This window comes from Augochlora pura, chromosome 3 (assembly GCF_028453695.1).
Source record: "Augochlora pura isolate Apur16 chromosome 3, APUR_v2.2.1, whole genome shotgun sequence".
NCBI classification, from domain to species: Eukaryota; Metazoa; Arthropoda; class Insecta; order Hymenoptera; family Halictidae; genus Augochlora; species Augochlora pura.
Genome location: NC_135774.1, coordinates 6,480,853 through 6,552,941, shown reverse-complemented (window position 1 = coordinate 6,552,941; position 72,089 = coordinate 6,480,853). Strand labels below are relative to the sequence as shown.

The following is a 72,089-nucleotide window of genomic DNA, read 5'->3' as shown; positions in this document are numbered from 1 at the left end:
TTAAAATGTTCTCTCCATGTTTCTATTTTTATTTTATTGCTGTTACTTTCCTTCTTTTTTCATTCTTTATTTATATAATCTCAAATTTGCCTCTCGTTCTCCACCTCCTTAATTTCTTCTTCCTCTATATGTTTCCTGTACTTCTCCTTGCTCTCACACAGTCCTCTGATCTCCACTTTTTTCTTTAAGTAATCTTCTTTCATTACTCTTCCCTGTTTCCAGTTTTTATAGCTTCTTACCACTTTTCTCTTTTCTCTGGTGCATTCTCTATCCCACCAATATTTCTTTCCAAGCTTCCACTTCCGTATTATTATTTTCTTTGTCTCCATGGCTTCCTCTACTGCTATTTTCAGATTTTCCCAGTCCTTGCCTATCTCTTCCTCTTCCTCAAATCCCTTCTCTTTCGTCGTTTTCTTATACTTCTCTATACTTTCTGGGTTCCAGCATCTTACCTCCTTTTCTTGGTCCTCCTCCGCCTCTAAACTGTTTCCTCTACTTGTCTTTACTATCATGCACAATGGTTGGTGATCTGATTCTATCCTGCCACCTACATAAAACTTGTCTATCTTGTCCAGGCCTCTATTGTTGCTCATAACATAGTCTATAACAGTGGCGCCACGTTTCCCTACATAGGTAAATTCTCCAGTTTCATCGCCTCATATATTCCCATTAAGAATGTGCCAGCCCCTTTCTTCTGTCAACTTCAACATTTTCTTCCCTTCCTCGTTATCGTGGATCCTCCGATCTTATCTGCGATAATGACTATTTCTTTAGTCGAATAGGTGTTGTTCGTGGCTGCTGTTGCATAGGATGGGGCTGATTTAGGTGTTGTGAAGTTGGTTATATTTTCTTCGGTGTTTGGAATAAGACTCCTGTACTCAGAGGTTTCATGTTTTTTTACGTTGTTCGATTGATCACTATGAAATGTGAGGTTATTCAATTGTTTTCGAAGATAAAGTGTTGTGCTAATCATTATTTAATATTGTTTTTCTATGTTTATAATTAGATGTATTTACATTGTATGAATTGCAGGTGCGCGATTTGCAGTTTATCAATCAAAACTTGGACTGATAAAAATACTTCGCAATCATAGAGTTGACGTTTGCGAAAAAACTATGATACCATACGTTATTGATCCAGCTGCATTCTTATTGGCACCAAAAGGAGGAATATACTTAAAGATTACAAAATTGGATGATTAGTATAAATTTTTAAAAACTTTTCAAAGGTAACTGAATAGGTAATAGAATAAAGTTACAATAATTGCTATATATAAATGTTCTTAAATAAAATATCTTTACTATGTTACATTACGATTGTTTCTAATCGCGCGATATCGTAGCTGAAATGCGTATTGTCATCCTGTAACATACGTCGAAGCGATAGTTCAGCCAGGACCTGAAGCGGCGCTGTAGTTGTGTTAACGGTCACTAGAAGAAACTAATTAGTAATATTTTCGGTTCCTATGTGGCGAGTACAGGTATCACATACGACGTATTGGTAAAAGAGAATTGGACAGTAGTGAAAGAGAAAAACGAAAATTGAGGGAGAGAGAGAGGGAGAAGCTTAGCGACTAGACGTGATTGCCACATTTCATTCCTCGCTTCACTGTTGCTATATCTTCAAAACCGTTTTGTAAACTAAATTTCATATGAATGAACTTGAACTGAAACTGATTTCTATAAAAATTCCCATAAAAACACATCACACACTGTTACGGACACGTGTTAGAGGTAAACTGATCTAACGCGTTCTGGTAAGGCATCGAGGTCGCTACTGTATTGTGTTACATAGTATGCTATCAATACAGTAATGTCTCCCCGAATGTCGCAACTTTATTCTACGACGAATGTCGTAGTCTATTCTACGCTATGGAGTCGGCGAACACGTGGTGCTACGTTGATTCGAATTGACGGAAGACAACTCGTACTACAATAACGTGACTTTCTTAATTTTAACATTTTAAAACTCAATCTTTTTTAACATATTGCTAATAGTTTCTCGATTAAAATAAGACTAAACATGAAGTAATTTGGACAAATATTTTTGATTAATGTAAAATCAAACACAATATAATTTCGATAATATTTAGTTATTTAATACTCAAAGTGTAATTGATTTTATTCCAATATCGCTACGACTATGTAAAAAAATACATTGTTACACATATGTAGAGTAACTGTACGTTAAAAACTGTGCAAAATTGTATTCTACATTAAATCATTCTTTTAACTCTTTGCACTCGAGGCCTTTTTCGGTGGCGCGAACCAGCAACTCGAGACGATTTCGGGCAAATTAGGCAACCATTTTACAAGTAATTTAAAAGTATGTATTAACAAACAAATGTATAAAAATGATATAATTTCACATGTTTATTTATTTATATGTCGAAAAGAACAAACTTTGGTAAATATTATACTCTATAATTAGATTTGGTGTGATATCTTGTAAAACAACATCCAAGATGCATCTTAGGTTTATCTGGACACGTATCGCAGTAATAAAAACTTTCCCGCCTACCTTCAGGCGTGTTACGGTCAGAACAAACCTTGCAGTCCCTTTTTGGCCCTTTTAGAATTATATGAAGCTTCCCGTTTAATCGGATTTCACTTCCACCTTCACTGTCGCTCTCTATAATTCTAATTTTTCGTCCTCTCACACCTCTTAGTGTATCACTATCTTCTCCACTGGATTCATTCGCTTCGCGGTGTAATCCGTCGGAAATCAGTGTGATTTCTTCATCCAACGCTGCAAAATCGAATTTGTCCGAACTTGAGCTGATTCGATTTTCCTCTATATTTTTAGGGCTCAAACACTTTTTTGCTACTATACTTACTGCCAAGACTGTTTCAAGCGAATGCAACACTGAGACTAACTAAACTGAGCTAAGATTTGGCTACAATGCCAGCCAACCCTAGTCCACGAAAGTATTTCCGAGAAAAATATCTTATCGCACATCGTAAATTAACGATAAAAGGACAAAAACACACAAAACCCAAGCCCTCTAACATTCTCATTCATGATCCAGTAAGAATGAATGGTTCAAGATACTATATTGGGGACGGTTCTTCACCTACTCATATTGTCCTAAAAAGGAAAAGCCCTCTTTCTCCGCACTTCTCGGATTGCTCTACTTCGGCTTCTATAATGCCGACTATAATCCTCCAAACATGCCCCTGAGCAGGTAATGATGGATATTGCTAATGTCCCGGTCGGTAACAGGTTCGATGTTCTGCAGTCTTTCTCAGGAGATGGCAGTATGTCCTTGATCTTTTGGCGGTTGGCCATAGAACATGGGCACTGTTCGTGCACGCGATTCACCCTGGTTCAACCCTTATTCGCCGAGTTGTCGAAGCGTACAGACGTGAGTTCCTTCCTAGGGTCGTTTTGCCCTAGTGTTTTTGTCGAATATAGCTTGACAAATCAACGTCCAGCAAATTCGTCAACGTTTAGCTAATTTTTCTATTGGCTAAGAAGGGGGAAGAAAATGCAGAACTCCACGGAAAACCTGATTTAATTCAGCAGTCAAAGAACGTACATCTTAGAGCTCTACAATAAAGTACCATTGCTTAAAGTTATCAGTATTTTGTACATCATTCTAAAACCTTCCACGAGCAGAGCGGTTAAAATTATTTGTTAAAGTAAAGCAAATAAATTCAATACTAGAGCGCGTTCATCAAACCAGCAACAAATCAACTTAGCTCTAAACCAATGATCCTTCGAACGGGATCACGCACGCTCTAAACGGACGCATTATTGTCTTTTTCACAAAATGCAGGCTTTTGCCGTTCTATTGTCAGGTTTATTGGTTCGCCATGATAATTAATTTTAAAAACATGGTCACTGACACGTTTTATGATTTCCAATAGACCTTCATAGGGTACTTCTAATAGTCTTTTTATAGTGTCGATACTGAGGAATACGTACATGTGTAAATATCTTTTAATAAGAAATGCTTAGGCGGGCCACACACTATCAGGTACACCTGACAGGCACGCCTGAACAGTTACGCCTGTCAGCTGTACCTGATACCTGACGAGCACACACACTCTTCATGTAGACCTGTCAAGTTTGTCAGTTCACCATGGATTCTCCAGCTTAGATTCTCCACCTTCTCAGGCTTAGATGGTCTATGATGTGCAGCTTGGCTGGGTTTTAACTGTCGAATATGTTTCTTAAATTTTTCTAAAACAGTTGAACAGGATAAAATTACACAAATATAAAAACTGTTAACAAATCTCCGCTTTATGATTCGAATAATTGTACAATGACAGAATAAATAGACGGAATAGATCGATCGAATTAATGGACGTAACAGTTTGTTGGAATAGGTAGATAAGTAGATATTCGACGGAAAAAAATTCGAAAGATGATTATTCAATTTGTATCGCATTATAAAGGTGCACAGACTTTAAAAATAAAGAAATTAATGAAATTGAGTAAATATAATAGAAAATATTAAATACATTAAAAGAGTAGCACTGATTGATACGTAACAAAATAAAAGAATTACCTATATTTGACGGAGCATAACTTCAGAACTCCCACAGACCCCGTGTTCAAATAAAAAAATATATTTTCCGTACAGCTTTCTTCAAATAACTGTGAAGAGATCATTTCCTTATAGAAATCAATTTGGAAATTATAATTGTTGAAAGATGACAGCGTCACGTATCGTATCAAAATAGTTTATACAATTACGTTTAAACTTTTTTTTCAAATTGAAATTTATTGTTTAACAAATACAAAGAATATTTAATTGCTAGTCACTAATGATTACTATTTTCTTAATTGTGTTTGATGAAAATTTAATTTCCCTATCTCTGACGGTTCAAAAATGATAACTTATTACTGAATCTCCAAATCGTCACAAACGCTTAAAAACTCAAGACACGGATTACGAAGTAACAGTGATACGGCCAAGAAGGAGTTGGTCGTGGGATTTCGTCTGGGCATGAGAGTATGGCGCGAGATTCAAACTTCAGAATTACATGCTACGAAATTTGATTTTATGCCTTTCTCGACCGAACTACAGAAGCAATAAGAACCTTCTGTGTTTCACAAGATCCTGTATACGTTGTTACGTTATCACGTTTCATGAGCGACGCGAACATAGTCACTAGTTTATATTACGACCGCGCTATTAGACTATACGCTTTCAATTAATGGCGACAAGAGGGAAGTTCGAATGTAAATACAAATTTATATCGTATATTTATATAGAGACACAGTATCGGCCGAGAGGAATAACTGAGAATATGTAATGAGATAATAAGAGAGTTCCCACGAAATTCTTCGTTGAACCTTTTTTTTATCCAGCGAGACTAATCGAGGAATGTAGAGAAAGTCACGTAGCCTCTCGTAAGACCCTCTCCGATTTCACGTGAACTAGACGAGTCACAATAGCAAATCCGGATCTCTCAAGTACAGGACGTCGTAAATCTTTAGACAAGGACTTCTCGGAACCCTCTCTGACCTCTCTCTCTTACTCAGTCCTCGAGCCGACATCTTCGCGCACGGCACACCCCCACAATGTTCGTTTCGGCGGGCTTTTCACCCCTGCGCGCTCGACTCCCGCGCACTCCCACCCGCATGCGCACCGTCGAACCACCAACCATCTTCGAGCTGCAACCGGAAGACGGACTGGCCGACAAATCAACTTCCAGCAAATTCACCAGCGCCCAGCTAATTTTCCTATTAGCTAAAGAAGGAGGGAAGGAAAAGAAGCTGGAAGAAAATGCAGAACTCCACAGAAAACCTCAGATTTAATTCGACAGTCAAAGAAAGTACACCTTAGAGCTCTATAAATAAAGTACCTTTTGCTAAAAGTATTCAAAGTTTGTACCTCTCTCAACAACTTTTCACGGGCAGAGCGGTTCAGCGCTCCACGGGCATCCGAACCATACCGAATTCCCTACATTGAACAATTAAGACCGTAGCACAAGCAAGAAAGTTTGTAGCTCAGTAAATTTTTTAGCTTCATTTTCCAAATTTTTAAAAATAACAATCGTATACAATTACAGAATTATCGCTATGTTTGAAAATACTTCTCATAAAGTAGAGTATTGATAATTAGACAATAACGCTGGACTGTATGGTTGAGAATTTTATTGGACAGAAAGTGCAAGTCAAATATCGCGCCGAATGGTTCAAATGAAGCAATAAGTAAACGGTTCGTGATCCTTTTAACACTGCATGGAGCATGCATAAAGCTTGTAGGTTTTGTTTTATCTTTCTCGATCATCCTCTTTTCTCTTTCGAAAACCACTGCTCGGAACGAGCTGGACATTAAAATAGCGGGGATAAGAGCACTCAGAATGATAAGGTAAAAATGACTCAATATGGTGAAGCATTATTGTATGTATAAAAAAGTTGAAGTCAAATTCATACCAAATCCATACCAAATTGTTTTTCTAGATGGATTATCTTACTCGGCTTAAACAATTCCATACATATAAATTTTTTAATATCAAAAATATTACGGAACTATTATGCATTTGCTAATCGGATAAAATGTACATTTTGAAATTTTCGAACATAAAGTAAAGAAAATTTATCGTAAAACTTGATACTCTGCAGTTGTTAATGTAAAAGTTAAACAACAAGACAACAATATTCTTGACACAGTTAGCTTTTTGACATTTTGTAATTGCAATTGTAAAAATTTAATTATTGGTTAAGATATTTATTAAAAATTGTTATAACACATTAAATTATTTATTTATTGAATATTAGAAATAAAAATATTTCAGGCCATGACAAATAATAAAGTAGTACAATTTTAACACTGGAACTATTAAAAAGCAAAAAGAATCACTTTATGATAATTCTAATGTTAATATAAAATATATTAAGAAAGAAGAAGAATCTGCTTCTTGTGTGCTTTAATCTTCATTAAAAATTAATTTAAAAATTGGAGGTATATTGGAGAAAAATTGGAGTAATATTTGTTAATCAAGTATTATCATGATGATTAATATGTACATATATACACTCAAAGGCCATCACTGTTGTGTTATCGCGATTATGAACGCTCTCTACTTTTACAGAAATTGTACAAATCCATCTTGAAATGTGATTAGGTGCTTGAAAATCTGTTCGATTCTTTCGTAAGCGAGTACCACGGGCTTCGCGTATATTTTTTTCTTATCTTACGTCGTATATTATTAGGTTTCAGTTCAAAAGAAATAAGGATTAAAAAGTGTCCTTTCGTAAACTAGACGGCGATATTTTGTAAAAGTCATGAACATATGAAAGTAATGGGCTTCAAGTCTAAAATTCATTAACAAGTCAGTATACACAGCATCATACATACATATACAAGTGTAAAATAACAGACACCTCTCTTAACAAGTCTTTAACTAATAAAACCATACATATTATGTATATCTTTTCAGGTTAACAATGTACTGTTATGCTGACACGTATATTTAAATGTCTTTATCACAAAGATTTATTATTTTCATAATTTTATAGAAAAACAAGTGTACGAAGTAACATATCCTAAATTTTCAACAAAATTTAATAATGAAAGTGTAAAAGAATGCTTATTTTAATATCATAAATCTTATATTTAAATAAAATACTATATATTTATATTAAATTAATTTAGTAAGTAAATATATTCTGTTCTTAGTTCATTATAATTTAATCCTTTTTCTTATCACCATCTGATGCAGATATTGTGGCATGTTCATCACATAAACGTTCATATTCTTTAGCAAGGGATTCAGCTTGTGACTTTATAGCCATTTTATCTTTTTGTTCCTTCTCAATCTGTCTTTCTAATTCTTGATTTTTGTCTTGCAATTCTTTAAGCTGACTTCTTAATTCAGATACAGCTTTGTCACATGCTTCATTTGAATCATTTTGTGCACTTTCTCCAATTGTCTTTTGCGATAATAAACTTTTTGCTGTTGTTGTTGCAGACTCTGCTTGTCGCATAGCTGCTGCACTGGATGCTAACAACGTTGCCTGAGTAGAAATTAATACGACAAGACGGCGTATAACTAGGACTAAGAACAGTGCAAAGCCTGATAAATGAAAATTTCTTTGTGCTCTGAACAATTTCATGTTACCTGTAGAAAACAATAGGAAGATTACAAATTAAGGAAATAAATATAGCTTCTTAATTAAAAAATAGTGATATAATATAGAATATGGAACAAGAATTAATGCATACCTTGCATTTCAGCATCTAAGTGAGCACGTTCTCCTAAATGTTCTGTAGCTGTGGTATATTTTCTCATTTCTCTTATAGAATCTAATAACACTAAGACTAATAGAATGAGAAGAACTACAAAATAGATTGTTGCCTTGCCAGTTATATTTTTTAAAAATCTTGATTTGAAAAGTCTATTCCATCTAGTAGGTGATGCTACTGGCAAAACTAATAATAACACAAAAATAATTTCAGCATAGAGAAAACCAGCAATCAGCGTCCACTGTAAACTCATTTTTCTTGCTTCTTCAATTTATGCAAATATCTGCAATAAAACATGTGGAAGGTAATTATGCTATTATCTTTCCATTAGTACTTATAATAATGGAAATGGAAAACTCCTATAAATTCGAACACAGGATGCAAAAATAAGTTTTAAGACCATAAGGATTTATAGTACTCACCAAGGAGAGCAAAAAATGTCCAATCAACATGAATCCAAAAGTTAATCTTTTCGACAGAAAATCAATTTTTAATATCCAAGAATATTCGATGACATGATAATGTTAAGCATCATTAAGGATTCTTTCATTAATGCAAATTTAATACAAACCTTCCTCGACACAGATAGATTTCCCATATGTTTTCCCTCTGTTGCAATGCAAAGTTCACACCTATGGATCATCAAGTGACGTACATCTGCAAGTATTTTTCCTAAATCGTGTATTGTTTGACATGAATTTTTATTATGATGAGTAGGCTATTGCTTTTAAGTGTCCTCAAAACAAACAATCTAATGAATTCAAATCGGGAGATTGAGGAAACCCTTCTACTGATCCTTTTTGTCCTATTCACCGACCTACTACCTTCTACAAAACTGAGTATGACAAAGGTATGTATTAAATTCACATTTATGAAAGAATCCTTGTTAATGCTATAATAATCTTGTGCTGACAACCTTAGACGTACTTCTGAATAAATTTCTCTATTTGCATTCATTGTATTGCAGTGAAACTCATTCATGTTATCAAATATCCTCAAAAGGATTGACTTCTGAATATACGTTGATTGATTATTTTTTACCCCTGTTGGTAAATACTATAAATTCTTACTGTCTTGAACAACAGATTTTTAACTACTTGTATAAGCTTACCTTCATGCAAAGTGATTGTCTCATGCTTAACATACTATTTTATTATTTCAGTAAAGTTTTGTTGTTATTTGTCATAAGAAAATTTATTTATTTTTATTCATAAATAATATATGCAACAATATTGTGAAGCATGGTACACTAAAGTATAAAAGTAACAAATAGAAGTAGCTACCTAAATATGTGTATTATAAAGTTCCTAATACAAAATGCACAAAATGCTCTTCTTCAGCTCTACTAATGAAATGTTAAAAGTCAATTAATCCTTTCCATAAACTTATTTGTAGAACTTATTAAATAAAATGCATTGAAACAATAGCTTCAAAAACAAACGCAGGTTTTTCAAACAAAATAAAAGTAATTGAGACATTCAAAGCCAAGTCATGAACATTTAGGTGATATGTTTATTTATTTAACATAAATGTTGATTTTTATGGTAATAAGAATCATATTGATGAATATAAAAAATTAGCTTGTTATCTACAAAATACAAGTAGATAATGTAAAGAATAATTAATATCATAAAGCTCATTCCTTAATTTCTATTTTAGTAAATAAACTTCTATGAATTCAGAAAATTTTTTAGGTAAAAAGTAGATAAAGAATAAAAAAGTTTTAATAAATTTAAGAACCTCATCAGTACATTTTTGACAATTACAAAATATAAAGAAAAATTTAGAAAGAGATTAATTTTAAGAAGTGATCTAATAAGAGATAGTAATTATAATAATTATAAAAGGAATATATGTATTGACTTTCCTGATAAAAGAGAATATTTAGTAAAATGATTGAAATGGTTCAGATATAAAAATATTATTATTAGTTAATTAGTACTGAAAGTACTAACTGTTAATTAGAGAATCTATAAATAAAATTTTTATTTGCTAAAAATCTGTTACTTGGCAACTCGATAAGGCAAAATCTCTAAAACTCAAAAGTTTAGATCTTCTCCTGAAATTTAAATTATTAGCATTCAACCATATTAATAAATAATTGTATATCAGTTAGAAGCATACATTATAATTTCAAAAATGCAAGATCAGAATCTATTACAATCTTGTTATTTTTTAGGAATTATTATCAGAACTACTGTACTAGAGAAAACTGAAGTTTTCTTAGCACTATTTCATTTCATAACTTACTATAATCTATTAAATTGTACAAATATGCAAATGTTGTTTTCAGATTGTCTAATTTGTTTTAAAATATTATATGGAGAATTGCTGCATGATGTAGTACTTTTGAATATGGTATATTATGAATTCTGAGTGTAATGAAAATGGAAACATTTCAATAAAATAATTCAGATGAAGAACAATGATATAAAACCTTCCTGCTTTTAAATAATTTTTGTATATACCTATTTGCTTACATAAAGATTGTTCTTACAATACCTGCGATAATACTTTAAAAATAGATGACTCAATACACTTACAATGTAAATGATGAACTAAATGCGTAAAACACTAATAATTTACAATAAGATAACTATTTTGTTAGGAAATTTTACCGCAAATATATTGAATTGTATTTGAAATACACTTATAATAAAAATCATTTGCTAAAAAAAATATGGAACATCAAAAATACGTTACCGGTAATTGGTACGATGCACAGATTATGGGCAAGTTCAAAGTACGAGAAATCTTGGAAATTTTATAAATAACACCTCATTCGTTGACGTCACAATCCGATGTAGGCACAGATAGATAAGTATGCACAGAAATGTAGTGATATGAGCAACTCCTGCGTCGTTTTCTTACTCCTTAAGCTGGCGCGCACATCCCCGTTATTTTACTGCGCTTCCAATCATTAGTGGATCTTGTCTCAACAGTGAATCGACAGCCAATCAGAGCAAAAACAATTTCTATATTGATCCTCGCTAACAGATCAAGTTGCGGCCTGGAAGTGCGCAGGAGTAAATCTCATTACTGTACCTCAAATTTTGCACAATTTTTCTCTACCCCTCTTAGCTTTCACAAGCATCCCTAACATTTTACTACATATCAAATCTGCAGTGAATCCTGTCTTAGCATTGAATCGTCAGCCAAACAAAGTAAAGCAATTTTACTCCTATTCTCATTAACAGAGCGTTCTGCGGTTAGAGAGTTTGCAGAAACTTAGGTATGTATCACTGTACATCTGCATATATGTAACTACATATGGAAACACGTCTTAAGTTTCATCTACAGATTTTTATAATAGAACCTTTTCATATCTGAAATTTCACCTACTCACTATTATAATAATTGCATAAATATTACAGTGTACATATAGAATACGAATAATAAACTATACACAGTAGCTGGAATTATGACTCTAAAGGTGGATGTTCCCATATGGAAGTAAAAACTGTCAAGAATTACTTATAGGCTCATATGAGCGAGTCCCGCAGGTCTCTTATTCCTCTTCGCGTCTTGCCAAGCTATGCTGCGAAATTTCAAGGCTAAAGCGATGTAGGTGTGCAAATTAATTACGCACGACATGCAAAAGACATCTACCGGGTGAACATTGTAATTCTGAACTACAATGGCTACACGACACACAGCTGCAGATAGTTTTACCATAATGCCTGCTGATTTGCCTTGTTGTACAGTCATTCACTATATTACCCCCAGAAATGGTGGGAATATGCAAGCCACCTTAGAAAGTAAGAATAGTGTACAGGTGTAGGACCCGTTATTGTGCTACCCTAAACGTATCATGTAGGATTACATCAAGAAATAAATTTTATAGTGTAGTTTCCGAAGAAATATGAAGAACCGAAAATTTAAAGCCTATGTAGATCTTGCTAAAACGAGTCTCGAAACGGTAATAAAATTGTCTGGAGAATAACATCAAATCCACGGACAGTTTCGATTTTTTCGGGAATTTCGAAAATTTCGGCCTGACACAATATTTTTAGGTTCTCGTTCATACGTAGTTAATACATTTCTATTCAGAGTTTCGAGGAGTAGAATTTTAAATCGCGCGTTAAAAAATGTATGATTCCATTCCAGAAAATAAAAATGAACTTTAAATGTCCTTCAAGCTTATACTTACAAATAAAATGACAGCACTTGATTAAGTCTCGAAACAGAAAAAGTTTCACATGAAACATTGTTTCAAATAACAAATAATTCTGAACATAATCGCAGTGATTAAAATAAGACACTCAGTGTATGTATATTCTACGGCCGCAATTTGCTCAGTTACGTGAATCAAATGATCGAAATACGAATTGCTTTTGCTTTGATTGGTTGATCTACTGTAGAATTGGATATGCAATAGAATGGTTGGGATAAAAAAACTTGTTTAGGGAGGGAGAAAAAAGCGCTGCATTAGGGTTGAGGCTGGGACCGAATATGTGCATATGTATGTCATGTAGTGTATTTCTACATCAGTGCTGTGAGATTTGAAGAAATTGTACCTCAGCGTCGTCAACAGTATAGAGATAAACCTCAGCTAGAACCGTCGGATCGCAGATTATGTCAATCGCTGTGCTGAGTTTAAGTAAATTATGTAGAGTGAACAACTTTTAATTTCTGAAAAATTTAAATAACTGCATATTTCTTTGTAAAATTCAGTAATTGTTTTGTATAAACATTATTCTTATTTTATTGTCCTTATTATTTATTACGTAGGACAGGATTACGAAATCGGACAATTTTTTGAATAACACTTTCAATATTACCTAAATTTGGATATGTATAGTTAGCCGTATGTAAAGGTAACTCCAATATATTGTGATAAAATCGGTAAACATATTTGTTAAAAAAAAAACGCAAGCGAAGATTACAAATTCTCTACTTTAAGGCAAGTATTGGAGGTAATTTTTTGCTTTCCTTCATATACTAAGGTTTAAGAGCAAGTTATACGGTTTATTACAATCTTTGTTGTTTATAAAATAAGTTGCACGCTTCTGGACATCCAGAAAATGTTGTTTCGAAAATGAGTTGATAAAATATTTTTTTTAATATATTTAAAATGTTTCTAATTACTATAACGATTGTATACATATAAACAGATGTATCATTTATTTATTTATTTGGAAGTACAAGTTCGCGTACGATGGATCATACCGTTTGTTGTCATAGCTAGAAATACTTTAAAAAGTGAAAGAAAAGGATTCATATTTATCTTCTTTCTCGATTAATTCGAAGCATAATTATATAGATCGATAGGATATATGCCTTCCATTGTACATTACTGATACAGTTTACGTACTTATGCCGCATTACTAAAAGTTCATCACTCCACCGTCGGCGGCGCTGAGATAAAATTTCCTCAAATCCTACAACCTTGCCTATAATGGCGTCGCCGGTTCTTCCGGCAAGCGAACGTATCACTATCGTCTTTTCCAATCTCTTCGTGGCTTGTGTCTTTCATACCTGCTCATACCACAAACCTACAGCATGACGGACGACGTGGTGATTCTAGACGATCCTGTCCAGAAGGAAGAAGAAGTTGCTCATTTTCAAGCACCTGCAATTCAGCATAACCCTAACGGATGGGGTCCTTGTGAATTACCTGATCAATTCAAGGAAATACCTTATCAACCATTTTCGAAAGGCGACAGATTGGGCAAGGTTTGTCACACACATTTTTTATTTAATTTGATAATTCGAAATACTTTTACATTTCTGTTTCATCATTTTTTGTCATAGATATCGGACTGGACAACTCCAGCTTTTCAAGATAAGAAGTTTCCTAGTAAGCATTGCTTTTCACTCCTACCTAACCTATATTTTTACTACCGTATGTATGGTATAACACTTCGTTATCATATTATAGAATGTTTCTAAATTTATTATTAATTGTCAGTTTGGTTAAATTTATTACTTGTAATTTAAATCGTTATAAGTACCGATAATTATTAGAACTTCTTAACGATTAATAAACGATAGTTGACATCTGCCATTCAATAATGATGTATGATATAATCACAAATGTACTGCAATAACAATAGAGCAATTATGGTAATATCATTATTCAATTTAATACTCACGTCAAAAATGTTGTTTTACTGAAAGAAAAGTTAAAAGTACATCACCTTCATTAGTTCTTAGTGTGCAGTGAATTGTCAAAATTTCACTATTAATTAAAAAAAGAAACATTATACAGAATGCTCATTAGAATGACATGCTTTATGAAAATTTTATGACTTCTTATAGCTATAAAGTTTCATAATTTGAATTAAATACAGTGGAATATAATTGAGAAAAAGTTTTATTTTAATAAGTTATTATAGTCAATCCTTCTGTAATATGATAAATTTGTTCTATGTTGTGTTAATAAAATGTTAAAAGAAACTTAGAAACATTATAAATCAAGGCACTGCATTCTGCATTATATTGAAATATGTTTACTTACCGTTCTATCTCATATTAAGAGAAATTTTAAAATCTTGCTCAACAGTGATAATACAAAAATTAAACAAATCAAGAATTCTTTTACTTCATAATTATATTGATGTAAATTTGATTTTACATCTAAATTTGTGAACAAGAAACTGTTTACTAAATTAGCTTTAAGTAAGGGTAAGCTATACATTACTTTATTTGCAAAATGAATGTCCTGCTTATATATTGTGACATGATAGAAATATTTCCACTTTCATGTAATGCAGTTCATCTGCCACAAGAAAACATTTTCACATTAACATTAAATATAGTAACGAACTTTACAATTATATTGCAGATGATTTATGGAATTGATTATTGAAATCATCTTCATAAATTAATATTAGGTTTTTAAGATATAATTGTAATTAATAGAGTCGGTGCTTGTTTCCATAATTCTTTTGCAATAAAGAATTTAAGAGTTTATTAGAGTTTATTTATTACAGTTTAATCTTGTATGTTCTATTATCATATGAATTTCTGTTTTATGTATGAAAAGTAATCTGATTGCTATTTTGAGCTCTATTTTTTAAAATACAACTTTTAGAAAATTTTGCTTGGGCAAAAATTAAAATGTGATGTATAAAGTAACTATACTTCAATATTTTTATATATACTATCTGCCACAAAAGTTTCCATACACCTATTCAAACAATAATATTAATAATAATTCAAATTAATTCAAACTATTTAAGTTTTTGTTAGATATTGGATATTTGCAACTAACAATAAGTAGGATTGAACAAAATTTTTAAAATACGTTTTTCAACTTGTTTTATTTAAGCCTAGAACGAAAATTTAAACAGTACGTTTTTTAGAATTTAGTAACCTTTATATATGCTGAAAATTTAGCAAACAAATAAAGATTATGCCAGTTTTTCATGAGCTTTGATAAATAACTAGAATCGATTTGGAAATTTTTGCATTTCCGAATACCTACAGTGTATTTCTATCAGTTAATTCTAATAAAGTGTTCAGAATGCATATAAGATACAGAGATCTACAAAATACATTATAGGCTGAAATAAAAAGTCAAAAATGTAATTTTTTGAACTTTTTTTTCAAGCTTATATTGTCCTTCTAAGCATTGGTAATTTCTACAAAAATTCAAGTTGTTCAAACCGATCGGAAAAAAGTTATCCTGTTTTAAAAGGTGTAAGGACACTCTTTTTATTAACTGTATATGTGTTAAAAGATTTATGCAGCTTATAAACTTTATTGGTTCTAAAATAATTTTTATTTATGTGAGATGCTTTGTCTATTATTACAAACATGCAATGGAAAAAGAATTACTTTATTTAACATTAACCATACCATCGTTGGCCAAATGACCAGTTCAATAAATTTTATTCCATGAATAAAATTGCAAAGATTTTAGTAAATTCAGTACTCAGAATGGTTAATATTCAAATCATTTTGCAGTTCTAAGACAGAATCAAAAACACTAATTGAAAATACTAACTATAATTAAATGTTATTCGATTCTTGTTTTGTATGAATAACGTAGTTAATTATAAAATACGCATTTGGATTAAGAAAAACATTTTTATTTTTGTAGACAAATATACATCACAATTTGGCTCAGGTAGCCAATATGCATACTATCATGATGAAGATGAAACAACATTCCATTTGGTTGATACAACTCGTGTACAGAAACCACCATATCAACGTGGTGGACGGTTCCGACACAATCAAAGGAATTTGCGTGGCCGTGGCGGACAACGAGGTGCCTTGAGCCAGATGCAACAACTTAGTAAACTGAAACTCCGTGAACGAGAACGTAAAGGCCAAACGAAACGATGGGGCAGACAGCAAGGATTGCGTAATCATAAGAATCAACCCCCAATTAAAATTCGTGATGCCTCTGTTACTGTAAGACCAGACTGGGTTACTATTGAAGAAATGGACTTCCCTCGTTTGGCAAAATTATCTTTACCTGGTGTAAAGGATGGCGAAGATATTCTGTGTTGTGGCTCCCTTGAATATTATGACAAAACTTATGATAGAGTAAATGTTAAAAGCGAAAAACCATTGCAAAGAATTGATAGAATTTTCCATACAGTTACAACTACTGATGATCCAGTTATTCGAAAACTCTCAAAGACAGAGGGAAACGTTTATGCTACAGATGCAATTTTAGCAACAATCATGTGCTGCACTCGAAGCAACTACTCTTGGGATATTGTGATTGAAAAGATTGGAGATAAACTGTTTTTTGATAAACGCGACAGTACTGAATTCGATTTACTGACTGTAAACGAAACCAGTGTCGAACCCCCCCAAGATGATGGAAATTCTTTAAATTCTCCTAGGAACCTAGCGTTAGAGGCCACATTTATCAACCATAATTTCTCACAGCAAGTATTAAAATCCAGTGAACCTCGATATAAATTCGATGAAGGAAATCCATTTATTTCGGAAGAGGAAGAGGGTGATGTTGCGAGTGTTGCATATCGATACAGGAAATGGGATTTAAATAATGAAATTGTTCTCATTTCAAGATGTGAACACGATGCAGTTATGCAAGGACCTAATAATGAAACTCAGTTCTTAACTATTAAAGCATTGAATGAATGGGATTCAAAATTAGCTAATGGCGTAGAATGGAGACAAAAGCTGGACACTCAGCGTGGTGCTGTTCTGGCAAATGAATTACGTAATAATGCATGTAAGTTAGCAAAATGGACTGTTCAAGCATTATTAGCTGGCTCTGATCAACTGAAGTTTGGATATGTATCAAGAGCAATGGTTAGAGATTCCAGTAAACATGTTATCCTTGGTACACAGCAATATAAACCAAATGAATTTGCAACACAAATCAATCTTAATATGGATAATGCTTGGGGTATTTTGAGATGTATTATTGACATTTGTATGAAGCAAAAGGATGGAAAATATCTTATTATGAAAGATCCTAATAAGCCTATGATAAGATTATATGATATACCAGATAATACATTTGAGAGTGAAGGAGAAGAAGACGAAGATGACGATGAACCTGTTAACGACGCTTTTCAAAGTTAACAGTCTTGTCAAATTTTCCACAACTCCTCCCAGTTATTGTCTTGAAACTTATTGATTTGTAATGAGCACATTCTGTAAGAGACAAAAATGTGGGCAAATAAACAACTTATAATAGAACCTGTTATAACTTTGTTCCTAAAACTATTAAAATATTTCAGCATTTACAAAATTATATTTTATAAAGATTTACATTAAACAACTTCATCTTAAATTCATTTTTTTCTGAATACTATAAATTATCGTGATTAGCATATATGTACTTTTAAAATGATTAACCTACAAGATAGTGTTTTGTTTTCCAAATTTAAAAAATGAAGTGTACATTGATATTTTTTAGTAGAAAAAATGTCTTAATTTAGCGAAAGGTGAAGCTTTTTATTTAATGAATCTTTTAGCAAAGCAACAAAATTTGAAATCCCAAATAGAAAACTGGAGTACCCTAATAAATATCTTCAAATTGTATGGTTAGGCTCCGTCTCGAGATCAAGTGCCAACATAATCGGTATGTTCTATTTTTGAGAAACGATTCTGAGAACATTGATGTTTTTGTCTTCGGATAATAAGTCCCATTGCGGATTGGGGGGATATGCACATCAGTTTAAGAAGTAAAAAAGCGTGTAGAAATGAAGTTTCAAATATAGTTACATATTGATAATCCAATACGTAGCCACAAAAATGAAGTAATTGTTCCTAGGTAAAATTAACAAACTCAACGCATGTTATAATCATACCAATCTACATATACAGTAGGTAAAACCCAGTTTCATATTGTGAATATTTTCTTCACGTAATATCAAGTTGATTCGATTTGATGACAGATTGATCGATTGATGTTGATTCGACACATGAAGATTCGATTTCATTACGGATTTCGGCAGGTCAGTGGAAAGTAAAGAAAATTATTGTAATTTAGTCTCAGCAAGCTCCGTACACATGAGTTATTAATGAAACACACATGTATCTATAAATCAACTATTTAATATAAATGTTTAAAGAAAGAAATATGCAGCACAATTAAAAAACACGTCCGCACCATATGGCCGAATATCCATTATAAATCAACAATATAAATCTATGGAAATTAAGTTCCAAACGTTGACTTCAATACGGCACGGGTTCCCGTTATTCAATCGCTCCATTTGGTATACATTATTTTTTCAACGTATAGCACAATTTAGGGAATTAAGCCAAAAGAACTCTAAACAATATAATAATCACATATCAAATTAAGGTGTAGGATGTGTGATTTATATATTTACTGAGTATGTGCTTCAGATGAAGAGTTTTCGGAAGTTGCCACATGAAAGGGCAGCAAAATTTCGCTAAAAATATTACGGTGCATCATACAATGCAGGTAAATTTTGACTGCTGCACAACTTTTATTACTGATGGTGATAGCAAAACTCGACAACATCTAACTAGTTCAGAAATATACGGTAAAACTATAAAAATACAGAATGAGAAGTGCGTAAATCATATTGGTAAGAGTTTTGATGATTTCGTGAAAGAGCAACGTAGAAAAAGTGTAACTTTTGGAGAAAAAAATCACGTTATACTAAAAGATGATACAATTAGATAAGTATTACAAAAAAAACTACATTTGATGTAAAAGTAATGTTGCAGCTATGAAATGTGCTACAATATACCATTCAATTTTACCGGATAAGATATCACAACATACCAAATGTTCCCCAAGTGAAAATTTCCGGTGTTTTTTAAAATCTACTATTGCAAACAGAAAATAACCTGGTATACATGATAAACATACGGAGACACCTACAAAATATGAAATGAAAAAAAAGATTGATTTCCTTGAAAACATCATGTTGAATCTTTAGTCGTAAAAGCTATCAATAACTATAATAATAGATGCATCAAAACAATATTAAACTCATTCCAAGAAAACGGAATAGAAATAGAAATACGCAGGCAATCATTGAATATTTTTCAAAATTGTGATAGACACTAGGCAAATATAAAAATTAAACTTTGGATCATTATATTTACAAACGTGTTAGGAAAATTTTTTCGAAGATGAGTAGTACATTTATCAAAAGATTAAGCTTTACAAGAAGAAATAAATCCAACGTACTTAACAGGTATATTTTAGATAATAATATCTAAATCTCAATCTATATTTATAGCTTTAGTATCAATAAACGTAGCAATACACAGCATTAACAAAAAATATTTAAACTGAAATTTGTGTGCAGTTTATATAATCCTTACTGAAAATTAAGAGTATGAATTTCACACAATAATCATTTTTTCCAAAAATAATTTTTTTGTTACGCAAAAAATTTGTTTACAAAATTCAGCGTAAAAAGTGATATAAAAGAAATATATTTTAAAAAATTTGCTGTAAAAATGACTGGTATTGCCACGCCCTTAATACAAGTACATAATAATGCTAGAATAAACACGATTTCCTACATTTTTAAATTTCGAATTTTTTACACATAAAAATTTGTTTAACATTGTGACCAGAAGCTTACAATAAAAATGAGACCAAACACTATATGCTTTAGACCATATTTATTCAATTACATCGTAATTGATTTTATTTTATATAATTAGAAATATCTATGAAAACTATAGCATGTTTGGTCTCATTTTAATCAGGGAACTGTCAGTAATATGTTAAGAAAAATTCAATAATATCATTGTATTATGATTTGTCATTACGGGAATTCTGTTTAGTTGGATCTTCGGATAGGTACATGAATAACACACATTTTGTATTAGGATTTGAACCCAACTCAACTACAGTAATACCTTAGTTTTGTAAAACTTTTCGGTCAAAGCGTGCGAGAATAAAAGAAGTTAGAACGAGAGTTTTTTTTGTTATTCCAAGCAATAGTAAAATTAAAAAATAAAGTAATTTGGTAATTGTCTAGTAAAATAGCTCCTCTATTATCTAAACAAAATTCAAGTCACTTAGTCCAGATTTAAAAAAATTATTACGTTTAAAAAGATTTAAGACATTTTTGTGGGTCACTGTACATGTTTAATCATATATCGAAATACACGAATACACGTGTGTACAGTAACCCACATGATCGGTCCAGAATCGATTCTCCTCGGCTACAATAATGGTCGATAGCTTTTGTCTTCGTCTCCTTTTCGCCTCGTTACAAGCTTTTTTTGTTAGATGATCGCCGGTGGGGTGAAGTGCTTCACGTTTGAAGATTTTCACTACTACGAACAGAATAATACTAAAGGAAATGAAATAAAAACATATGCACATCGGGACACCTCTTATTCTATTTTCTTAAATATGATTTATCGTTAGATGGCAGCCGTATGAATACTTTTTTCCCGTTGGATTTTGTTGTACCCGCTGAGAATTTTGTTTTATATCTTATAATAAAATGTTTAAACCGTAATTAAATACTATATCATTTGAAAGCTGTGTTAGTCTCCTACATTTTAGTGTATTTCATTGCTATATTAATGTTCTACAAATAATGTTATCGCCGTTCAAAGTAGAGCACCTAGTGGTGTATGAATACTTTTTCGGCTACTGTACATATGTAAAAGATATCCTCTATATTATAAACAAAGAATACCTGTACATTTATTATATTGTCTAAAGAAATAGCAGAAGGTTTACTCTTCAATCCACTTACAACATAATTCCAACACTCGTATAGTTCGCTAATTATACAAGCTTCGGCGCACCCCATCTGCTTCATTCAAATCCCCGTACGAAGGGGTGTGCGGGTATTGTTGCGGGTTATTTTCTCTTTCTCTCTCTCTCTCTCTCTCTCTCTCTCTTTCTTTCTCTTCACATAACAGTATCAATTACATTGTTATTACAATACTCCGATCGATATTTCAATAGATAATGTGTTCCGGATTGTGTGATAGCTTAGAGTTCAGGTTCAGAGTACCTACCACAAAAAAAGCCAGTGTTCATCAACTTGATTTTGGAATACTGATCATCTACATATGTATATATCTACAGATTCTAACAACTTTCCATTAGGTAGACATTAGATCTACTCTTTGATTATAAATGTTTAACTTACTATTCCCCTAAATAATTTACAGTACTTGAATACATGTATTCATATGTATGTATGGTATTAAAAAACTCAATATGAAATCGAAAAATTATTAAGAAAATAAGTGTAAATCAATCATACATACATGTAGATTATTGAGCAATATTTAAAAGAAAAAAATTGCGTTACAAAAACGGCTGTAATTATTAATAAGAATAGGAAAATAATAATTAATTTGTTAAAATAATGGATAAATTGATGCGGAACAGAAGATTACGCGGCATCTTCAAGCAACAATTACACTATAGATTTTATGGAATACGACGCATTTTTTCATATAATTCATGTAACACATATATTTACGTTGGCTAATGCTGTAATTTCTAGTATATGCTACCGAGATAATGAGAGAATGCAATTTCGATAGGAAATTAGGGTACTTTGACTTTTAAAAACAAACTACAATTATGACACAGAAATTAATTGAGAAAGACTATTAACACTAGATCTACGAGTTTAATTAGATTCTTTAATTTACATTTATTCTAATTCTAGATACATATTGTATAATGTTACATTATTATTTGTGCATTGAAATAAATTCTTCAATCGTATTCTTGTATCTACATTTTTACAGACAACAAGATTTTCCTAACACTGATCTACATAACTTAAAGCTATTTATTTGTGCATTTAATAATAACACTAACTTTTAAGTGTACACATTGTCCGCTAACCGACCATGCTTACCGACTCGTTAGTGGACTTTATTATTTTTACAATGATCTTTGATATTCATTAGAATGTATGAATGAAAAGATAATTTTTCAAATATATTATTCGAAGAATTAACCCAAGTCTGTTTAACTTATTGGACTATAACAATGTGATCTGCTAAAAATAAATATCGTGCACCTCCTATTTAAGTTCTAAAACAAAGAATGGTATGCGATAAATAGACATTTTCGTTCTCGTCTAAGATTTTGTTGATGACAAAGTAATGACAATCAACGTAGCTGAGAAAGAAATAGTGGTGCGGACCACTTAAAGCATAGTAAACTTATTGGTAAAACTTTCGGAAGGACAAGGTTGAAAGTCGCTGCCCGCTGCGACATAGACCAACAAGATAGTATCGAGTGTTCAACTATGCGGTTAATTTGAAACTGAGCCCCAAAGAACCGTAATTCGGCAAAACTTGGGGTCGTATGGTTAGGGTCGTACACTATGTATATAAACGAATTCATTGAACGACCGCAGTTCAATTTTCGACACGCAACGGACAAGAAACATGAGAGACTTCAGTATACGGAGCATATTAGCAAACACGATCGCAATTAGCGATGAATGCGAAAATTGTCAACCTCGAAGTAACGATGGCATGAACGAAACGACTGACTCGGAAATTAGTGCGACGAGACTGCATTCGACAAAACAAAATCATCATCTGCCCACAGCAAACCGGCCTGACGATTTCAAAAAGATGAGTTTAAAACAGAACAGTGACATTGCTACGCAACAATTTTTGAATGGGCAACTTTTTTCTGAATGTAGTAAACGAAATGACAAGTTGCCAAACAATTTTAATGATCTTTTTGATACTGATACCGGTGGAAAACGAATGAGCAATGACTTACACGAAATCTCAGAGCGCATACCTCGTGTCAATTTTCATTCCGATCACATAAATGATGAAATTATCAACGTAGAAGTTGAAGCGTCCGGCAAGGAAAGGTCGAAGGGATATTTCTTTATGGAGTTCAACGTGAGTGGCAAGTGTGTGAACAATAATTTGTCGAATGAACAACAAAGAAGGAACTTCGTACAAACATTAGGAACAAATAACAAAATAAAATGTGAAACAGATCGTGGAAAACGCGATCATTGGCAGATAAATCGGTCAAATACTCCGAAGAACAATCAGGGCGAACTCTTCAAAGGTGGTACAGATAGTTTGCAGATGCTTCAAAACAAATTCAAGTGGCTTCACTGCACGAGGTACAAACCACCGAGAGTTCCCAGAAAATCGAGATCTGACAAACATAAAAGGAGAAACGACCTGCAGCCTCGAATACCGATTTCAATGCATCAACTCGACGTTCTTGAACGAAAATATTGCAACAACGCTTATCTCTCAAGAAACGACCTATTCGAGCTTTCGGCTACTTTGAAACTTCCTCCTAAAAAGGTAACACATTTCAAATAAAAGGATTTTGTAACATTTATTTCGGTTCTCTTATCCTTTTCAAACGTCACTTGTTAAACTTGGCGAGGAAGACTGGGAAGTGTAACATTTGGGATAAAAAGATCAAGTTGCGGAAGCTAAATAATATTTCGGCTTTTGTTTTCTACATCTGAAGAGTCTGTATTACTTATAGTTATTCCCAATCGTATTCGCACATTAAGGAATTGCAGTATAAATGAAAAGAAATATAATTTTTCTGAGAATATTTTTTGTTTATGAATAACAGAAGAATTCATTATTATATAATACTATATTACTACAATGTATTACAAGTAACTATAAAACAGTTTAATCTATAATAACCGATTTCGATGTTATTTTTAATATGCATATAAGTTACCGATATCTTTTTTAAATTTTCGTCACACGCTCAGGTAAGAAAGTTGAAAAACATGAGATTTTTATTCTTTTTTCTCATTCCAAGTAATAGCAAAACTAAAGAAAAAGTATTACAATTATTGTCTAATAGACTAATGTCTTGATCATCTAAAAAAAATTCAAGTCAGTTAGTTCTATTTTAAAAAAGTTATACCGTTTTTACGTTGCTCTATCTATATGCTCGCTACCAGATGTTTTCTACAGATATTAGCATTTTTTTCTCATTTTTTTGTATTTTATAACATATCCATAATACATTTCCATAATGCACGAACACGACACGTTCTTGAAATCAAAACTGATTTTTTTATTGGAACCATAAAAAATCAATGTGATTTTGTGAAACATGTAAACTGTTTCAAAATATAAAATATGCGAATTCTGAATCAAATATTTAGAGTGTAAAAGGTATAAATGTAACTGTATATAAGAATATTACCAAATGTATTACTAATTTTTCCCAATTTTTTATATTAAATGTTTTTCAACTTTGATTTGTGTTTAAAAAAAAAATTAGTAAAAAGCAGCTCTAGGTTTTTTAATTATTTAACAGATCAATTGAACTTCAAATTAGTTTGAATTATAGCTGTTTTAAGTTTGCCTGATGCTGGAGAAAATAATGGAATTATTAATGAGACGTTAAGTCTCCAGGCCATTAGTATAATAGTCCGCGGCTACGACCGTAATAAGACTACTCGAATGTTTCGCGATAAAACGATTAATGGAAACGTTCGTCTACTGTCATTTCTTTATACGATATATGGGCAATTGTTCATTCTAGATGTTGTCAGTAAGTTAAAAAGATCCGTCGAATGCTAAATGCAGTCAAGAGACTTTAAAAAATTTTAATTTTAAATGAATCCAGTAAAATATTATCAGACAAGAATACAAACAGGTGATCTGAGTATGGGCTTGTATTCCATTAACTGAACATCATTAAAATATGTTTTTACTCTTCTCCTTGTTTATATTTTCATATTTTCATGTCTGTAACAATTCTTACATATTTTACATTTATTATATTTTTTATATTCATATATCTTCAATTTTTATATTGTTGTATGTTTTATTTTTTCCATAATTCTATTTTATATTTTGTATACAAACTAAATACAATATTTAGTTAATTTAAAAAAAAATACAGCAATAAATCTGAATAAATGTAAAATTACTTTTATCTCATATATACAGGGTTCCGTCCATAAATGTTCAAACTTTCTCGTAAAGGCTTGAAGTTATAAAAAAAGTTCAATAACAGAAATTTACACGGTTTCAATAACATCTTTTTGCATATGTAGCTAGTAGAGGTCGTTTGTAGTCAATTTGGTATCTTATTAAAAACTGCTATTATTCACTAGTCTAGTAGTCTACTTTTCATAGTGTAGCCTGCAAGACAAAATGTAACATCGAGGTATCGTTAACGAGTTCTTAACGAAAAACATTGGCCAATGAGAAGCAAGTATCACTGACACGAGGCGGCTGAGCCAATGAGCGAAACTAGGCTTTGCCTGCTCGGCCACTTAGAGCCATGGAAGCTCGCTTCTCATTGGTCAATGTTTTACATTAATAACTTTTTAACCATATCTCGGAAAAAATTTTTGTAGAAGTTGGTTGAAATATAAATCAGGTATCTCCCATTTCCGCATTGTTAGACATTCTTGGGACATCCTGTATACGAAATAAAAATAATATATTATACATATACCCATATACTATAAATAGATTTTTAAGCATTTTTACTAGAATAATACTAAAGTATTTCAAACAAAAGTTACTCGATAATAATTATGTAAACAATAAATCACAAGAGCAAAAACTAGCAACAAAATTTATATTCAATAAAAAATCGTAGACCTTTAATTTTTTTTATAAAACTGTATAGTTTCTTGCATCAAACAATGCATTTATATATTTTTCTTAAAGAAAAGGGAAAAGGGAAGTCACATATTTTATTTATGTACCTAACTTTTTTAGTTGTAAATACTGGAGGTAGATGGAACAGTGAATCGAACTCATCGTTGTCGCTGTTACTTGCCAAAAAGACATTTTTCTTCTCTTTTTCTACTCCTGATCTCAAATTAGAATACAAAATCATCTGAAAGTATTTTGAAATAATATGTTAGCATTTTATTTTCATAATATTATAACCACAGTTTTACCAGCTTTACATGTAACACAGTTACGATGGTACAATTGTTTACGACAGATGTTTTTATTACACATTCGTGTTAAAAGTGTTGAAATAACAGTATAACAGAAAAGTTAAATATTTAATGACACGTGATATTTTCGTTTTTAGGATGTAGATGATAATGATATAATTGCAACAATTTGTCTAATTGACCATATTTTTGTCGAGAAGTGCGAATACTCGTAATTACGCAATTAGTGGATCTTGGTAAAAGAAGCATTCGATTTCTCGGACGGTTCGACGGTTTTTACGTTCTGATATTTTGAGACGGTTAGATGATTCCCTTGATCTGGATTTATGTTTCTGCCTATCGATAATTTATATTTCTAATTTAATTTAATTTAGATAATTTATATTTTCTTCATTTTTCAAAATAAATGAAGTTCTCTAATTTATATCTTCAACATAAACTATTTTAATACATTTTCTCTGATACCGATCATATTCGAACTGTTTCCTAGGTAATGATTCATTAAAACTTGTAAACTATATTACTACGAGAACGACGGTCGAGACGGCTATATTTTACTGAAGACTGAACTCGAAAGATGCAAGGCACTGTTATTTATTCGTGTCATTTGCGACTCTGCGTAACCGCATAAACTCTAATTTTCAGTATTAGACTATTGCATTCGAATACTATGTAATAAGCAATAACGTTTTTAGAACTTGACTAAAAGACTTGAATTCTTTTTAAATGATAGAAGAAGTAATGTTCTAGACAATAACCAATATACTGATTTAAAGTTTTATCATTGCTACGAATAATACAAAAATTAAGAACTTATGTTTTTCGACTTTTTTATCTGAGCCCATAATGAGAATTTAAAAAATGCTTTTCGTAGATCTCGATAGCTTATATGCACACTAAAAGTAGTTTCGAAATCGATTAACGTAAAGTTAAGCTACAAGCTTTAAAAAATTAAAAGAAATACTGCAGGTTTCTGGCAGTTATTAGTCGAAAGTATGCAAAAGCAGGACAAAACTGCGATTTCTTAAGCTTTACAGAAAACAATTTTTATGGTATTGTTGCGGGCTTCGGGAACCTCGTCCGGTTCCCGTCGCCCCGTTTCACGTGTTCGCTGCATGATTGACTATTTATTTTCACAGTTTTACAATTATACAATTCAATATACAATATCGGTTAATTAATTTCAATGTCACGGATTCGCTGTCAAATCGCAACTGCCCAAATTCAGCTCGGTCGGAAGACCCTGAACCATGTTGCCGTCTTTTATTTCAAGGGAGAATTCCAAGGCGGCACCGGTCGTCCATCCGGTGCTCGTAACAGTATTTTAAGAACTTCCATCCTTGTCATCTTTAATTTTAAGAAATAAATAATTAATCGAATTTAAAAGAAAATTTGATACATCTTTTACGATGTAGCAGCACACAGCCGGCTTGCAGATGTCAAGAATTGGATGAAAAAAAAACCTATCCTGATGTTTGCAAGCATGGAAATGACTTTATTCATTCATTCCTGTATTACTTTCACGTGTATAGCAAATTTCACTGATGAAACGTCGCCGGTCGCGTACCGCAACTACGCGACTACTCGGCTGCGCGATCAGCGTGGACTCTTCAGTTTCCTGTAAGTCTTTAAGCAAATGCTCTCTGTACTAAATACAAAATAAAAGTTCCGTTGAGTTTTGGTCCAGAATACACTGAGCCTTTTCTTTATAACGATAAAGTTAATTATGCTTGAAAATATACAAAATGTACAGTTATTGGTTACCTCACAGTAGCTGGCTCCATTACCCTAATTAAACATACGCAAATAATTAATTTTAAAGAAAACTTACAAAGCCGTCAGTTAAATATGAATTAATAAGTCATGTCTTCAATAATTATTTGAAACATCGGACTGTCTGAATGAATCGAACCGTCTGAAACCATCGAACGATCCGAAACGATTGGACCGTTCGAGATCCAGAACGTTTCGGACACCAGCCCAAAACCCGTTCGATTTCTCGCTGCACGGTCTGAACACACGGGTACCCGATACATTGCACAGCTTGCACACCACTAATAGTTTTCACATTTTTCTCGAATCTCGATTTATGACAGCCGAGTAACAGAGTTTCACTGCACAATAGAGCATCTACCCCGAAAATGCAAAAATGTCATTTTATAAATATATCTTGGTAATGAAACATTTGTCCACTAATTGAACATATAGGTTGTGATTTTTTGTACTATTTGTTCACTTTTGACATGACTACACAATTTCAGAGTATCTCCTATTGTTTATTTCTCGATTGTTTTTCCGATTGTTCTATTTATTTTAATTGAGTTATGAGCGACAAAATTTCACGTATCAAGTATGTACTTATATTATGCTTGGTACATTTCTTGAATTTTATCGAATTAAATATTATATAATTGTGAATATCCTTAACATGTATATCCCAAAGTTGGACATAAATATGTGATAGTAGTCAAAAAATGTTTTAAATCATGTTTTGGCTAGACAATTTGCCAGAGTAGATATCCGGCTAATCATATAGCCATCACGCTGTATTGTGTTCGATATGGAAATTATTAAAATAAAAATTTTAAATTTTTGACAATAATGCCCTGAAATATTGGTAATAAAATACAATTCCTAATATTACCTACAATTTTTATTTACTTACATTTATGAAAGGATTTATTTTTTTTTGTAAAGTACTAAAGTAAAGTACTATAGTAAAGACTACTAAATATCCTCAGAATTAAAAAAACAAAACTATAGAGATACTTAACTGAAAATTTGGATCATGGTATCATCAATTTGTGTTCATTTTTATTCATTATTCTTACGATCTTGTAATAATATAAATATGACATTTCATTTTAGTGATTCCAATTTCTAAATTGAGTAGAAAACAGTAATTTCATTGGCTTCATTCTATAGAGTAAAGTCCTACTAACATATGAAAAATCAAGTAATTGCTATTAGTTGCAACTGAAATACTCAGAGTGATTTTTATAATTGTCGAAACCATTATCCGTTATAGGAGTTTCGTATGAAAATTTATAGTGCTGGAAATAAGATTTTTCATAATTCATTTATACTGTATTTCAATGGCCTTGAAATATGTTATAAAAGATGCTATTTTGAGGAACCTTTTCCTTTCCCATTTAGGACTGCTCGGCCTTAATTTTCAATATATCAAGGAAAGTCTGATACCACTTGCTTCAAATTGATTGTTGCAATACGAAACACGAAAACTTTTCAGATTTTTATAATGTAACAAACAACAAATTAGAAACTATTTTAATCTCAGATTTTTTTGTGCCGCTTTAGAGATACGATAATTTGAAGTTGGAAATAATTCAGTTCAAAATATGAATGATTTATATTCTCTTCCTTACTATACGATGTATAACATGTACCGTGTGTTTGCCGAAAGAAGTCACAGCTGTTTACATTCTCACTTCTGCTGCAGACCATTGCACTTTTATAATCGCAGATAGCAATCAGTTATTGACCGAATTCGATGTTGATATGTCCCCATTTACTGTGTTAACTGAACACATTGTCAATGTACTGCATTAAAAGTTTTTCTTAAGAACTACCAATTTCCCGAAGATAATATTTTATTTCAAGAAAATATTTTAACGTTAAAGAAAATATTTAACTAATCATACCATTTGTAACCAATTTTTTTCGAATATCTGTTTGTATTAAAGACGTTAAGGCCAATACTGGAAGATATTCAAATTTCATTTGCTATATATTTAGATATCTCAATCTCAATATTTCTCGAATGATCTCTTTCATTCCTTTAATATGATTGCCAACCAATGAAGAAAGTTATACAATACTTGTGCACCAAATATTTTTACAATTTTTATACCACAATAAAAGCTAAATCAGCGACGACGGATACAGTGGAAAAGAGAAACGGTATAATTCTTTTTTAAAACTGGATTAAATAACTTAAATTCTTGTTTAAATGAAAGAACAACTAGTTCATTAGTCAATGGTTGCAATGTGTTTTTGTTAATTTTGTTGTTATTTGGAATGACAACAAAAATAAGAAACTCATGATTTCCAACATTTATGCATATAGAAAGTTTAATCGAATTTGGTTAACGCAAAATCAAACTATAACCGTTAAAAAGTTTAAGATATTGCAGATTTCTGACAGTTATTATTCAAAAGTGTCAAAAATCATGACACAACTGCAATCATCGCAATCTTTAATTATTCGTACCATCCGATTATGATTAAATTTTAATCCTGTACATAAGTTACCGAGACTTACAAAAAGCATTTTTTAAATTTTCGTTATAGTCTCACATAAATATATTCAAAACGAGAGTTTTTTTTATTGTTTTATTGTATTTTAGCCATTTTATAGTAAAGCAATCACATATTAATCACTATAAATTATAATTTTAGTAAACTAAAATTGTATATAATCATGTTTGCCAAAATAATTATTGTATATCCGTTTTTTCTGTTTAGGTAAAAATTTGGTTTCAAAATCGACGTGCTAAAGAGAGGCGCGACTTCCGTAGTAATACGTAACAACTTATTCTTAGTAACGTATACATATATGTATATACCTTAAAATTTATACTACTAACTTATTTTAAAATTATTGTAATATCTCTTTTTTTAATAAAGTACTGCAATCATCCGCTGCAAATAAAAGTTCTATTTATAGAATTATAAAACGAGCATACATTGTTTATTGCTGTTAAGCAATACATAGCACATTTATAAACAAGTTGTATGAGCATTGAGCAATTAATGCCATGAAAAAAACAATAAACACAAAACAAAGCTCAGGACAAATTTTTAAAAAGAGGCGTTACTTCATCACTAAAATAAATATAAATCGGCGGAGCTCGGAAAAATAATGTGCTTCTCCAATTTTTTTAAGAAATGTGAAATTCGCAAATACTTCGTAAGTCTGTAGAATTTATGCACCGATCTCCATGATTCTTTAATATGTTATAAAGAGCGATATATTTAACAACTTTTACCTTTCTAAAAAAATGTCACTTTGATTTAGTTCTGAAGGTATTGGTGAAAAACTGTGACTACTACAACAATAAATTATGTATAGGTAATTTTCCAAAAGTTAAAATTTTGCTGCCCCCACTCCCCAATTCTATTCCAATGTACAAAAGACAAACTGTGAAAAAAACTGCAGGTTACTGGAACTGCTCGAACTTACTCGAACTGCTAAATGACCACCAAGTTGGAACATAATAGTATATGCAACGGTTAATTACATTCAAAAGTGATATACTGTTCTCTATTTTGGCTATTATCTTTGTACTTCGTAGAGAAATTTACGTGAACAGATCTAGGCAACCCTACAAATTGTTTAAAAACGTTCTGAATCAAATTTTTCAAAAGTTAATTCGAAAAATTTCTGAAATAACATGAAAGATGTAATAAATTTTAGAATTTTTAAATAACGCACACGCCTTTTAGAAGAGAAACGCATTTTTATTTACAATATTTTCTATACAATCAAAATAATCTTTGTCATCAAATAAGGACCTAAATAACAGAAATGGTTGGAAAATTGATTGCAACTGATTTTTGGTTGAATATCCTGATAACTTTATTAACCCGTTGCATTATCGCTCCTTTCATACTGTGACGATTAGCACTTATTCGTACTTAGTAATTTTCCTAATAGGACCAGACAATTTTTGTTTTCTGTATTGTCTTTATTTTCCTGTGTTTCTATACGTTGGTAAGAGCAGAATTTATTTTTATTTCGATGTAGAAGAAATTAATAATATTCAGTTGATCTTGTACAAAATCTTCACCAGGAGTCTCACTCGTTATTATAGTGCAAGGGGTTAACAGGTAAAAATGATAAGGCGCTTTAAACACTCGCACAAGGAAAACACATGTTCTTCTTCCTATGAGAAATGATATTCCGTTCTGCGAAATGCTGCAAGAAAGATAATCGTTAACTCCAACAATTCTCATTGATCATCGCGCTGTTGTTTCTGCGTGGAAAGGTGATCAAGAAATTCAAGAATAGTAGGGTGGTCATCATCAGAAACTTCATTAATTTAATATCAGTTACGTAACTCTTTTTGTTTAATTGTGTCCGGATTTCTGTTTCAGTAAGTTTTTCTTTCCTAATTAGTCGAAACGGCTCATCACAACTAATTTAAAAATGTGATGACAGCAAGGGAGGTATGACAAGTTAGGATTGAACAATTTATCTAGATTTATATAGGCTGCATTTACTGCAAATATGAAATCGGTAGGGATATTCGTCAATAATTCCCAAAAGATTGGTTATTCTATTATTATTAAGGTATAATTATTTCAATATTTCAATGGACCTTTGAGCACGCTTTCTCTCTTTATCCTTTTCGAATTCATTTCTTTTTGAATTGATCGAGGAATGAAATTTTTCGAGTTTGATTGAGACAATAGGAAGAGAACAACATGATTAATAATGGTATTAATGACAACTAATTTTTCTTAAACATTTTGTTTAGTACAAAAATCTCGTAACAAAGTTCTAGGACCAGTTTGTTTAACATATCGTGATTTCGTGGTGCTATTAATGGGAATTATAATTAAAATTTTAGTTCAAGGAGGTAAATCATGTGATAAATACATATAAGCAACTCTAATTTTTTTTTAAGAAAATCCTTTTTCACGATATTAAAGATGAGGTATATTACATATAACTATTATTATTATTACTCCTGTATCAATCCCTGTGAGATTATAATCTGCTTTTATTCCTTTTTGCTTAATTAGATTTAATTGATAACCAGTGTTAATAAGAAAATTAGTAATACCATTACAGAAACTGCTGTGACGTAAAGAAATTATAAAAATTATATTCAGCACATGTAATTAATGATTCGGTTTTTATTATGTCTGTTTGTGAACTACTCTATTACTACTACTACTACTACTACTTACAATTACTTACTACTACTCTACTACAAATTACTTTGTTTTTTAGGTATAATATTAATTTGTGTTCTGGATACAAATTTTCCCAAATTTAATGAATTTTTCTTATAACACCATTTATCCTCATGACCAAATTTTTATCTAATTGTGTAATTATATTTATTGGTTATATTCATTTTGTTTAGGATAATCATCTTTTTGTGTATATTTATTTACATAATGATCTGGACGTTTATATTCAGCAGTTTCTAGTACATGTCTGCTCTAGTTTTTTTTAATTTTAAAGTCAAATTGTGCAGCCTTTTGGTTTATGCGTTTATCTGCCATTAGCAGATAATGGTTACCATAATTGCAGTATCTAAATCTGGTATATCTTCTAAAATAGCGGAAGTAATAATATTTTTATACAATTCATTTAAAAATGCTTTAATACTTTAATTGCTTCTTCAGTAAAGAGAGAAATTAGCACACCTTTTACTAAAATCATTTACAATTTTGCAAGCTTTGCGTCAATATCCCATTAATTTAATGTATGTTCCATACTAAAATTAGATTTGTGTGTTATCTTTATTAAATTATTTCTTTTTTTAATGGTTTTGGGACATTTATTTTTAATTATCCTGAATAATTCAACTAACTGTATTTTTCTTACTAAAAAGTTTCCATCTCCAACTATAGAGTTAGCCACTGAACATTTATTTACAAAATAGTCAAGAGAACTTTCTTTTTCATCAAACTCAAGTATGAAACTAATTAAAAAATTTGCAATAGTGATAGATGTTTGTGGTTGTTCGGATGAGACTGACGGTAATTCAAAAGAATATTTCTATTTATTGAATTATTTGTTGATAATAATGGGAAAACAGGACAAAAAATTATAATAGGACAATTCCTACCAACTTCTTACAATTCTAATTGTGTAGACAATTAATTGATTGTAATTATTAACATTCTTCAAATTTTGTTGAAAATGAAAATAACTGTTTCCTAATCCTATATTAGATTGCACAATTGGAGTGTCATCTACTATAAATGTTCCACGACTACTCTGACCACTTTTACATTTTTTCTGAGTTATCAGATATTTTCTACGTATAGCAACCTTTTAATAAATTTCTATAACTTATTGTATAATTATCTTACACCGATGCAGAATATTTATAGCTGTTGTTTAATTATTCAGCTTTCACCATTGTTAAGGCATTCCTCAATTTAGAAAGGTGATATTTCAGGTATCGCTGCTATTCTTTCTGGAAATAAAAAACTCCTAGTCTTATCTTAATCTTAAAAATATAGTCGTTATGTTAAGTATTTTCCTATTAATAGTATGAATGACAGTGTCTGTAATTTAAGGTTTGCCTGTGTATTCTCGTGGGAAAATCATGCAAAAAACCAAAAGAGAGAGATAGAGAGGTACACTTATCACGAGCCTACTTTGTTGGTAGAAATCCCACTGCTATCACTAAAGTTATTGCCCATTTAGCAGTTTCTTGGAAATAGGTTGGCATGCATGGATTAAATAAAAATATGAACGTTTAAACAACAAGAATATAACTAAACAGTTTTACCATTAATAAATTATGACGTACAACTTTAAGAAATATTGTATAGGTATAAAGAAATGACAATTAATAACGAAGTGAGTTAAATTTAAAATTGACGGGCAATTTTCTATTCGCAGCGATTCTATTCATTTTCCAATTTTGTACCTTAACTCAGGGCTGGAAATTAATTTCACATGAGAGAGACATTTTCGGAGATTGCTCTGAAACGTGCTGCTGAGTGGTATCGTCTAATTCCATATATGAGATCTCTCCTGCAGAACAATATCCGAAAATACTCTATTTCTGTCACGTGCAGTTAATTCCGTACACTATTTTAACCTGTGTTCATACAATAAGGGAGGTACGCAACAACCTCAAGTTTTGTAACCTCGGCGCAGTTTGTAAGCGAGAATAGGTAGAAATTGCTTTACTTTGATTGGCTAATGATTCAATGTTAAGACAGGATTCACTGCAGATTGAATGCTTAGTAAAATAGTTTGGATGTTTGCAAAAGCTAAAGCAGTTAGTATAATTTGAGGTATTGATTCGTACTAATATATATTACAAACTCTTTCACTGTACTCATTGCTCACTAGAGTACACTAATTTTAGAGCACATGCATACTGTAAGACTCCAACGAATGACGACATCGTGATCTAGAGACCCTCGTGGTCTAAGGTCTAAGATATTGCGTGTTGGCATATCGTTTCTTGAAAAACTCGAGTTTCGTGACGTAATCGTAAAATTTTTCCAGTAGATGTCGTTTGCCTCGACCAAACAGTACATGTACTTATTCAGCATTCGAGCGATTCTATAGAAGTTATGTAGGAACAGTTACGCGAAGAATCTCGTCCCTCGTAGATGCGCGCGCCGTTCGTTCAATTCCTCTGAAATTTACGAACACTCTCAGCATTCGAAGATGCAGCGTTCCGCCCAACAAGCGAACGGCGATGGCGTTCTCACCTCGCCCCGAAAAAAGCAGCGTCTGTCAAATGCTACGGCGAAAGTCACTGTCGTCCTCGGGGCGCAATGGGGCGACGAGGGTAAAGGCAAGGTCGTCGATATGCTTGCAATGGATGCTGACGTCGTCTGCAGGTGTCAGGTGAGTCCGCCATCTTTTTCATCGTTGCTTAGCTTTTTTATTTTTAACGCAAGTCCACACACGAACTGTTGCGTTTCAATCATTATCCACTGATGTTTTCGATACTTCGGATGATCAACCTACTTTCTTCGGAATTGTTAACAAGTGTTTCTTTCATTTTATCGTTTATTTTGAAACTGCCAGCGAAGCATTCCGCCTTTCCTCTTGCTCATACCCGCGTCCGCTGGTTCGCTCTTCCCTCCTATTTCCTCCACTCATCCGTCCCTCCCGACTCCCCACTACAGCCCACATCTTTTCGTTAGCACGTGATTATTCAAACATCTTCTATTTTCATGTTTTAATTTGTTCATGTGCAATCGCTTTCTATTTTTATTGCTTGCTCACTTGACAACTGTCATTTTTACTGTATTGTTACGAATTTTCTGAATGAATATGGAGTGTTGATATGTATAGTTTTTGGTGATGTAATATAGTACATTCTGATGTTTACTTTTACGTGACTATCTGTTAGTTACCTGGTTTAGATCATTTATTCTCAATATTTAGAAGAAAAGATCTAAATTAAATTAAATCTTTGTGTTACAATTTTGAAAGTTATATATATGTACATATACAGTGGCTAAAGAAGTATTCGCATACCTTTTAAAATATAATTTTTTTATAATTTGTCCAAACGATCTAAATTTTTTGGAGATGCTAAAGGGAATAGTTTATTAGACAATGTCTAAATAATTATTTTTAAAAATTGCAATTTGTATATATATATTTTTTAATTCTTTCATTATGCCAACAAATTACAGTTTTTGAAAATAATTTTGTATGTAGTACATCATATATAATACCGGTTGGTCCATGCAACTTATGCACCTCCTGCAACTTTTAAAATATGAATTGGGCAATAAAGTCACTCGTGTTTTTACTTGTTAACTATTAGCTTTAGGGGTAATAAAGGTCAATACTTTTTTAAAATATAGTATTCTATTTAAGATAAAAAAAATTGATTTTCAAATCTCCGGAACGGAACAACCTATAAAAAAATAAATGCACTACATACTATGCCCCTTTAAACCACGCAAATTCTGTGTTGAAAAATTTGTTGTTCAGTGCATGTTGAAAATTTCATTGAAATCGATTGATCTTCATATGAGCTATAAACAATTAAAGATCGCAAACATTGCAGTTTTGTTCCGAGTTTTGGCACTTTTTATTCGATTTCGGTATATACATATACCTATGTAATTCTGGTTATACAAAACTAGCAACTATTATGGTTGTCTGTAATGAATTAACATGCTCGTTATTGATCATTTTTAATTGTAACAAAAAACAATTTTAGTTATCTATAATGGTTGTAACCAAAATTATTTTCGTCACTTTTTCAATATTTTGTTTATGTGGGTCCATATTATGTATATTATTGTAAAGTGCAAAAAGTTAATTCTGTTTAGACTCAAATGATGGAAGAGTCTTGTAAATGCAGCAGTATGCATTAAATTATGTTGTTTTAAATGGTTATAGCAATTACTTGAAGTTTGAAAATGATGCAATGAGTGCATTTTGAACAATCTCAATAAGTACTTTAGACTTCTTTTGAAAAAGTTATTTACCTAAACGCGTACCAGAGGCATAGAAGTACTCTAGAGGTTTCAAAGTAATAAATCATTCATAAAAATGATCAGAACGCGTTTTTATTTCCAACACGTTAAGAAAATATCTGCGAAAGCAACATACGCGGTGTTTTGCCGCCACGCAGCTATCACTATCAATTCTAACACTCATCTGGCACGATGTATCAGGGCTGTAGCTACATACTCATAATCGACGACGATGATGTCAACCAATAGACGTTTATTTTTTACGTGCGCAATGTTGTATTATTTTCTTAACTTCTATATATTCTTGGATATTAATCGTAGAATTATAAAAGATTTCGGCTATAGTACGGTATGACCCATTCAATATTACTAATGATATTAATAACTATATTAATGATTTGAAAACGAGGAGGGTTTGTTGATAGTCAAATTTTATTAATTCCTTTTCAAATATACTGTTAGTTCTTGATCTTTTTTAGTCTCTTATCCTCATTTCCCCAGTTATGATGAGTTGGTCAAACTCCTACACTTATTGTATATACATTTTTACTTTAAGAAATTGAATTATTTAATTTTTTTGCAAAACGGTATCTCGGAAATAACAGTTGCTAAAACGGAAAGGCATGCACTCGAAATAAGCATTGCTTTTGATAGCATTCGTTTTGTATGCATCATTTTAGTCAGGACTTATTTTAGGCGTTCCGAGAGGCTATCTGCGCATCAGAGATAATACAACATATGCTTTAAACTACGTTTGTATATTTTGAAGTGAATATTAGTGAAAATATTAATCTGAAACTAATTATCGTTTGATATGTATGTATACAAAACATCTATTGGATAGTTCTATTATATGTCGACGATTATGTGTAGCTACGGCCCTGAGGCATTGTGCCAGTACCAGACCAGCGATGACTGATGACTGATGACATCGGTGGCATACGTGATGGCAAGAAACCGTGCACGTTGTTTCCACAAACATTTTCATGATCTGTTTTAAATATGATCCGTTCCGATAACTTTTATCAATGGTATCTCCATTTGGAACGTCTTCTCTACATCTACAGAATCCAATTCTGTATAGCAAATTCATGATAAAGTAAAGATCATATACTCAGTTACAATTGCTCAGAGCAGCACAATTTAATAATTATATACGTATATTAATAAATACTGTATATATATTTTGCAGGAAATTATGAACCAGTCTTTAGTTTATTTAACAATTATCTTTTAATACGAACCGGGTATGTACTAGTTAAAGCCTCCTCTAGATTATTCAGCAGAGCTCCTTTGGTAATATCTGTAATAGAAGAAGATTAGCGTCATCAAAGTGCCTTCGGTAAACATCAATTAGACCTCACATCCTTACAAAATCAATCGCAATTCATACATATAGAATAGAAATTAATTAAACATAGAATAAAATACAATAAGGTTAATAATATCGTATCATAGATTTTTAATATTCGGTTACAGACTTGAGTAAACTTTATGTCGAATATAATAGTTTGAAATTATGTATTATTTATTAGAAATATAGATAAAACGATTCTGTTTTTTTTGTGGAAACCAAACAAACGATTTTCAAATAATTTTATTAGTCGAATAAATTTCGAGTATTTAACTATATTTATTCTTTTCTAAATTTGCCCTTGCTTAAAAAATATCGTTATTAAGTTATTTATACATAGTGATATCGTAGTCACACGTAACTAGCAAACAGAAGGAATCGAGTAATAGTGTCATATGTATGTAGACAGTTTTACGTTTATCTATTATAACTTCTTAATTCTATTACGATCTGCAAGAGATAAGAATATTGATAAATTTATTAAGAATATATATAACTATACTTTATAATTTTAATTCAATTTTAAATATAATAATTTTTTAAATATATTATTCGAATAACGCTGAAGTCAATAAAACGGAAGAAGTGAACATTTTTCAGACAAGGCTGTTCCATTGCTTCTGTTTGCTATAGTTACTACCATCGCGATGCGACATTGCTTGTCATCGTCACGCAATCATGACTAACGAAACCTCTGTAAAATAGCTATCGACATAGTTAACGTCTACCGGATTTTGCAATATCCGAAAATAAAGCGTTTTAGTTATTCTAACCGGAAGAACGCCATTCCATCCGTTGCCTAACAACATACAGTGCTATGAATAATTATAGATTCGGCACATTTTTCAAGAAACCGATGTTTTCGTACAGCAGGGGTCAAATTAATTTGTTAACTTTTATAAATGCAAGTTTATTATAACTTTGTACGGTAACACTTTCAGTCGATTGAAAATTAACGTCGAAAATTTCTCATTTATATCTTGGAAATGACTAAATCCAAAGCTAAAATTTTATATGTCGGATGCTCTTTTATCTTATACTCTGTCTAAATGTCATTTTAAGCGGTCGTAAGTCTCTTTCAGAGTACCTCTATACATGATATCCGCTCTTATACATCTACTGTAGAGTATTGAAAATTTACTAATTGACTACTTACCAAGGTGAAACTTATTATGCTTTCGATATTTTTTATTCAATTATTTATAAATAAAAGACAATGTACAAGCATATTTTATGTATATCAGCTGAAAAAAAATTAACATGATGATTCTTTATGAGAACGTATGATATATATAAACATATTGAACTTAATCATCAGAATAAAAAGATATCAACAACAGGACAATGTTGACTATAGAAGAAAATAAAATACTTTTGAACATAAGGTTGTCCAATAAGCAACTGACTTTGAAGATTGAAAACGTAGGTCTTTCTGCGGTCGGTACATGTGGAAAATTATAGGCGGAAAGTTGCGGAATGGAAACTTGGAATTTTTTCATTAAGAAGCACTACTGAGAGGGTCAAATAATCTGAATTACAAACAGACTGACAAAAGTTTACTAAATAATTGGGTGTCACTCAACGAACATTTTCAGTGTTAAAGTAATTTAATTGGATGAAACGTCATAACGCACTAGTAACACAAGAGTTTCATGAAGTCAGTTTTAGATACTCATTCGCAGAATTTCATCCGCAAAGAGTAGATCGCTTCCATGACAAACAGCAATCTATTCTGTCAGCATCAATAATTCGAAACATGCCAACCTTCATGTTGAATCTTATATTAAATATCGTTTAAACATACATGAGCATTTACAAAAGTATGTATCTTTAAGTTTGAAACTGTTGATTTGATGAGGTGAAGAACTTTTCTTTATACATATATGCTCTCGTCACTTGGCCTTCTTTTGCGAGATATATTTGTTTCTGTTATTTCTAATGCAACGAATAGCGTGTATGCATAGATTAATATCGGAATCGGCTGCTGCGTTCCAAGCCACATCTATCAGAAATTGATACCAATTCTTTGGTATTTGTATTTCTCTAAAAGTATTTTTCTAAAAACAATCGCAATAATGGAAAAAATCACTTTAAGACTTGTGTTTGGTGTGTTAAATACTATAAAATTTGTTGCTTTCTCGCCTATTGAATACTGCAATGTAAAATTGATGTTGCTATTACGGCTGACAAGAATTTTGCAAGAAGTTTTTCAAAACTCTGGCATGCGGTGTATTTCTTATAGATAACGTACAAATTGTTCTCCTTACTATTAATATTGATTTAAAATAGGCAAAACCGAATTTAGAGTACAGTCTTTGTAAAATACTTCTCCAATGTCAATTTGTCAAATCGATGGTCTTTTTAACATTAATGGAACTTCCGCCTATTAACAACATCTGTTCTTATGATGCGAAGTTATAGTCGATATTGGAAATCGAGACTAGTTGAAAGACTTAGTTAATTTTTTATAATAGACATTTAAAATTGTAAATAATATATGATAATGTTTTCAATGTTTAAATAAAACATCATACGATAATTCGTACAATTTTTCAGTTGAGATTTTCTGTATTTTATATCCTTTTTACACGATATTTCGTAGTCAAGGTTTTTTCAACGTAATAGTTTCATAAGTAGTTTCGGAGGAAATAATTTAGACGTTCGATTTAACAGGAACACTCTGTATTGACTCGTAGTTTCTTGTCTCGCATGTTTGTTCAATACTCAGCAATTTCTGCTGTGTCCTTCACAACAGGTAATAGTGGCATCGATTAAGACATTTAATGTGTCTTATTTAAAACTTCTACCCAAACAAGTTAAATTCTATGTGTAGATCTTTACAATTAGCTTGAGTATACATATTTATGTATTCTCCAAGATAAAAAATGATAGCGCATTGCAAATAATTGTTTATTCGAACCGATTTAAAAATAGTGTGTTTGTACTTTGTTACGTCACACCATATTCTTAAGTGAATACGTTTCAGGAGCAATAAAGTATAATCCTCGCGCAACAAGAAAGCATCTTTGTATGTGCATTTCCTCCCTTACTAGCTGCCCCATTTCTGCAATTCTCGATTGCTATTGATCGCCGTCGATCTTCGTCACTGTTTTCGGTCAATAGCGACCGTGGCAATGGGACAGCTAGTAAGAGAGGGAGGATGTAAAAATGTGCCTTCTTGTCACGTGAGGACTATATCTATATCATATCATATCATATTAGGAATTAGTAGATTGGATATCTTTGTGCAATGTCAACATTTTCTGAAGCAATTGTAAGAAACAAGACTTGAGTAAAAATTGATGTTTTCAATTTGAAATATTTTTAATACCACAAGGAAATCTTTACTCATATTTTACTTTATATTTCTCAATAATATTCATAGTTTAACAATTAGACTTAAATCTTCTTTTATGATAAATTCCTTTTTAGTCATTTTATAAATTCAGATTTTCAATTTTCTAAACATCGGAAGTCTCCTTAAAATGATTAGTATTCTTTTGGTCAAAACTCGACTTACAGCTTTCTGCTTGTCCACCACAGTTACAAAATCATATATGTATAGTGGCTAACGAAATTATTCGATCGAATGCCCTTTTAAAACGGAATAACTTTTTTAGAACTGGACTTTAGAACAACTTGATTTTTCTTTTAAAAGATAGGGGTACCAGTCTACTAGACTATGACTAAAATGCTTTTTATAGATTTTTCTATTACCTGGAATGCAAGACAAAGATAGGACAAAATTGCTAATTCATTTGCACAAACAAACGACTAACGATAAGGAAAAAGGGCCAAATTGTAATTTTGTTAGACTAATAACAATGATAGATCATTTAATGTATGAAATGACATGGCATTTAAGAATATTGTTGGTATGAACTATCCATTATGAAACATGGCAATTTCTTCCCAAGCTATTAGAGATGCTGTAGTACATAAGACAAAGTTATTTAGGGGAGATTTTGCAAAATGATTAATAAATAGATTGATATTAATAAATGTAGACTCTGTGACATGTATGAATGGCGCATTTATTGTTGTTAATATGTAATATAATATGTGAAGACAACATTTCTTTAAACAACTGGATGATCAAAGAAACATACATGGATATATGTGACATAACATCTGCAAATACGATAGTAATATTGAAATATTTTCCGATTACGGAATATCTTTAAAACAAAATGACATAACTATTTAAAACGGGTCCAACAAAATTAATATTTTGCCTTACAATTTACTCTCAAAGAGACGTGCGTGTGCGCATCAATTTAAGTTATAACCTATTGCTGTTTGTATTTAATATGTTTATGTGAATGTAAACATTACTTAATTTGTAATAAAACAAATTAATAGGGAATGCTAATATTAAATAAAAATCGAGAAATCCTTTTAAAATTAAAAAGAAGAAAAAAAATTCTTAACATAATTGAAATTATTCTGAACAACGAATTATTTAATTTTCTATTTAATGACTCATAAACAAAGCAGCGGATTGCATTTGCACTAAGGAAAAAGTTATTTCAAAAGATCTCAGAAATTCCTCATTTCCGAATGCGAATGACATTTGGGACATACTGTATTTTGCACGATGTCTGCCAGAGACACTTCTTGACGTCCCAGAGACGTCATAGTCTACAATAGTACATGAAAAGAATTGAATTACGAAGAATTGAATAAATATTGAATATTGAATAAATGAAGAATTACGTCTCCCAAACGTCAAGGGGTTAAGCTTACAAAATCGATAGGAAGCGATTGAGGAAATGTACAATCTGATAATATTATAGTAGTGATGATAGTGGTAGTGAAAGTTTCAATAATGTCAAATTTGAATATTCATTAATCAATGATTTCAGCGAAAATACTAATAAGTGTAAAGCAGGATCAGTGATTGCAGTTAGTAGAAATATAAAGAATTTTTCAGGTTTTAATGTTAAAAATTTCTCAATATATTCTATGGCACTAATTACGAAAATTTTTTTATGTAAACATAAGTCATTCAGAGCTTTAGTAAAAAGTTATAACAAAAATACGGAATAAAAGTGGAAGACTAATCGACTTGCTGTTACTGCGACCATCGGGTAATGTTTACATTGAGTGTCTAAGTGTAAGCATTGGCTATTACCTGAGGTTGCCTAAGATTTTTAGAAGTAAGTAATTTGCACCAGTGTATTATTAGTAGTGGAAGCGACATGACTATGTCAAGTAATAAAAACATTAATCTATTTGAACCAGTGCTTATAGTAACAGCAAATCGAATACTATTCCACTTATATTTTGCATTTTTGTCATAACTGTTTAATAAAGTTTTCAATGACGTATGTTTACGTAACATTTTTTTCTTGTTTAGTACCGTAAGATATACTAATGACATGTATCAGACATAAGACATCATGTATAAAAATGGCAAGCTTGAGTGGTTAAAGAGTTTGTTAGAAACTACAAAAAAGAAGAAGCTAAACATAGATTGGCGTAATCATTGGCATTTAACGATAGATATACTGAAAAGACATACTTGTTAAAATTGGCAGACTGTTGCAAAGAAACAATGAAGCAGCAATATTTAACACATACAGTGCCGACAATCAGTCACTAAAATTCCTATAAAGTCAAAACCATTTAGTTAATTAAACCGAAACTAGAAAGTGAAAATTTCTCGTAGTGGATAACAGAATTTTCCGGAATTCAAAACATCCTAGTCAAATTCAGTTTTTACTCAAACTCAGATTGAGAAATTCAAGAGTCTTAAAAAAAACGAAATGTTTCGTATCGATATCTAATTAATAAACGTTGTTTTTTAAATGTCTATAGACTTCGGATGTGACGAAATTAACAAAATTTAATATTAAAGTTGTAATAAACGTTGATACCTAGATATTTTAAAAGTAGTATTTCTCACGACAGGGATTATGTCTCTCTAATGGGATAACCTGACGATCTTATTCAATATTTTTCTTTCGAATCCTTTCTTAAAATGTTTGGCATACTTTTCTGATGAGAGTGACACTTTGGATTAAAAAATATTGTTCGCAATTTAAAATAAGAGTAATGATAATTGCATTAATGAGAATTGTGACCATTTTTCACAATTGATAAGGAATATCTTTCAAGTGTTACCAGAGTTCAAACGAGTTTTGAGAAAAAAGAAAAAGGTATATTTAGCATACTTTTCCGTACAGATTTATGTAATCCGGCAAATTCACTTGCAAAAACGAATTGTATTTAAAGTTATCATCATTTAGGTGGTGTGTAGAGTGGTTGTAGATGGCTACGCGTTCGTTGAACGGAATCTGATCTCTATTAATCTTATAATTCTCAGTTGTAATCATTTAAAAATTCTATTCTTTATTGCAGAAAAAGACGAACATTACATTCTTAATTATGATTGATAACTACAACCCGTGGAAAAAAGTTTCCAATCAAACAGGTTGATACGAAATTTTACGAAAAACTGTCGTGTTTGGGGACATTAAAACGTTATTATGTATAATTAAAATCGATTATGAATGTAGAGGAGTTTTATAAGACATAATTAATCGCAAAATAACACAAACATTCTTTTATTTCCATTGACAATAGAGGGAAAACAAAATCTTGCACGAAAAAAAGTTTCCGATCGAAGGTGCAGTTAATATTTTGTATCATTACCCTTTGCTCGAATAACAGCTTTAATACACTGTTGCATTGATATGATTAAGTTACTGCAATTTATTGGTGCAATTTCTTTTCATGATGTTCTTATGGCCTGTCGAAGTTCGTCTTTACTTTGTGACCTTTCCTCCCGAATGAGTTTCTTTAATTTTTCCCATAAATTGTCTATCGGATTTAGATCGGGACTATTCACGGGCCATTGCATTGTCTTGATGTTATTTTGTAGTAAATAATTCTTCACTATTTTACGGCGGTGGCAGCTAGCGTTGTCATCTTGAAAGGTAAAGTCGGCAGAATCTCCAAACATATCTTCTATGCTTTGGATTAAAAAATGTTCCAAGATATGAATGTATGTTTCTGAATTAACATTTTGATAAAGGATACACAATATTTTCACTCCTTTCGTCGACATACAGCTCCATATTATATGGGGTGTCTCGGAAATCGTAGTACAACCGGGCAGGAGGTGATTCTACATCAAAAAAGAAGAAAATATTTTGGTATAACATTTTTTCATCCGGTGCTCCGTTTTCGTGATAATCGACTTCAAAGTTCGTTCAACTTGTATACGATTTAATACAATTTGCTTGTCGTGTATTTCACTGATCTGCTTGTTTCTGTCCGGGTCAGCGTTTAGAAACAGTGATGATTGTGCGGTTGTGAAAATAATCACTTCCGATGTGAATGAGAAGACCATTGATAGTGAAGTCCGTATATTTGTTTGTTTATTTCTTTCTTTCTTTCACGTGATGTCGGAAACTATAAAGGCGAGTTACGAGGTTCAAATAATCGTGTCTTTCCTACGCTAGAAGATACTTTGAGACATTCGTAGAGACATTACCGATTTTTTCAATAGATGCTACGGTACCTAATAGAGCAAATTAGTCATATAACTATTACGCTGTAAGTAACCCTAATAATGCACTTAAATATTAATTTGCACTTTGATTATGTTTAATGCTACCATTCTTATAAGCCTACTGACGAAAGCAAGTGGATGAGGAGAATAACACGATGATACACTTAAAGTGTATGAAACCAGGGAACTAGGTGATATCCACAAATATTTCTTGACATTAAACATGTTATTATTAATGTCTACTAAGTCTATTGAAAGAGGAATCTTTTATCGGCCTTGTTTCTACGCCAGTGGCATTGTAATGGAACATTAACTGTAACTTTTATCGTGTGAGAATCAATTAGAGAGATATTCGATTGGTTGTATAAAATTTAATTATTTACGTAATGTTTATGATTCGATGAAACAGATCTATGTAAACCAAGACAAGGTGTGAGGCACTTTTAAATATTCTGTATGTTTCCATGATGGTATGATTTACATTGTACCATATAGGAGCAGCATAGATTATAATAGACCTAATTAGAAGAAGATACAGTATAACTTTTGTTCTATTTGTTAGCTGCCTATTGTGGAATTATCTGGAATTAACTCTATAAGCATTTAACATTTTTTGAAGTTGTATTTTATGGTATGCATTGCCTCTCCTGTCGTCGATGTTGATATCCAAGGTATGTATTTGGATAGAGAGACTGTTGTTTTTAATTAGCCCGTGGTTTTTATTTTTTGATAGGTGATTTACTGGTTTGTAGAATGAGATAATTTTACGTTTGACTAAGTTAAACAAAATAGTGAAAATGATTGCGCCTTGTTGCAATCCTTCAGCGATCTGGAAAACATTCGTAGTTTTGAAGGCTTTGCCCTTTAGCATACCGATTATATTATACATACATATGTGATACACTTTAGGAAAACCTTTTTATGAAGTTTGAATAGTAGGCTGTTGATCCACAAGGTATCAAAGGACGGCTTCAACCAACTTGCCATTGTGTATAGGTTTGTGAGGTTATCTGTGAGGCTGTGAATAGCGTGTATTGTAGAATGTTGAAATTTGAAGCCATACTGATTATCTGGGATTATCTTGCGTTTCTTACAAAAAGCTATAATACTATTATTTAATATTGTTTCATAAGCTTTGCGTATGCTTGGTATTAAGCTAATAGGTCTATAGCTTGCTGGGTCACGAGACTCTTTTCTTTTTTTAAGAATAGGTGCTTGATTATTATTGGGAGAATATCGTCCAGATCGCTAGAAGTTTTATTAGGAAGCTTTTTTCATGATTTCGGCTAGATTATAAAAGTTGTAAAAAATTGTGGGATTGTCCGAATCATATTTAGGATTGCTAACTGAGTTGTATGGACAGTTGCGATAATTGTATTAGTAATTCTATGAAATATTTAGTCTAAGTAGTTACTCATTTCGTTCGGAAGGGGAAAATAGGCAGAAAACCGCGTAATATAATTTACCTTGTAGCTACCTCCACGGACAAGTTACACAGTTGGAATTTTGCACAAATGAGTTTTGCTTGGTCAGCTATCGAACGATATAACATTCATTTAAATACTTCTGAGGACAATTTTTGACTACCTTAATTGACTAGGCTATTTTTTTATTTGGATCAATAAAAAGACTATATTTATTATAAAAATATTTTTTGTCACACGTATGATGCGTTTATACTTTTTCGACAATTTTCGTATGGCGTAGGTTACAAACAAGTTTCTGGAGTTTATGTTTTACGTATTCCATAACATGTTATACATATAAATGTTAAGAAAGAAAATATTCTTTAATATTTTTTAAATCCGAGATACGATTATATTTTAATTAAAAACTATTGTTTGCCGATTGCAAAAAATATGCAATTATCACTAGTTAAAAATGTCTATTTTTTTTAGTAAAAATTTGGTTACAATATCTTTAATAGTTCTAAATTTATAACAGAAAGTTGCAACCAGAAATATACGTGCAGATCAGCTTTCGATGGTTGATTTTTATAAGACATCGAGACACAAAGATTGAATGTTGGGAAAACTTGTTGAAGCAATGAGAATTTGTGAAAAAATGTTCTTAATACCGATTGTAGTTTATAAAAAAACGCTGATAAATATTGGAGAATATAATAAATTGAGTATTCGCTTTAAAATCAGGCTCATTGAAGTTGTCCGATGTTTGTAGATGTGTGTAACAACATATGCCTAGTGTTACGAATATCTAGTCTCTCGGAATCGTTGTATAATCAGTAACATTGATTCGGAAAAGGGCGACTGATTTCCTTAATGAGAGAGCCCTTGTACTAGCACATGACCCTTCGGATGGTCAAGGATCACGAAGGGGAGATTAGAAAATTTTTTCGTAAACGTATGTAAAGTCTTTCTATGTAACAATAGCATCAATTAGTAGATGGGACTCATGTGATTAGAATGAGTCAACCAGATGTGATATGTATCAAATTAATTTAAGCTATTTTTGAATATTATTAAGCAACCTACAATAATATACTTGTCAATAAACGTACTGAGATTCTACGTACATTATATTTGGATTTACCTTAATCAGTAGAATCTCAGCTATCGATAGGTGTTAGAATTATAAAATGTACTGTATTGTATAAAAGTATTTATACATTTAATTTGTCCCATTGCGACATCCTGCAATGATGCTCCAATCTCATCTGCTGATAATGAAATGATACAGTACCACCCGCTAAGTACGTGGTACTGTATGAATACATAAATCTATTTAACAAGAGTGCAAGTCATCGATTTAGGCGGAACTTTGCAGTTTTCTAGGTTTAATCCTTAGATTCAAGAAAATATAATATTATAGACGCAGCTATTAGGTGTAAGGAAAAGTTCTGTCGTTTTTGAACACGTGCACTTTTATGCGTTGTCGATCGTTAGCAAGAATTCTGATCCGACTGAAACTGGTTTAAACAGTTAGATTAGTATATGATTGATGATTTATACACATTTTTTTGTATTTTAGTTGGCTTTTTTAAACTTTTAAAATTGTTAAGATGAGTGAAGAAAAAGCGCACTTAAGACATTATATGTTGTCTGAGTTGCAAAAAGGGAATACCACGATGGAGGCAAAAATAAGTTGTGCGACGTGTTTGGAGAGGATACAGTAACAGCTCGAACATGCAATGGATGGTTTGCGAAATTTTGTTTGGGTGATTTTTCTTTGAAAGATGAACTCGGATCAGGAAGGCCATCAGACGTTAATGACGAAGTGCTACGCAGTGTGATCAGGACAAATCCCACGTTAACTTCCACACAAGTGGGTTCCAAGCTTGGAATTCATCAGATTACTGCTTCGGATCACATTAAAAGGCTTGGTTTCGTGTCCAAACTCTCTGGCAAACGACAGAATTTTCCCGTACACCTAATACTTAACCCTTTTAACACCGAACGACGATATATCGTTGCGCCTCTGTTAGAGCCTTATTATACTCATCACAAGAGATCTGTGTTTAAGTATAACTTTATAAAATGTTAAAATGGTTCATATTCGATGCAACACAAGTGAAAAAATGTTTATTAGATCAACTTTTTGTTATATCTTATGTTGTTTCGTGCCGAGGGTCTGTATATGTCAGAGTGATAAGGTAGAAACGGGACACGGGATATCCCTCGGATATCCGTCGACACGAGATAGTTTCTCTGGACCGTAATCGCAATCTTTACGATGTTTACGATAGTTATCAGAAAACTCAAGTGGCACCCGCGCACAATTTGCAATCATTGCAATAAAGGGTTGCGTGGTGTATGCATGAGTAAGCATCAATGCGAATAAATTTGTAAGGCTTGTGTAAGTAAAAATAAGGAAATATTACACATTTTTAGTGGACAGAGAACTAACTATAAATATTTATAATAACACTTATATTTTTTTAGTGACGTATTACCAGCTGCACGATCCTCTTGGGTATTAGATTTGTCTGACGCTTGCCGTGCATCATATTCGATGATAACGAGGATAACGTGTTGCGTTATCCTTTCGTTTTGATATCCGACACCAGTTATTTCATTGCAAATGATTGCGAAATGCAATGTCTATACACCATACTACCAGATATATATAAAGCGATGATCAAACAATGATTTTTTCTATGTGCAATTACGTTTTGAATAAGAGAAATTACTTTGTACGATTTTCATTATGTCTTATATTTATGTTATTCTTATGATTTTTAACAAATATCAAAACTCTATTGGTATTGATTTATTCTCCATTCCTTTCGCAATATGCTGCTTTTTGAATTTTGTAAATATCACGCCTACTTTGGTTTTTACGAGCATTTTTGCAAACCTCTACAAATTCGTCGATTCGGCCCGGTATTCTTCGCCTAGGTACGCTCTTTTCGCTCGGTGCTAAAAGGGTTAATAACTTTTGAGATATTTATGGTTATAGCTTCATTATTGTCTTCTCTACAGAATTATTTTACATCATTATCGAGTGCTTTTATTGGTTATCGGTAACGTCCGAGCTTCCTATGCTGGGAACCGGAGTTCCGAATCCTGTCCGTAATTAGTACGCTTTTTCAACCTATTTCTTATTTTGTATTAGGTATTCGGTCATGACTATAAATTATCATTATATGTATACAGGACATACAAAAACTATTGCTCATGTAAGTATCAATTACGCCCTGATAAACTTTCTGATGAAACTTGGGCAAAAATTATTTTAAATATTAAATAATTTAAATTTATTTTATTGTTCACAAATAAATATAAACAACTCATAATATAGTAACATAACTTTCTCAATTTTAACATTTTAAAATTGAATTTTTTTTATCATATTGTTGATAATTTTTTTTTTTATTAAAATGAGACTAAACATGACATAACTTGGAAAAATATTTCTGATTAAACACGATATAATTTTGATTATATCTAGTTATTTAATATTTAATATGTAATTCATTTTATTCCATTCTCGCTGCGACAATATAAGAAAAATACATTGTTACACATATTAATAGTAACTGTACATTGAAAAGCTAGATTGATATTATGCATAATTATGCGTATACTAATCAGATAAGTTCAACATTATATTCTACATTAAATTGTTTTGCTACATATTATTCTTGGAAATGTCTAATATCGTAGCTTACGGTAATGTTTTTCCTCTGTTTCTAAGACCTCTTCAAATTCCAGGGTTAATGCAAAAAGTAAACTGTCCCTCTTTACTCTCCGTCAAACATGTAGAATCGTTCCAATGAATGTCTTCCGAATCGAGCATTTCCTTTGTGAATGTCAGTGAATGGAAACATCTGTACTCTGAATGACTCGAAATCGAAGCATCTCTACCTTGAACGTCTCGAAATGGAGATATTCGAATCATACACATGCTCTCTTTAGTCTTGCCATTAATATTTTATTTATTGTTATGAATCGGATATTCTAATGTTTTTTCACAAATAAGATAAGTTGCTTGATACGTATAATAAATAAATATGGTGTAAAGCATGTCGTGCTTGGCATTGTCTTAATTGAGAGTATCTGACGAATATATTAAACAAAATTTTCTTCAACAAATTTTACATAGAAAAATGCGCGACTCTTGCTTGAAACATTTTTTTGGAAGTTCAATCTTTTTCTAAGATATTTAGCTACTTATAATTTCTCTATTAAAATGGCCATATTACTTTCTCCTGGAAAGAGTTTTATTTGATTTAAAAACATTAAATTACAAAAAACATATAGGTTTATGAAATAAAACACAGAGTGACCTTAAAATAATCTTGAAAATGCTTACGTGTTAAAAAAACTGGCAGTGCTATTTGAGTCCCTATTTGACATACTAAAAGATATGTCGTAGCTTCTTTTTTTTTAATCATGTGCCTACAAGATTTTTTACAATTTTAATTTAAATGGAACATCTCGTATACATTCGCTAGCCTTGTATTTATTTCCAGAAACAACACAACAAATAACGCTTGACTTTTTAATTCTTATATGCACTGCGGTGGCTGATTCAAACGCTTGTCAGTGAACCTTTTCCTTTACAAAAATTCTGTCCGAGGCGTGTTAATGAGTTATTAACGAAAAACAATGACCAATGAGAAGCAAGCTCCATCGGCGCGAAACGGTCGAACCGACGAAGCCAGTTTTGCTCATTGACTCAACCGCCTCACGTCAGCGGTACTGTCATACTTGTCATTGGTCAATATTCTTTTTGTTAATAACTTGTTAACGATGATTTGGAGAATATTTTTGTAAAGGAAAAGGTTGCTTGAAATAATCGCAGGTATCTTCTATTTCCAAATTGTTAGACATTCTTGGAACACTGTATACCGTTCGTAACCGTTCTACCGACATCTTCGCTAATAGCTTTACTGACTGACAGGTTTTCTAGCGGGTGCAAGACGAAACATTTACCTTTCTTTTCTTCCTTTCCTCCATTTTCGAAAACGAAAAGAATAAAAGATGATAAAATTTATAAATTTTTGGCTCTTTAAATGACAACTTCCAATGTTGATCAGAATATTCCGCGTTGTTATTGTGGAAATTTGTTTAATTTTTCATTCTTTAGGTAAGTGACGTAGACCCATTGGTGACGCTTAGGAAACAGCTGTTATGTAGGCATCGACTGCTGCACAATTCGGAAAAAGAAACGTTACCTTCATATATGAAATGTCCTTTACATATCCATTTAAAAGAAAACAATTATGTTAGACTACGATTATACTTGCACGAAACCGTTTAACTCTAGTTTAAAATATATTGCAGCTATTATTTATCGGAATGTAATTTATTCAGAATGTAATGGAACATGTTAAGAAAAAAGTTAATGATCAGGAAAGAAAATTTAAAGAAAACTGACCAATTTTCGGCTAAAATGGGTATATTGATAAAAAATTCAAAAAATGCGTTGAAAATTCGCGTGCTCGCGAATCGTTTCATTGGCTTCTGTTTTTCGTTAATAACTCGTAAACAAAGCCGCGGATTGCATTTTCGCTAAGGAAAAAGTTACTCCAATTGACCTCAGGAACGCTTCATTTCTCGGAATTACAATAATTATGATACACCCTGTATATAATACCTAATTACGCGGTTTAGAAAGTGTATTGTAGAAGGTGAAAAATGGAATATGGTCATTTATATAGTGATTTAAGTTTAATTCATATATTTATTTAGTAAAGAAATTAATACTTGTAAAAAATCAAATACATTGAAAACGATAATAAAGTTTGTACATGCTCGTGTATCCAAATCGAACATTTCAAACAATGTATTATATTCTCGAGACGTTTTTCACATAAATTGCAGAACTAATCTTCTTGATTAATCAATACTAGTACAATTTTAAAAAACTTCGTAATAGTACGATTTAAGCAACTCGATGCTTCAAAACATGCGATTATCTAATTTTAAAATAAATTTTAATATGCTTTCAGAATTCTCATAAGTATTACACGTAATTTAAGCTAATATTAGCGTAAAAGTAAATACGATTGTACTATTATTAAAATAGAGAATGCGTATTTAACGTTGTTCAAATTTTACTTTAGTCTTACCTATTTTATTAAAATTGACGGGGACAGCACAGAAACACGTAACATAAAATATTAAGAACCATTATAATTGAATGAGCTTTTGAGAGATGTCGCTAACTGTCACCACAATTTAATTTTAAGCGAATTTTTAAGTGGACTACGATTCAATAATCTGGTACGATATTGTCAATCTCTTCCTGTCTTAGTAAACAGAAAAACCGTAAAAAAATTGCAACACTGAAAGTAATAGTGGTTGTATTATGCCTTCAATAATTTTTAAAGAGTTTCGTTAAATGTAAAAATTGCGAGCATGTTTCTCTTACAAAATACTTTTTATTATTAGTAATTGTAAAAGAAATGTTCCAATCGTAAAATGGTTTGATTATGAAGTGTAGGAGTTTAGTAGGTACATCTCTATTCAGAACTTCAAGTAAAACGATCGAATAATGATCGTATAGAATCAAAACATTCATATTCAAGGACAAGATAATCTGAATGATTATAAAAATGCATAATTGATGCAGGATAAATAAAAAGATAATTAATGTATCAGATCAACGATTTTTCAACTATTGAATAAAGAATTCGAGGCGAGGCATTTGCACAATTGCGACTACCGTAACAGAAACGTTTATTGCATCATTCGAATATCACGCACATTTTCCACGCTATTGCTTCTAGACTAAACTAGATAAGAAAGAGTCTACGCTAATAAGAAAACTGTTAAAATGGCACGAACTATAAGACAATAGAAACTGGAGAAGAATTTACTAACGAGCACTTTGGTCGAGAAGTCAATTGTTATTTAAGATAAGAATACCTATATAATCAATTGAGAAACAGTTTTCTTTTCGTAAGCCAATAAAAAAACATCTGAAGAATAAGTACATGCACTTTACAAATACACAATGTTTATTCTACAAATACATAAATACATGAAAGAATTCGAACATTAGAATAACTTTTGTACCATATGTATATTTAAATGAATATACATTGAAGAGGAAGAATTCTTTACGGTATATTAAAGTAGAGTATGCATATAAATGTAAAAATACAAAAATCTTTCGAGTTAATGCAAAACATTTACTGTAACCTTGACATAATTAAAAAATATAAAAGAAACATCAAAATTTCACGCCACATGAGCATAAAAATGCTTTGTAAAATTAAGGCAGAAAGTAGTAAAAATACATTTTCTTAAATTTTTATTATTGGTTTAATATCTCTATTATTTAATGACATGTTTTAAGAAGTTTGATTTCGTTTTCTATCTCAATTTTACACGGTCTTGTGATTTGTTTATAGTATATATTTCCTATCTTGCAACTTATATGTCAAATCCGAATTCAAATATAGATCTTTTCTGCTACGATCATCATTGTAAAAAGCGATCAAAACCGAATATGTCCATGTTCCATTGTAGTCCCAATCGATGAATTAGTTCATAACGATTTTATCAATATCTCAAGACGTAAAGACTGTTGTATATAGATCATTGAAATCATCTTCACATCAGATGTGATATTATAATATACAATACATTAAAAAAATCAGAGTGACTTTAATTTTTTATTGAAAAGAAAGTTTTTTAATTTTTTATATTGAGTTTATAGAAGCTAAGTACTAATTAATTTTTGTTTGAAATTTTTTTTAAAAGGTATATATCACAATTTTTTCTTTCTATTAAATCGCTTTTTTATGTTAAAAAATTGGTCAATTAGAAAAAAATCTGAAAAAAGTTTCTAACACGTCTTTAATGGGGAAAAATGGCCAGAAAAGCTCATGATATCATTTACCGTGTAACTATTCTCTTGGACCTGCTATAGTATTTAGACTTTTCAGTTTTCCTTGATCAGCTATTGAACGGTATAATATTTATGTAAGAGCCTTTTTTACCATCTTATTCGACCAGGCAATTTCAGATAAATTCATGAAATATTTTTTCGAAGAATTGTAAAATCAATTTTGAAAAATGTGGAAAAGTTTAAAAATGTTGATTTTTTATTTAACTGATCAAATGCCCACCTTTATATTTTTATGGTAATAGTATATTATTATAGCTGTTTGTGAAATCGGTTGACACATAATCATGCTACGGTCATGAGAGATGTACAAATTGCCTGTTTTTGCTGCGATTTTCGCAATCCTTAATTATTTACAATCTATCATTGTAATCATTGTAATCATTGTAATTATGCATGTAAAACATGCATAATTACTGATGCAGGGGTTGTACAACACCATGAAAATGGTGTTAAATAAAACTTATATGTGTATGGAAAGATAAGAATTTATTTCGAATTTGCAGGGAGGAAGCAATGCTGGTCACACTGTCGTAGTAGATGGTTCGGAATTCCACTTCCACCTTTTGCCCAGTGGGATAATCAATGCTGAATGTACCTCTCTTATAGGTAAGGACATAATTATTTTCATCAGTTTGCATTAGAACTACCTGGGTCCAACAAAATATGGGGTTTCAGAACGTTTATGTTACAATCATTAAAAATTAATTAAATAAATAATTAATTATCTTGTAAATCTCGAACAGTATACTGTTTCACAATCGATCGAGCGAGGACTCAGGGACCAATCGTACCCATATGACGAACATGCTTTAATTTATTGCTCTACAATTGTAACATCTATAGGAAGTAAACAAGTAGTACGGTTTTTAAACATGGATTTGGCGTACAGTGTAAGAAAGAGAGGTGAACTGACTTCATCTCTACCCCTGTGATCTTAAATATTTATTTCTGATAGAGTTGGCTACGTATGCTCTCGAGAAGCTTTTGTAGTATCGGTGAGAGTTTCTGCTGTTTGCGCAGTACCTACTATCGTAGCAGTAACATAATATCTTGTAACCACGTTTATACAAATGTGTTAACTACATCAGCGCTCGTTAGCAGATGAATACTTTTCCTGTAAGCTGTCCGACCCGTTCCCATTTTTATACCGGGTGTTCCTAAAGTTCCTCGCAATCGCGAAATGATGGTTTCATGAAGTCATTTGAAGCCATTTTTCCTTTACAAAAATTTTCTGCTGAGCGTCGTCAATGAGTTATTAATGAAAAACTGGCTAAATTTCAGTTTTGCTCAAAAAGCGAATGGGCCTCACATCAGTTGATCACGTCTCTCGGGGGTTGCTGTTTCCACGTATTGCATTTCCACAAAGGAAAAATTATTTCCGGATTGTTAAACTTTTTTGACACACCCTGTCCTTAACTGCCCTATAGATGTCCTCACGTCACATGTTTTCATGCAATTCTTTCTCTCTCTCACTCGCACACATCGTCGTTATATGCCGATAAAAATGCTCATTCTATTTCATTCAGTCTCAATCTCTGTCACCGTCTTCAGACAAATACAGTAAAGTCTTCCCGGACGTCCAAGTTTTTGCACTGCTCGGGTTATCCCTGAGCTAGTTTACAGGTATGATGCAACACGCACCGCGATTCCTTTGGCTCATATACAATGATATAACTTTTTTCATTTTTGCATTTTAGAGTAGAATTGCTTTTATTATTCTGCTGATTGATTTCTGATTAAAATAAAATCATATTTTTTATTACATTCATTTATTTAATTCTAAATAGATTATTAATTTAATTCCATTATTGCTGCGACTATATAAGGAAATACATTGTTATACATACAAATAATAACTGTAGATTTGTGGTGCGCTGTGAAAATTGGTTATTTAGAGGAGCGAGGAGCGGGAAAAGAGAGGGGAGACTGTTTCGTCTCGGGCCAGCTAGGAGACTCGTCAGTAAAGCATTTTAGCGTACCCTGCTTAGACAGGGATACGGATAAGGACGGTTTTAGGTACTAGCGGGAAAGGAATCCATCTGCTGGCGATTGGCGGGGGTAGTCGCCACAGATTGAAAAAACGCATTATTATTATGCATAATTATGTATATATTAATTAGATAAGTGCAAAATTATATTCTACATTAAATTGGTTTGTTGCGTATCATCCTTGGAATAGTCTAGTATCGTAACCTACGGTGACATTTCTTCTCTATTTCACAATAAGAAATGATATAAAAAAATTAATTTATGAATAGTTCATTATTCCAAAATTTCTTGAAATTTTAAAATTGATGAAAAAAATTATAATACACTGTTCTTTCGCACTCTCCGTCAAACGCGTAAGCTCATTCCACCGAACGTCTGTCGAATCGGGACACCTCCATTTCTTAATGTCTGTCGAATCGTGGCATCGCCCTTTTGCATGTCCGTCGAACGTAGATCTAAATCGCGAAACTCCACTGGTATTTTTTTTAACGACACACATATGTCTGCTCATTATCTTTAAGACTTTTCGTGCCTAGCTATTTTTAGGTATTTTTATTTCGTGCTTAGCTATTTTTTCATTCTAATCATGGAAATTAATTTTTGCGTTCTAAATTTGATATAAACTAGTTTTTAAACGGTTTAAATAAACATGTAAGCATGTACTATCGGTGGTTATAATTAAAATTTTGTATAATGAAATGAAATCAGTTACTTTTTACGTGTAATGAATAAATTATAAATTTTGTCTGGGGTATGTCGTGTTTGGACACATTTGAAGTGTAAGAGTCTGACCAATATAGTAAAAAAATATAATGTGTAAAAAAATTAGAAGTACACTTTCCGTGTATTCATAATGTACCCCCCCCCCCCCCCCCCCCGATCCTTCTACTTATACCAAGCCCGCCGCTACTAAATGAAACTATCTGAAAGAGTAGCGATCAGCTACTCTAATGTACGCCGGCATGCTACAAAAGTACATTGTATTGCTGGAATAAAAACGAGAACTTAATCTCTTTATTTATAATCTGTTAGTTCATATTTATTCATTATATGTATCGAATAATTTATTTTATTTATGAAGAAAAGCATTATAAAATCTGATTCTTAACTATTTATGAAATATTGAAAGCAACGTCAAAAAAGGTACGTGTATCGTTCAAAAGAAGATATCTGTGAAATTATGCTATTTAGACCAACGTTCGCTTGATATTTATGGTACAGAAGCTTCGAGCTAGAAACATTCAGAATAGAGATGCTTCGAATTTGAGACATTTAGAGTAGAGATGCTTCAATTAATTGACATACAGCGGAAAAGTACTCAATTCAACAAACATTCGCTGGAACGATTCTATGCATTTAACGGAGAATGTAAAGGAACAGTTTACTTTACTTTTTCCATCAACTCTGGAATTTGAAGCAGTCCTAGAAATAGTGAAAAATCGTGACCGTAGGCTACGGTACTAAATAAATCGAAGGATCGTATACAACACAACAATTTAATATAGAATATAACTTTGTACTTATCTAATTATTCTACGCATAATTATGCAGAACAAAAATGTAGCATTTTAATGTACAGTTACTATTGATATGGTATAGAAATGTATTTTTCTTATAATAATCGTAGCAATAATAGAATAAAATGAATTACACATGAAGTGTTAAGTAAATAAATATAATCGAAATTACGATCGTGCTTGATTTTATTTTAATCAGAAAACTATCAACAGTATGTTTAAAAAAATTCAATTTTAAACATACACAAACATTTTTAAAATGGGATTTTAAATTGGCTTCAAGATTTTAGCAGTTTTCGGGATATTAACGAAAAACGAAGCTACAAAACATAAGCTTACCTTATTACATTATTATTTACATATTTTTTGCACTACTGTTTTACTGATCACAATTTTTCTTGCAACTTGTCATAAAGTTGTGATAATGATTGTATTGTGAAATGTTAAAAATACGTTCCCATTTTCTTACATCTTTTTTTTTACTACAGACACTGCGATAGATTAATCTATAGTGCAGTTCTGGCCATGGAAATTATTGACATTAGTTATTGACAACGTTTATCTTTATGGTTGTGGATTTAAAGAATTATTGTACAGTCCGAACAAAGATAATAATAATTGGATTGCGGATTTTATGCGTTTATGAGAAAAATAAATATGGAGACGGTACACGAAAAATTCAATCTTTTGTACGTATTAAGGTAGAAAGATTTACTATTTTATGTTAGTTTGTTGCAATTGAGATTGGGACCATTTTCATTTCTCATAATAATCTGCATATCTATAATAATGTAGGAAACACAAGGTGTGAAATTAAGAAGGAGCTTGCTTCCTTAGCAAAGTTCTTTATTGGACTGCCGTTCTCTCCTCTTTGAAAAAAGGTCTAGCCCCCTCGCCTAACCACCTCATCTCCCAAACAGAGACCTGTTATCACCGAGACATAAACGGTACATCACCTGACCGACGACTATCTTTAAGATCGCTTGCAATAATAATAATAAAGTAGATCTTTTTACACTTTTCAAGAAGCCAAAACATTTTTAATAACTATACATACTTTGTTTCTATTTGTTTACAAAATGTATTCAGTTTTCCCTCTTGTATGTAAAATACGCAAGATTCGCGAGACATATGACTTTTCAATCATCTTTTTTAACTTTCACTCGATTTCTAAAACTAAGACGTGAACATGAACATTTGTGTAACATTAATATTTATGAGGGATTTTTTGCATCCTACAATATTGTCTGGAATAACGAATGCTTCAGATATGTACGAACATTAGTTAGAATATCGTTCACTTTATCGTGACCTTCGTTTACATTATCTTCAATTCTTTGGATGACTTCATCGTCGTTCATAACGTGTACTCCGTTATTTTTGAGACAATCATCTATTCATTCTGTTATATAATTTTTATTACGACGTTTGTGATCATTGTCGTTCTTATGAATTTCAGTTTCTCCTTCTCTTAGGACATTCGGCGTCGCTTGTATAGTCAGCCACAAAACTCTACTTACAATCTGTACAATGACGTTCACGAATCGTTTGCATGATATTTAAAATGTTTCTAACGGCAACACATCTTGACTATTTAACATATTTATCTATTTTATGTTTAGATAATTAATGATCTATTCTTGTAGATTCGAATACGTTGAACACAAATGTTCACTTTCAATGTGATTTTCTGCTTTAATTGTTAAAACTATGTGAACGTTCCGTACATAGAACGATTTTCTGGACACTTAAACACAACGGGTATATTTTTCATAATTTTACAAACATTTAAACAATTTAGAGTAATGTTCTAAAAAAAATGCAAGACACCTCTGACGCAATAGAACAAACCTCCTCACCTCAGAAACCATGAAAAAAGTTACAACGCAGATTTCGCTTTCGATTGATAAGATAAAATCGTTTCGAAAAGTGTTTGATCAGCGTAATGCAAATATTCGCATAAGATGTCGCCTTGTGATTTCTAATCTCTTCAGTCACCATTCACTTTTCTGTTGCCCTGTTTAGAACAAATAAGTATTTTTAATTAGCCTATGAATTTTATGTAATTACAACAACCATTATGAGTAGGTGAAATTTTAAATATTGAGAAAACTAAAGGAATTTAAGACTGTTACTACTGAAAGTTTGAACCCATTAAAATAGTTCATTGATAACCATGGGAAGACCCGGGAAGTCTTTCCGTAATTTTTACATACATAGTTGAAAGACATTTGAATACAATTATAATTCTGAAAATTTACAAATACGACTGCTAGATGGATAGTTTTAATAAACATATTCTCGCTGCAATAGAGTTTGAGTGGCTGGACCAATATAAGCTTCGCACGAGGTACGGAAGTTATCACTTTTCGGCCTCCATTAAAGTGTCAGAATAATAACTTTTTGGAATTGCTCCATCTCTGTTCCGAGTCAGCTTAACATTGCTATAACACTGGGATTGACTATATTTAATTTATCGAAACACATCTTTAGTTTTACAATATCCTAAAAATGTTTATTGTGAGACGAACTTTAGAATTAGAATATTTAAAATAAAGTTACTAAAATACATGATATATTCCTCGATTTTTATAATTGCAGTAAAATTCTATTTCTCCTTGATCAATAGAATAAAAATGTTGTTAATACAAATCTATCAACGAAATGTTGAAATTTTCAATAGTGATCTAAGTCATACATCTGTGATTAAAAATTACTGTAGTTATTAATAAGTTATATTAATTGTCTGAAATGCGAGAAAAGATTTATCTTGAATAATACAAAGAAATTTTTTGAAATTTCTTATTTCTCGAAAGAGTAGTATTTTTATCGGATGAGAATATGGCGTTATGTATTGTAAGAATGTAATATTATGATGATTATGTATCAGCAATGAATGTCTTCCAGGAAATGGAGTAGTGATACATCTGCCAGGGCTCTTTGAAGAATTAGAAAGCAATGAAGAAAAAGGCTTAAAAAATTGGCAAGACAGATTAGTGATTTCCGATCGTGCGCACATAGTGTTTGATTTTCACCAGCAAGTTGATGGCCTCCAAGAATTGGAAAAAGGTACGCAATCACTTGGCACTACTAAAAAAGGAATTGGACCCACGTACTCGAGCAAAGCAGCTAGAAATGGACTTAGAATTGGCGATCTTCTTGGAAACTTTGATAAGTTCTCACAAAAATTCGAATCACTGGTGTCGTCGTATCAAAAAATGTTCCCCGCGCTACAGGTTGATGTGAAAGCAGAACTCCAACGGTACAAAGAGTGCGTATTTCTTCATTTCTTATTTCAAACAAAATGTATTATCCGTAATAAGAAATAACACAGCAATTCGATTTGAATAACACAAATCCATTAATTGATTCTAACATCAACATTATTTCCACCTATACTGTCTTAATGCACAACTTATCTTCTCACAGAAAACACAATGACCACGTGAAAAAGGATAGAAGATATTGTACGAGATGTAGAAATTAATTCGTGATTGTTTCTTCATAAGCTTGTTTTGAAGAACCAATTAAAATACAATCTATTATTGAAAACCATCTTACTGTACGTGTTTACTCCATCTTATAAGTAACTTGTGTGAACTTCCCACTTAAATAAAAGATGGTGGTTTTCCGATACAACGAAATCTTCAATGCTTTTCTCACCTTATAAAGTGTTTTAGAGTGTATATCAACCAAATTATCCAGAACAAGTTAATTTGAAGGTTCTTACGAGTAAGTTTGATTGTATGGAGAACTTTATATTGTACAATGACTTCCTTACGTAGTTTGCCACATGTAGCTTCTAATTTGGGCAAGTGATTAGAAATTGTTCATTGACAATGAGTGACATACAGTTGTTTAGCAAATTCCTTTTGTATTTGACAATAATCCTTTTTGCAATGTTCCAAAACCTTTGGTATCACTTTTTACATGTATCACAAATCCAAGCAACTTGTTTTTAAAGTAAAGCAAATCATTCCTTTAACCTTAAGAACATGTTTTTAATTGAAATACGAAAAATATATAGTTTTATATTTTAATTCCTTACATTGTTGGCACCGTCCAGTTAATATCTTTTTCATTTTGAATCTTGGAAAATTTAATGTAGTGAATGAAAGATTTGCTTTTAAAATAAAGTTGCAATTGATTAATTGTGAAGATTACTAATTAATTTTTACACGCAGCCGCATACACACGCGCGCGCGCGTATATATTATATACAGTTATAAATACAGTAATGGGATCTATTCCTACCCGCTTACTGCCCATTATTTTATTGCGCATCCAATCCGCAGTGGATCCAGTTTCAGCAGTGAATTGTCACCCATTCAGAGCAAATATAATTTCTATATCGACCCTTATTAACAGCACAAACTGTGGCCTAGAGATGTGCAAGAGTAGAACCCATTACTGTATATATCATGTATAAATACATAATGTACAGGACGAATGGACAGGAACTATTATAACTCCTTTTTTATTGGTTACATCCAGGGGTTAAAAACAGTTATGATATCGGTTTCGGTTCTTGAATAAATTTGGAGAACCAAAACAGTTGATAACTGTTATAAAGTATATCGGTTTCAGTAAGCTGAATAAGCTATAACATTTCTGTAGTTATTAAGGTTAATTTCATATATGTGTAGAAATTAAATATTCACAGTTGTGTTTAGCAATATAGTCAAAGACATGGCACAATAGCCGATGCATTCATTTCAACTTTTAAAATAAAAGTACAAACTGACATTCTCTTTATGTTTGCAGATATGCTGAGAGAATACGACCATTCGTAAAAGAAACTGTACAATATTTACACCAAGCATTACGTGAAGGAAAGAAGGTTATAGTGGAAGGAGCAAATGCTGCAATGCTGGACATAGATTTTGGAACATATCCATATGTTACTAGCTCCAACTGCAGTATAGGTGGTGTTTGCACTGGTCTTGGACTTCCACCATCCTACATTGGAGAGGTTATTGGGGTTGTTAAAGCATATACTACAAGAGTGGGTGATGGACCATTTCCCACTGAACTATTAGATGCCACAGGCGAACTTTTGCAAAGGAGAGGTCACGAATTTGGAGTAACCACAAACAGAAAAAGACGATGTGGTTGGCTAGACCTAATGCTTCTCAAATTTACAGCAATGGTGAATGGGTAAGGAATGTTTTTATACAATATTACATGCCTAAAACCAATCTATAATTACTCACAAAAGTGCAATTCGGTTTAAGATTAAGACAAACACTTTATACGCTAAATGATATGAATGCAAGTGTTTCAAGTACTTTCATGAACTATTGTACACTAAATTTCGTATTTATAAAAATGAATATAAATGAAAAATATTACTTAATATTTTTATTTATTCCAGATATACATCAATATGTTTGACAAAATTAGATATTTTAGATACTCTTCCAAAAATTCAAATTGGTGTAGGATATCGGTTGAATGGAAAAGAAATTGACTATTTTCCAAGTAGTACTTCTGATTTAGCAAAGGTAGAAGTAATTTATGAAAGCATCGATGGCTGGCAGTCGACAACAGAAGGTGTACGTTCACTAGAAAAATTACCACCGAATGCTAGAAAATATATACAACTAATAGAAGAACATCTTGGTATATCAGGTAATATTCCATAAAATATTATTTATTAATTTGTACAGTCTACTGCGTTCTGCGTCTAAAATAAATTCATGATTGTTTTTTTTTAATTATGTTTTGTACATAACATGAGAATATGTTAATTTCAGTTAAATGGATAGGAGTGGGAGCAAGTCGTGATAGTGTCATTACACTTTGACGTTATCCTTTTCGACTACAACAATGGAAATGTGTTTGTCCGTTTATTCAGTTCGCTACAGGTTTGGCGATAAATTTAATTTGTTAAACGAGTTAACGAAACAAGCGCACAGGGCTATATGACAAAGAGAATCATAGCATTAAGCTTTCCAGTTACAGTAGTATTCAATAATTAAAGAATATGTCTCAATCTCATTTTTTGAGCTGCTCTTTATTGGATAATTCATGGAAATCATGTTATCCACTGTTTCAATGTAAAATAAGATATGTTAAAATATATTTATTTGAAACTTCTTTCACAAAGTACCTAATCCTTGTTATTGTCTTTAAGCCTAAAAAAAGTGTTCTCACACAACTTTTCGTCAAATTTGTGTAACTTTTTCACATGTGTGTAAATACACCAACCAACTACTAATAGATCTCTTATTCTGTACCATTAATTTATTGGAAACGTATGCAAATGCAATGTTTTCGTAATAATATACAATCGAAAATAATGACCAGTGAATTGGCCAATATGGGCCTGATCAACAAGCAATGAAAATTTTGTACAGTATATGTTTATACACGTCCTCAGGTGTCCGAAATACATAATGGTTTATCCTGAGAATGATGGAAAAGTAATAAAAATAAACGTAAACTTCAAAATTTCGCCATGTACTAATCATGTGACCCGGAATAAAGTACAGTCCGACAACGATTTTTCAAGTGAGCATTGTCACCCGAAAAGGTAGAAACAACCATTTTAAAAGAAGCTTAATGTTTAAACTTCCGTAACTTTGTTTATATTCATCCAGATCTAACGAACCAAAGACCATTTTTAAAAAATGCTGTGTCTAAAGCGTACAACTAGAGTATTAAAGGTATGTTAATTTGAAAGAATATCTTGATTCAAATTATTATATCTAAATTGGATATTTATGAAAGTAAATATGTATATAAATATAGATATCTAGTGAAAACAAATATTGCATAAATAAAATCGAAATTTATTTAATACTCAAGAAAGATCAATCTTAGCAAAATTAATAACAATCACAAATTGCAATCACTTTATGTTCAATTTCATAAAGAAATAGTTACGAAATTTAAATTTACTTTGAGTATGTTTATATCAAGCCAATTAATACAAAGTTTATTTTATATTAACATGATATATATATATGTTGCGACGTCACTTTTGTTATGATGGTTACAGACCGTCGAAGATCGTACCGCCCATCATTAGGCCATCCGCACGCTAGAGACAATTCAGATCAATTTCTTGAGGAAGATTAGGGTTAAGATTCCGATTCGTGATTGACACAAATTACGCGCCTAGTACGGTCGAGCATTTTTAGCGCATCCCGTATCTGAGACCACAACTCTTTGTGAGGCACCCTGGACAGCTCGCTTCGTAGGGCCTCTCTTGTTTTACTGCCAAACCAAATAACCTGTGCGCACGGGTAGACTAAGGATTGATTATCCCACATGGGCCCAACAAGCCACAGACTACCAGGACTCAAGACAACTAAGTAGCATCGGACATTCTATTATCGCGAGGGAGCGAATATACCCGAGGAGCTCCAATATCTTCTATTCCCTTCAGAAGATTGTCGACAAGCATGGGTGATGATAAGGTGGCAACCCGGGGCCATTTGGCTGGATTCATTATCGTCAAGAGCGGCAGGAAAGAAAATCGGGCAGATCCATTGGGCTAAGACTAGATACAGTGTAGAGTTGGGATACGGAAAGGCAGGCGATCACTGCCGAAAATCGCGAGAAGTCACTGCCGAGCAAACTCAAGTCGCATTACGTCATTGTAAATCTCCTGCAAACCAAGCTAGAGTTCCGGTTTAGGTGTCGCAGGCTCTGGAAGTATTACCAAACCGACAATCGGTCGTAACTCAGCGAATCCGTTTTCGTGTGGTGGCTCAGAAAATTTAATGTCAGGCCAAGTACCTCTTCGGGTTGCATCTCTGTATCCGGTGTGCAGAGATCTGCTCGACGCTGCAATCGAACAACTATCGCTAAAATTGTATAAAGAACGCGGGGCTCTTGGATGTGATCTCGAAGCCATCTATTTTGTAACATTGATGAGGATTAAATAACTTGGAGCCTTATGTTCGAGGATTTATTTTGTCTGCGAGATCCGCTCTTGTCGTGAGAACCGTCCTATCTATTTATAGAATTCAAACTCTTGCCCTTGCCGCGCCCAGTTTAATCGTTCGTAAGTCGAGATTCGCATTCGGAAATCGAATTTAGTGTTTCGTGTGGCACTCTTCTAGGGCCTAGCGTCCAGAAGGTTCTTTATGCGTTCTGAATCGAATTCTCGAATGTCATGCGTCCTGTCGCGTGAACCAAGTACGTACAGCCGTGACCTATACGAAACCTGCCAAAAGACCTATAAAATCCACAAAGCTGCCTTCATTTTCCAGCCTGGTCGTCGGTCAAAACGGGACAACGTCACAATAGATGTACACTCAATGCACTAACAATATCCACGGACTTGTTGTGGTAATAATAAAAACATCCTTATTCGACGAACATCGAATAAATAATTGTATTAGATGAGAATTTATTTCGAGTCATATTTATTCATGTGTTCGATAAAAATTTCATCTTCTACGTGTATCTTTATTAGGAGGTATCGAAACTTCGATTAAATTTTGGTGGCTCGAATAAATGCATTGTCGGTGGGAAGCCCCGAGTGTCAAAGACACAATACTTACTAACGATATACAATGTGAACAGATGGGGAATCACGCACTTTAATATACTTTTACAAAAGCATTAAGATTAAGCCGAGGAGCTTTCCCTGATAAAAATGTGTCAAAATTTGATTGTAATTAGATATTTTTTATTAATAAGTAATATTATCAGTGAGTAGCTCCCCAATTCACTCATAATATTTTTATGAAAAATACAGTAATGTCTTGCTGAATATCATAAAGTCAAAATCAAAAATGATCTTTTAGCATAGAGAAGACACGGTTATGTGAGCCTCGCGGCTCGCCCTTAGTTACCGACATCTTGTGAAAGAGAGAGAGAAATTCGGGGCGAACGAAAGTACCTGGGGAATCAACTGCCATATTGCCAGTGTACATTCCCATGAATACATTGTAATACTAGAATAAAAGCGATGGCCTCACTTGTTTATTTCTAATTTTTCATACATGAAATTTTTTTAATATAATAATCAAATTCTTCCAATTAAAATGATACCAAACACGACAAACTTTACACTATGTTTATTCATTATAAGAATCAAGAAACTTATTTTATTTATGAAAAAAGCATTAGAAAAACCGATTCTTAACTATATAAGAGATATTTAAGACAACATCAAATATGGTATGTGTGTAATTCGAAAGAAAATATCGATGAAATTATGCTGTTCAGACCTACTTACGACAGATATTAGGTTGTCCTATAAGTTCTTTCCGCGCCACGCTATGAGTGACTTTAAGTGGCTATGTTTATATAAACATGCAGGCTTATCTCTTAGCCGCTTATGACATTGTTTTCAGTCATCCCGGAGCTCTTTCAAAGTACGTTTCGTTGGTGACAAAGTTTTTTTTTTAATTTTTTCTGCACCGTTCAATATGGAGAGCCAAAAGAAGCATTTACGGCATGTTATGCTTCATTGCTTTAAAAAAGGCAATAGCGCAAAGGACACTGCAGACGAGATTTGCACCGTTTACGGGAGTGGTACTACGACTATTAGGACCATCTGCAATTGGTTTAAAAAATTTAGAGCTGGCATTTTCGTGTTAAAAGATGAAGACTGCAGCGGCCTCCCAGCAACGACGGATACGGACATTATCAAGACTGTGCTCACTGAAAATCCGCGATATAGAGTGCGTGAGATAGTGGATGCCACTAATATTCCGAAGACAACGGTACATAATCATTTAATCAAGATGGGATATGCGAATCGATATGAAGTTTGAGTTCCACACCTATTGACGGAGACCGACCTTATGAACCGCGTCTCTAAGTGCGATTTGCTTCTTCAACGACATGAAAGGGATTCTTTCTTAAAGAGGCTTGTCACTGAAAACGAGGCTTGGATTTTATACCAAATTGTGCATCAAAAACGCACTTGATCTAAGGAAAATAGACCTTCAACTGTTGCGAAGCCTGGCCTTCATTCGAAGAAGGTTCTTTCGTGCATTTGGTGGGGACTGGAAAGGTGTAGTGTACTACGAGCTCCTTCCTCAAGGTGATACGATCAATGCTAACAAATATTGCAATCAACTGGATCAATTAAAAAGCCACCATAGCAGAAAAACGGCCAGAATTGGCGAACCGACGAGGCGTCGTTTTCCATCACGACAACGTAAGACCACGTGTTGCGTTGATCGTAAGGCAAAAATGATTACAGTTTGATTGGGACGTTCTACCTCCTCCTCCGTACTCCCCAGACCTTGCTCTATCCGATTATCACTAGTTCCTCTCCTTAAAAAATTCTCTCCGTGGTAAATCTTTCAAATCCATAAGCGAAATAAAAACGCACCTAGATGAATATTTTGCAAATAAGCTTCAATAATTTTGAAAAGAGGGCATAATGAGGCTTCCTGAAAGATGGAAGAAGGTTATAGAACAGAACGGTTCATATATATCATAATAAATCCACCTTAAACAACAAATATCGTGTATACATTTCGCATCAAAAAAGGGAAGAACCTTATGGGACACCCTAATATTTAGAGTGGACAGCCTTCATTTCGAGACATTCAGAGTAGAATTGTTTCCATTCATTGACATACACAATGAAAGTGCTTGATTCGACAGACATTCGCTGGAATAATTCTATGCGTTTGACGGAGAGTATGAGGGAATAGTTTACCTTACTTTTTTCATCAATCCAGGAATTTCAAGAGCTCTTGGAAATAGAGGAAAATCATGACCGTAAGCCACGACACTAGACAATTCTAAGGATGAATGCAACAAAACAATTCAACATAGAATATAATTTTGCACTTATCTAATTAGTATACAAATAATTATGTATAATATCAATTCAGCTTTTTAATGCACAGTTACTATTAATATGTATAACAATGTATTTTTCTTATATAGTCGTAGCGATATTGGAATAAAACGAAGAACACATTAAGTATTAAATAACTAAATATAATCCCAATTATATGTTTAATTATATATATATTGTTGCGCTCCGCCGCGCCTCGCGTTTTCGGTCTTCCTCTGACCATTCTCAGTACTTTATTCAGGTTTACAATATTTGTTTAATATTACAAATCGTTCACAAATGTCAAACCGTTCGTAATGGCAGATCGTTAACGACTCTCTTCTTTCCCTTCTTTTATCCTCAACACCACAAGGAACGAAGTTGGCGCTGGCCATATAGTGGGTGCTCCAACAATATGTTCGAAATTATATGATTATTTTTATGTGTTTAATCAGAAGTAATAACCAAATTATGTGATGTTTAGTCTTATTTTAATAAAAAAAACTGTCAACAATATGTTAAAAAAATCAGTTTTAAAATGTTAAAATTGAGAAAGTTATGTTATTTTATTGTCGATTGTCTTCCGAGAATTCGCGTAAAAAAAGAAACCACCGAGCATTCCGCAGCACACATGTTCATCGACTTCGTCGAACGTCGGCGGCGGTGTAACAAGAAAATTGATAAGTTACAGTTGACACAGTAATAATGCTACGACATTCAGTGACACATTACTGTATATCGAAAAATATAAAAGTTTAAATTTTTCCCCATATGATTCTCCATGATGGCCAATTGCTGGATCTTTGACGTCCAAGGCATGGCGTTCAGGAACGCGTGGTGTGAATGAAATTTTGCAAGGGACGAGCGCCTCGGCCACCGGATCGCAAGAGAATTGTTTAGGTTTAGGATACATACACCTCTTATGGTTTACGCTATAGCACAAAGAAACAATTTACGACTCTCTAGTGTGCGTTTACACTTGAACAACTCAAAATTATTCTGATCCTTTCATGCATAGCATACGAATAAAAGTATCCACAAAGATAATAGAGAACTTGGACAAATTATATAATAATAATAGTAATTTAATTATTTCTAATACAATTTTTTATCATTTTTCAAACCTGTTTGTTGCATAACATTTTGTATATTATTGTGACCAAATCACGTACCAATGTTTGTTACGTTTAAAAAATTATAAGAAAACGTATTCTTCTAAAATGATTTCTGTTTATATTAACATTTAAAATTTCCATCTATATTTGTAATTGTTAAATTTGCAAATTTATTATATCTGGTTTTACTTCCTTTTTGGATGAAAAATTAAATTTTCTTTCGAATTAACATTATAGATATTTTTTGTTTTAATTACTTTAACAATATTATCAGCTTGTAACGCTAGCTTCGTCTAACTTAGACTAACGTCTAGCTTTGACTAACAGTCAAAATGCCTCAAACATTGTCTAGAAGTCATTCTAAAAACAATGTTTTAAATATACTTTCACTAAATAATCCATCAGCCAAATTCCTTAATTTTAGTAAGAAATTTGATGATTTTCCATCGAACATTTCATTTTTCCTAATCAATCTGCTTAATTTCGATTCACTTAATTCACCAAATGAAAAAATAATCCGATTTTTTAAAAATTTCATATTTATTTTCCGAAAGAGAATTATTTAAAATATCCGAAACAAAAGAAGCATTGAATTGTCTAAATTTATGATTGTATACTGGAACTTAGTATTATCTGAGAAGATTCTACTTGTATCAAAAACTGTTTCAATTTGAGTAAAGCGGTCCGTACAAAACGGTGAAAGTTTTACCATCGATAAATGCGATTTCTATCACTGGTAACTGCTGAAAACGACACCCTACCTAAAGTATTTTAATTAACAATAATAACTTAATCTTCCTTTAAAAAGTATCACGTTGGGGTCACTAAATAAATA

General features: G+C 32.1%; 4 protein-coding genes and 1 long non-coding RNA gene across 9 annotated transcripts in view; 3 read left to right on the top strand and 2 right to left on the bottom strand.

Moving 5' to 3' along the window:
- LOC144478619 (putative cytochrome P450 6a13) overlaps window positions 1–2,521 on the top strand; it is an 8,617-nt gene extending 6,096 nt beyond the window's left edge. Inside the window, exons 4-5 of one of the 2 annotated variants that reach the window (XM_078196664.1) lie at window positions 1,033–1,228; window positions 1,343–2,521. In XM_078196664.1, coding sequence (XP_078052790.1) covers window positions 1,033–1,202 — 170 coding nt within the window. In that variant the 3' untranslated portion in view covers window positions 1,203–1,228; window positions 1,343–2,521. Of the gene's footprint in view, window positions 1–1,032; window positions 1,309–1,342 lie in introns of those variants that run through there. The other variant, XM_078196663.1, reaches the window with a different exon arrangement.
- Window positions 2,522–3,496: 975 nt separating this feature from the next.
- On the bottom strand, window positions 3,497–4,955 carry LOC144478621 (uncharacterized). The gene is made up of 2 exons (XR_013495385.1): window positions 4,514–4,955; window positions 3,497–4,185 (listed from the first exon to the last, which is right to left on the bottom strand). It is a non-coding gene; the product is annotated as an uncharacterized LOC144478621 (long non-coding RNA).
- A 2,302-nt stretch (window positions 4,956–7,257) lies between these two features.
- LOC144478620 (B-cell receptor-associated protein 31) lies at window positions 7,258–11,061 on the bottom strand. 4 transcript variants are annotated; one of them, XM_078196666.1, is made up of 5 exons: window positions 10,907–11,054; window positions 8,775–8,860; window positions 8,626–8,671; window positions 8,183–8,486; window positions 7,258–8,078 (listed from the first exon to the last, which is right to left on the bottom strand). In XM_078196666.1, exons 4-5 carry the CDS (start codon window positions 8,454–8,456, stop codon window positions 7,648–7,650), a joined length of 705 nt encoding a protein of 234 aa, XP_078052792.1. In that variant the 5' UTR covers window positions 8,457–8,486; window positions 8,626–8,671; window positions 8,775–8,860; window positions 10,907–11,054; the 3' UTR covers window positions 7,258–7,647. The 4 variants fall into 4 exon arrangements, with proteins under 4 accessions (XP_078052792.1, XP_078052794.1, XP_078052791.1 ...); XM_078196668.1 differs by lacking the exon at window positions 8,626–8,671 and having other exon boundaries at window positions 10,907–11,055; XM_078196665.1 differs by lacking the exons at window positions 8,626–8,671; window positions 8,775–8,860 and having other exon boundaries at window positions 10,907–11,061.
- Window positions 11,062–13,582: 2,521 nt separating this feature from the next.
- Window positions 13,583–17,836, top strand: Eif3d1 (eukaryotic translation initiation factor 3 subunit d1). Its single transcript, XM_078176768.1, has 3 exons — window positions 13,583–13,879; window positions 13,958–14,003; window positions 16,251–17,836. The coding sequence occupies exons 1-3, from the start codon at window positions 13,706–13,708 to the stop codon at window positions 17,717–17,719; spliced, it is 1,689 nt and encodes a 562-aa protein (XP_078032894.1). The 5' UTR covers window positions 13,583–13,705; the 3' UTR covers window positions 17,720–17,836.
- Window positions 17,837–35,773: 17,937 nt separating this feature from the next.
- Window positions 35,774–65,479, top strand: Adss (adenylosuccinate synthetase). Its single transcript, XM_078197345.1, has 6 exons — window positions 35,774–36,085; window positions 56,378–56,480; window positions 62,288–62,651; window positions 64,145–64,537; window positions 64,755–65,011; window positions 65,137–65,479. The coding sequence occupies exons 1-6, from the start codon at window positions 35,903–35,905 to the stop codon at window positions 65,184–65,186; spliced, it is 1,350 nt and encodes a 449-aa protein (XP_078053471.1). The 5' UTR covers window positions 35,774–35,902; the 3' UTR covers window positions 65,187–65,479.
- The last annotated feature ends 6,610 nt before the right edge of the window (window positions 65,480–72,089 follow it).

Coding starts and splice junctions, on each gene's coding strand:
- LOC144478620 (XM_078196665.1), bottom strand. CDS start 8,456: ATGAGTTTACAGTGGACGCTGATTGCTGGTTTTCTCTATGCTGAAATT. Junction 8,079..8,182: donor CTTAGATGCTGAAATGCAAG/GTATGCATTAAT, acceptor TGTTTTCTACAG/GTAACATGAAATTGTTCAGA.
- Eif3d1 (XM_078176768.1), top strand. CDS start 13,706: ATGACGGACGACGTGGTGATTCTAGACGATCCTGTCCAGAAGGAAGAA. Junction 13,880..13,957: donor AAGGCGACAGATTGGGCAAG/GTTTGTCACACA, acceptor TTTTTGTCATAG/ATATCGGACTGGACAACTCC. Junction 14,004..16,250: donor TCAAGATAAGAAGTTTCCTA/GTAAGCATTGCT, acceptor TTATTTTTGTAG/ACAAATATACATCACAATTT.
- Adss (XM_078197345.1), top strand. CDS start 35,903: ATGCAGCGTTCCGCCCAACAAGCGAACGGCGATGGCGTTCTCACCTCG. Junction 56,481..62,287: donor TGAATGTACCTCTCTTATAG/GTAAGGACATAA, acceptor AATGTCTTCCAG/GAAATGGAGTAGTGATACAT. Junction 64,538..64,754: donor TTTACAGCAATGGTGAATGG/GTAAGGAATGTT, acceptor TATTTATTCCAG/ATATACATCAATATGTTTGA.